At 36.2% G+C, this 72089-nt stretch overlaps 4 protein-coding genes, 1 non-coding gene and 2 pseudogenes across 5 annotated transcripts; all 7 read left to right on the top strand.

The window, feature by feature from the left end:
* Positions 1–12996: 12996 nt before the first annotated feature.
* LOC145539486 (olfactory receptor 5K4-like) lies at positions 12997–13932 on the top strand. The gene has a single exon (XM_081573569.1). The coding sequence runs from the start codon at positions 12997–12999 to the stop codon at positions 13930–13932; it is 936 nt and encodes a 311-aa protein (XP_081429695.1).
* Positions 13933–20836: 6904 nt separating this feature from the next.
* On the top strand, positions 20837–21764 carry LOC145539489 (olfactory receptor 5K3-like; annotated as a pseudogene).
* Positions 21765–32986: 11222 nt separating this feature from the next.
* LOC145539488 (olfactory receptor 5K3-like) lies at positions 32987–33913 on the top strand. The gene has a single exon (XM_081573571.1). The coding sequence runs from the start codon at positions 32987–32989 to the stop codon at positions 33911–33913; it is 927 nt and encodes a 308-aa protein (XP_081429697.1).
* A 6801-nt stretch (positions 33914–40714) lies between these two features.
* Positions 40715–40817, top strand: LOC145540014 (U6 spliceosomal RNA). Its single transcript, XR_014078145.1, has one exon. It is a non-coding gene; the product is annotated as a U6 spliceosomal RNA (small nuclear RNA).
* A 5455-nt stretch (positions 40818–46272) lies between these two features.
* Positions 46273–48253, top strand: LOC145539487 (olfactory receptor 5K3-like). Its single transcript, XM_081573570.1, has one exon. The coding sequence runs from the start codon at positions 47324–47326 to the stop codon at positions 48251–48253; it is 930 nt and encodes a 309-aa protein (XP_081429696.1). The 5' UTR covers positions 46273–47323.
* Positions 48254–55113: 6860 nt separating this feature from the next.
* Positions 55114–56679, top strand: LOC145539632 (olfactory receptor 5K3-like; annotated as a pseudogene).
* An 11220-nt stretch (positions 56680–67899) lies between these two features.
* LOC145539938 (olfactory receptor 5K3-like) lies at positions 67900–68826 on the top strand. The gene has a single exon (XM_081574389.1). The coding sequence runs from the start codon at positions 67900–67902 to the stop codon at positions 68824–68826; it is 927 nt and encodes a 308-aa protein (XP_081430515.1).
* Positions 68827–72089: the final 3263 nt, after the last annotated feature.

Raw genomic sequence — 72089 nt, 5'->3', positions numbered from 1 at the left:
GTTCTGCTGACACTATCTTTATTAAAGTTATTCTGATTCTCTGTCAGGTAAATCATATATAGAGTTTCCCCTACTATTCAAAAATAATTCTTGAATTATTCATGAATTGCTATGAAATCATTCATAAACCAAAATTATATAAAACAAAGAAGCAAATACTTTAGTACAAATGTTGCTAAAGAATGCACAAAACATATCAAGATAAAGCATAGATGCTCACAGATGAAGTTCAAAGCTGTGGCAGCATGATCTTGCAATGCTGGGTGTAGTTCCCAGGAAAGGAGCTTGGAGGAACTCGGGGAGCATGCTATCTCTATAACAGCTTAATGCAAAACACATGCTGAAAGCTGTTTTCACTTTTGCCTTTTTTTCATAAAAGCAAAAATCGTTTTCAGATTTCTTTCAGTTAGTTAAAACAGGTACTACTGTAGGTCTTTCATAAAAGCAAAGTGGCATAAAGAGAATTGTTGAAAGCATGGGATATCTGTATCTTCATTTCATTGGGGTTGGTTTCTAGAGATTTGTCTTACACATCCTTTAGGAACATATTTCACTGTTTCTTCATTTTTCCTAATTCTTTCTGTTGATATCTTGGCACTAAAAAAACAGCCACCTCTTCCAGCCTTCTTGGATTGACCTTGTACTGAAGAAACTCCTCACTGATCATCATGGCCAGAGATTCTGGGGGCCTCTTAAATTTTCATGCTAGTCAAACCTACCAACTTTGTTCTTAGTGATCCCCAGCCGTCTAGAATATGATGGATCATGACGGGCAAGGCAGAAGCCAATCCCTTGGATAGCATCTACAAAAACTGGAACGTTGGACACATTTAATTTTTTCTCTCTCCAGGGAGAAGTTGGGATCTGGTATTTTTTGCCCTCTTACTCTGTGCTGTGCTGACTGGATGAGCTGTGACAAGTGCTAGCATGCTAGGTTCAAATTTCCTTCTTTATTCTCAGTGACCCCACAGACATCTGGCATTTTCTGGGCCCCATCAGTATTTCAAGAGAGGGAAGACAAAAGCAAGTGCCTTGGGCAGTCCCCAGAAAAATTAGACCATTGGAAATATGATGCAGTTGTTTCCTTGTTCCCCAGTTAGAAGTTAGAATCTGAAAGTTTCCTCCTAATCACCTGCTACTGGGACATAATTCATAATTTCTGAGGGTAAGAATTATGGGATAAATAGGTCCCAAACTTTCCTATTGGCTTCAAGGTAACTGGTTTTATGCTCACCCAGGATGCAGTAGACATTCAACTTTCTGGGTTTTACACAAGGGCAGTTGGTCTGTGTGTTTTGTTGAATTGGTTTGTTCATGGGAGCAAGGAGAGTCTAGAAATTCCTATTCTGCCACCTTGCTCGTTTCTTATCAGACAGACGATGACTGAAGTTGAGAGTTAAAGGGCCTATACTAATTATTTTCTGAAAGCACTTTAGTGCACTCAGAATCCACCCCATGTCATAATCCTTATGGTCATTATTAGTGCCATATTGATCAAGTGAATTAGCCATTTTAGTTCCCAAAGATTATGCTTCAATTGACACTGTAGTTTATAGCTTAACTGTGACTGCTATTTATGTTGCCCTGAATTACTAGTTGGCAGGTCCCATTGTCAAGGATCTTAGCACAATGGTTAATCCAAGAATTAAACTTATTTCATAATTCCTTTTTTGTGAAATCTATCTCCTGAAACCACTCCTAGCACCAAACCTGGATCAGCAAGAGTTCAGTTAAGAGACAAAGGAGAAGTTGGGAACCAGAGTAGATAACTAGAGAACTCGGAAAAATAGCCTATGGCTGAAGGAAAGTTCCAAAGTAAAGGTACACTTGGAAGTAAATTTTTTCCCAAAGCTGGAATCCAGACCTTGTTGTAGACTGGGACTTGCAGCCCAGTGGATGGGAGAGTAAATTTGCTAGATTTCTTTGGGCCAGAGTTTATCCAAAGCTAGCTGGCTAATGAAGTAAAGAAGAAAACAAATGGGCCTGGAGCATCAATCAGGAAGCCTACAACTGAGGTGACTCTAGCAATAAAATTTGCTGGTAAGTGAGTGCTGTGGGTATTGCTCATGAATTCATGAATTAATTGCTCATGAATGCTCTTGGTATTTATGTTGCTGAATCAAGAGGAGAAGACACTAACTGGAATTAGATAAGAACCAGCCTCTTATAATATCCTTCTAGTTCCCTCTACTGACAAAACCTATCACTGCACCATCTGACAAAGAAGTATCCATGAGGTTCAGTTCCAGCATCACAGATAGATTAATAGAAGTAGTCCTATTTAGCAATAAAAAGCAACGAGCTGCTGGCACATTCAACAATGTAAATGAATCTCAAAAGTATTATATTGAATGTGCTGTGTGCTTAAGTTGCTTACTCGTGTCTGACTCTTTGCAACCCCATTGGACTTGTAGCCCATCAGGCTACTCTGTCCATGGAGATTCTCCAGGCAAGAATATTGGAGTGGGCTGTCATGCCCTCCTTACTACACTGAATAAATATATCTAGACACAAGATCCTACAAACTGTGTTTTCATTTCAGAAAAGACATTTTAGCAGAGGCAAAACTATAGTGACAGGACACCAGGTTAGGAGCTGCCTAGGGCCAGGTTGGGGGAGGAGACTGACTGCAAAGAGATATTCAACAACTTTTTAAGGTGATGAAAATGTCCTGAAATTTGACTGAGGTAGTGGTATAACTCTATATAGTTTCTTTAAGTGAACAGATTTCACTACATATAAATTATACCTCAGTTCAGTTCAGTTCAGTCGCTCAGTCGTGTCCGACTCTTTGCGACCCCATGAACTGCAGCACGCCAGGCCTCTCTGTCCATCACCAACTCCCGGAGTCTACCCAAACCCATGTCCATCGAGTCGGTTATGCCATCCAACCATCTCATCCTCTGTCATCCCCTTCTCCTCCCGCCCCCAATCCTACCCAGCATTAGGGTCTTTTCCAATGAGTCAACCCTTCGCATGAGGTGGCCAAAGTATTGGAGTTTCAGCTTCAACATCAGACCTTCCAATGAACACCCAGGATTGATCTCTTTTATGATGGATTGATTGGATCTCCTAGCAGTCCAAGGGACTCTCAAGAGTCTTCTCCAACACCACAGTCCAAAAGCATCAATTCTTTGGCGCTCAGCTTTCTTCACCGTCCAACTCTCACATCCATACATGACCACTGGAAAAATCATAGCCTTGACTAGACGGACTTTTGTTGGCAAAGTAATGTCTCTGCTTTTAAATATGCTATCTAGGTTGCCCATAACCTTCCTTCCAAGGAGTAAGTGTCTTTTAATTTCATGGCTGCAATCACCATCAGCAGTGATTCTGGAGCCCCCAAAAATAAAGTCTGACACTGTTTCCACTGTTTCCCCATCTATTTCCCATGAAGTGATGGGACCAGATGCCATGATCTTAGTTTTCTGAATGTTGAGCTTTAAGCCAACTTTTTCACTCTCCACTTTCACCTTCATCAAGAGGCTCTTTAGTTCTTCTTCACTTTCTGCCATAAGGGTGGTGTCATCTGCATATCTGAGGTTATTGATATTTCTCCCGGCAATCTTGATTCCAGCTTGTGTTTCTTCCAGCCCAGCATTTCTCATGATGTACTCTGCTTATAAATTATACCTCAAAAAGCTGTAAAATAATCTCCAGTGATTTTTGCTCTTCTCTCTGCTGCCTTATTTATATAAACTATCCAAATTTAGTAATTTCATGCTCAAAAATTAGTCATCAGACATCAACAAGATAGCCTGATACGATATCCCTCACTCGTAGTCCCTCCTCAACAACAATCTGGCATCCATCCACAGACAAGAGTAACTTTGTGAGAGCTTTTAGATCTAGGTAGAAGATTGTGAAAACCCAGCGCAGTCCACAATCTGCGAGAGCTGTTTTGAGAAAGAAGACTTGTACTCAGTCAGCTGGCTTAACTGACCATAGTCCCAGGTACAGACCTGGAAACAGTTCCATAACTCCTAAGAACTCAACTACATCCCCATTTAGCTTTGGTTCCATTACCAGTACCATGTACCAAGGATTCCAGGAGGAGTCATGCACACCTGTATGTCACACTTGTGTGTCAGGCACACAAACCTCTGTCTGAGCTGTGTACCTGAAGCGGTCCATGAAATGGCTGCAGTCCCTCTCAGCTGTGGTCCAGGTGCCCCTGGAGGGGCCTACTAAACTCAGTCTGATTGTAGACACAAAAAGAGCCCTGTAACTGGGGGCCTTTCCTGTCACAATCCATGAACATTCCTACTGGCTCAGGGACCCAAAAGGACGTGCTTCTGTCTGCACCCCCAGAGATTTTGAAAGGGCCCTAAATTCAACTCCTGCTTACTCCCAGCTGGAGTAAGGAAAGACTAAATATTAGAGCATAAACCAGTAAAAGAGATTAGAAGGACAATAAAAAGATCAATAAAACTAAGAGTTGGTTTTTGAAAGATAAACAAAATCAAAAAACCTTCAGCTTGACTAACCAAGAAAAACAGAGAGGACTCAAATACAGTTATAAATAAGAAGAGACATTACAATCAATACCACAGAAATACAAGGGATGATAGAGGCTATTATGAAAAACTACAATCCAATAAATTGGATAATTTAGACCAGTGGATAACTTTCTAGAAATATATAACCTACCAAGGCCGAATCATGAAGAAACAGAAAATCTGAACATATCAAGTAAAGAGATTTAATCAGTAATCAAATACCTACCAAGAAATAAAAGCCCAGGACCAGTTCATTTCACTGGTGAATTCTATCAGATCTTTAAGCAGAATTAAAGCTAACCCTCTCCAAATTCTTCTTAAAAATATAAGAGGAGGGAACACTTTTAACCTCATGATACAAAAATTAAATAATAACACTACAAATATACTACGGGCCAATTTACCTGATGAACATAGATATGAAAACACTCAGCAAAATTCTAGTAGATCAAATTTCGTAGCACATTAAAAGGATCATATACTATGAACAAGTGGGATCTATCCCTGTGATACGTGGTTAACATATACAAATCAACAAATGTAATAAGCCACACTGACAGAATGAAAAATGAAGTCATATGATCATTCAAAAGATGCAGAAAAATTACTTAATCAAAATTCAGCTTCCTTTAATAATAACAGATTTCAACAAACCAAATGTAGAATTAAAACACCTCAACATAATAAAGGCCATATATAACAGGCTCACAGCTTAAATCACACTCAACAATGAAGAGCTGAAATTTTTCCTTTAAAATCAAAACATCACAAGGGTGCCTACTCTCACCACTCCCACTTAACACAATGTTAACAATACTTCCCAGAGTAATTAGGCAAGAGAAAGAGACAAAGACATCCAAATAGGAAATAGAGAAGCAAAATCATCCTTGTTTTCAGATGACATGCTCTTATATATAGACAAATCTAAAGACTCTACCAAAATACTATTAGAACTAATCAACAAGTTTAGTAAAGTTTCAGGATACAAAATCAGCATACAAAAATCAGCCGCATTTCTATACACTAACAACAAAATATATGAAAGAGAAACCAAGAGAATAATTCCACTCACAAAAGAATCACAAACAATAATACACTAGAATACACAATGGAGAAAAGATAGTCTCTTCAAGTGGTGCTGGAAAAACTGAAAGACTACGTGTAAAAGAATGAAATTAGAACACTCCCTAATATCAATCATAAAGATAAACTCAAAATGGATTAAAGACCTAAATGTAAGGCTGGACACTATAAAGTTCTTAAAAGAAAACAGCCAGAACACTCTTTGACATAAATCGCAGCAAGATCTTTGTTGACCCACCATCTAGTATCATGAAAATAAAAATAGAAATAAACAAATGGGATCTAATGAAACTTAAAAGCTTTTGCATAGCAAAGGAAACCACAAACAAAAAGAAAAGACAACCTTCAGAGTGGGAGAAAATATTTGCAAATGAAGCAACTGACAAGGGATTAATATCAAAATATACAAACAGCTCGTGCAGCTCTATATTAAACACAAACAAACAAATCACCCAATCAAAAAGTGGGCTGAAAACCTAAACAGAAATTTCTCCAAAGAAGACATGCAGATGGCCAACAAACACATGAAAAAAATGCTCAATATCACAAATTAGAGAAATGCAAATCAAAACTACAATGAGAATCACCTCACACCCATTCAAAAGGCCATCACTGAAAAATCCTCAAATAAATGCTGGAAAGGGTATAGAGAAAAAGGATCCCTCTTACCCTAATGGTGGGAATGTAAATTGATACAGCCACTATGGAGAACAGCATGAAGGTTCCTTAAAAAACTAAAAATAGAACTACCATATGACTCAGCAATTCCATTCCTGGGCATATACCCAGAGAAAACCATAATTCAAAAAGATACATGCACCCCAGGGTTCACTGCAACACTATTTACAAGAGCCAGGAATGCGAGCAACCTAATCAACAGAGGAATGAAAAATGAAGATGTGGTACATAAATTCAATGGAATATTACTCAACCATAAAACAGAACAAAATTGTGCCATTGGCAGAGATGTCGATAGACCTAGAGACTGTCATACAAGAGTAAAGTCAGAAAGAGAAAAACAAATATTATATATTAACATGTATATTAACTTGTGGAATCTAGGAAAATGGTATGTGTGTTAGTCTATCAGTCATGTCCAACTCTTTGCGACCCCATAGACGTAGCCCACCAGGCTCCTCTGTCCATGGGATTTTCTAGGCAAGAACACTGGAGTGGGTTGCCATTTCCTTCCCCAAGGAGGAAAACGGTATAGAAGAACTTATTTACACAACAGAGACTAGAGACACAAATATAGAGAACAAGAGTATGGATACCAAGGTGGGAAGCAGGGTGTGGGGTGGATTGGGAGACTGTTCTATATACACTAGTACCTATAAAATAGATAATTAATGAAAATTGACTGTATATCACAGGGAACTCTACTCAATGCTCTGTGGTGGTCTAAATGGGAAGGAAATTCAAGGAAGAGAGGATATTATGTGTACATGTGGCTGATTCACTCTGCTGTACATTATAAACTAACACAACATTGTAAAGTAACTATACTCCAATAAAAAATAAAGTAAAATAATAAAATATTCATAATATTACTTTGCTAGCTATGGGAAAACTTCAGATGAGATCGTCTATTGTGTTCTGCCTTTTTGCCAGCTACTAGATATCAGTGATAATGATTGTCACCAAATTTTCATTTATTATTTAACTTTGCAGAAATTGCCAGAAGCTTTCATGTTCCCAACAAACTTTTGAGGCTTCATTACCTTACTGTGTATAGAAGTCTTTATATTATTTTTATTACTTTACTGTGTATAGAAGTGTATAGAAGTATATACACTGTATATACATTTTAATGCTATTAAAATAAATCAATTTTTCCTATTTCAGTTATACCACAAATAAAATCGTCTTTAATTTCAAAACACTCAGCCTTATAAGCATCCATAGTACATAAATTTAGTTAAATGGTTCCATCTGGTGATATAAATCCTACAACAAATATAAAAAGTCCAGAGCCAAGAATGACATACAACCCTCTTGGTAGCACTCAATCTAAAGTGTCAAAATTAACTTCAGAAATACTTGCTCATGCTTGACATGAAACACACAACGAATCACACTCAGTATATGGCAGTTTAACAAAGAGAATTATAAGGACTGACTGGACCAAATTTTATGCTTACCACTCCTGTTTCTCATGTGTACCCTCAAACTTAAACAAATCTTCAGAAGAAAGTTAAGTCTAATATGATGCTTTAGCCAACTCCTAGAGAACACTTTTAGAGTATAAAATCAAGAATGTCTTGAACCTCTGTTTAAGTCACATCTATTTCTTCACTCTCCTTCTGATCCCTGTGAATCTGTTTAACTGTCATCACCTCAAATGATACTTCGGTAAGAAAACCTTCTTCGATTCCACTGCTAAGGTTAAGCTTCTCACACATCTAGTCTACTTCATTGTAGCGTTTTCACAATTGCGAAGTGAAGTGAAGTGAAAGTTCCTCAGTCATGTCTGACTCTGCGACCCCATGGACTATACAGTCCATGGAACTCTCCAGGCCAGAGTACTGGAGTGGGTAGCCTTTCCCTTCTCCAGGGGATCTTCCTGACCCAGGAATCAAACCGGGGTCTCCTGCATTGCACAACTGTAAATACAAACGATTCACACAATTTTGTTTAATGCTTGTCTCTCCAGTTTTATATCTGGTACATGCATGCATGCTTAGTCACTAAGTCATTCCCGACTCTTTGTGACCACATGGACGCAGCCCACCAGGCTTCTCTATCCATGGAATTTTCCAGGCAAGAATACTGGAGTGGGTTGTATTTCCTACTCCAATATCTGGCACAGCATTCAATAAATAACTTTTGAATGAAGAACAACAAAAAAACCCAATGATATACTTAGGAGTAAGATGAACCAAATGGGTAAAAGATTTACACACTTAAAACAATAAGGCATTGATGAAAGAAATTAGAACAGATGCAAAAAAATGGAAAAATATCCCATGTTCATGGTCTGGAAGAATTAATATTGTTAATATGTCCATACTATCCAAAGCCAGCTATAGATTCAATGCAATCCCTATAAAAATCCCAATGGCAGTTTTCATCAAAATAGAAAAAAACAATCTTACAATTCACATGGAATCACAAAGAGACCCCAAGAGCAAAAGTAATTTTGAGAAAGAAGGACATAAAAATATTCCAAAGAATTTCAATGAGGTGTAGGTCCATTTAAATATATATATAATATGTGTGTGTGTGTGTGTGTGTATATATATATATATATATATTCAACACATTCTGATTAGTTAGCAAGAACAGCTGACTGACATCAAGGAATATGGTAATTTACAAGCTAAATATTGGGAAAATTCTTTTTACAGGACTTTCCTGGCAGTCCAGGGGTTAAGACTTTGCCTTCCAATGCAGGAGGTATGGGTTTGACCCCTGGTGGAGGAACTACAATTCCACATGCCTTGTGGCTAAAAAAACAAAACATAAAACAGAAACAGTATTGTAACATATTCAATAAAGACTTTAAAAATGGTCTATATAAAAAAATTTTACTAAGAAAAATCCTTTATAAATTAATAGTTTTTTAAAACAAAGTGCCACGATTTTTTAAACGTACTCAAGGATGGGCTCTTTTTTAAATTAAACAAATATGTAGTTGTGAGGAAAACACAGAGTACATCATGAGAAACACTGGGCTGGAGGAAGCACAAGCTGGAATCAAGATTGCCGGGAGAAATATCAATAACCTCCGATACGCAGATGACACCACCCTTACGGCAGAAAGTGACGAAGAACTAAAGAGCCTCTTGATGAAAGTGAAAGAGGAGAGTGAAAAAGTTGGCTTAAAGCTCAACATTCAGAAAACTAAGATCATGGCATCTGGTCCCATCACTTCATGGCAGATAGATGGGGAAACAGTGGAAACAGTGGCTGACTTTATTTTTCTGGGCTTGAAAATCACTGCAGATGGTGATTGCAGCCATGAAATTAAAAGACGCTTACTCCTTGGAAGGAAAGTTATGACCAACCGAGACAGCATACTAAAAAGCAGAGACATTACTTTGTCAACAAAGGTCCATCTAGTCAAGGCTATGGTTTTTCCAGTGGTCATGTATGGATGTGATAGTTGGACTATAAACAAAGCTGAGCACAGAAGAATTGATGCTTTTGGACTGTGGTGTTGGAGAAGACTCTTGAGAGTCCCTTGGACTGCAAGGAGATCCAACCAGTCCATCCTAAAGGAGATCAGTCCTGGGTGTTCTTTGGAAGGACTGATGTGGAAGCTGAAACTCCAATACTTTGGCCACCTGATGCAAAGAGCTGACTCATTGGAAAAGACCCTAATGCTGGGTAAGATTGAGGGCAAGAGGAGAAGGGGACGGCAGAGGATGAGATGGCTGGATGGCATCACTGACTCAATGGACATGGTTTTGGGTAGAGTCAGGGAGTTGGTGATGGACAGGGAGGCCTGGCGTGCTGAGGTTCATAGGGTTGCAAAGAGTCGGACACGATTGAGCGACTGAACTGAATTGAACTGAGGAAAAGAGGATCTAATATAACACTGGAAAAAAAGTCAGAGATGCAGGAATCAAGATTATTATCATAGAATCCCGAGGAGGCAATGAGCATCAGAGTGTGATCAACAGTGACTAATTATTAACGTATAGCTAATTAAGATAATAATTGACAAATGCATTTCAATTTGGCAATTAGGAAACGAGAAATTATCTTGGTGAGAGAGCAATGTCAGCAAACTGGAGGGTGTCAAAAGCAGAACCAGTTACAACCAGAACCTCTCAGTCCCTCCTCTTCCTAGCATACACACAGACTCTGGCTACCCAGGTTTACTCTCAATTCCTTAAATATGCTGTTTCTTCCTCCTATGATACCTTACCACACATTTTCTGCTTAGTGATATTTAGCTTTTTCTTGAAGAATCACTGGAATTCTTTGTGATGCCTTCTCTTAGCTCTAAGTTACGTCCTTCTTTGTGTCCCCATATACCTAGATCACAATTTTATTTTGATCAAATGTTTGAAAAATCAACACGATCCTTAAGCTAGCTTTAGAGATGGCCATTTGATTTAAACTCAGACTTTTAAAAGATATCCATCTTAAATTGATGCTCTTTGGTTTACCTTTGTTTTGGGAACTATGTCTCTCAGGTTAAGAGTCTCTGCAGAAACACTGATACAGATGCCAAGGAAATCCCTTTAGAATCAATGGAAAACTTTTACTTTGCTCCAAGGCTAACATAATTATTGTCACTGACATATTGGTGGATGGAGTGTTCTAAATTTTCGTAATTGATTCCCAAATGTTTTCAAGACCAAAGTTTTAATATTAACTTTGCTAAAAACAAATAACATCAGGTGGCCAATCAGATACTATAAAATATCTGTTGGTGAACTCAAAATATGAGGACTAATTTCTAATTTATTTAAAATGTTAAAATGCAGAAACACCCATTTTCTAAAATGTCAGCATTTTTAATTGGTTACTAATTTTATCTAACTAATAATTTTCTTGGTTTCTCTCTAAATTGAAGACACTATAAAAGGCCATAGCAAGACACAGTACCTATTCTGACTGCAAAAGTATCATTGTCTTATCAGAAGATATACAGGTAAGACTATAAAGAATTCTGTAAAATAATTCTGGGAGATAAAGTAAACTGATTTCTAATTCATTTTAATTTATATAATAATGTATGTTTCAAGTTGGAGAAGAGAAAATGAGTTTTCACTCAGGACTACTCTGATCCAATATCCTCTCTATAAAATACGATTATTGAAAACTAATCCGTAGTCCACATGACAAGTAACTTTAGTTGACTCACCATCAGGTATTGCTAAAATAATAATAAAACGCTGTCTTTGAATATTTTTACTAAGTTTTCACAAAATACTTTAATTCTGAAAGATTTTTCAAAAATTGTTATAGACCTACATTATAAAGGGAAACATATTTTACTCATTTTACAGCCCTCTAGTGATAAAGCTCCAGAAAACCTCATGATGCTATGTGAACAAAAAGAAAAACAGTGTATTAAGTTCAGAATAGACAAGGATAGGAAGGGAAAAAGTTAAATGAAATATGTTTTTTAAGGAATATATTTTGAAGAACTTTCAGGTTCTTCTCCAACATTATTTATCTGAAAAATTCAGAAACCAAAGATTTTATCATTTTATGGAAGAGAAGAAATATGATTTTTCCATTCCTTAAAACTTATGTTTCTTGTAATATTAACTAAACATAACTATAGTAAATTTGTAATAAATCTGGGTGATCAGCGAATTCTAATAAATATATAGTGAATTAGAAGGAAATGATGAGTTTGTAAAGATAATCATATAATAAATGCAGAACCTCCATGGAATTCACCAAAAATGACATTAGCTTCTTAGAAAAGGTATAACAGAGTGTGTGTTCTGTACTCAGTCACTTCAATTGTGTCCGACTCTTCGCAACTCTATGGACTGTAGACTCCTCAAACCATGGGATTCTCCAGGCAGGAATGCTGGAGTGGGTTGCCATGCCCTCCTCCAGGGAATCTTCCAGATCCAGGGATCGAATCCATGTCTTCTGCATAGCAGGTGAATTCTTACCCACTGAGCCACCTGGGAAGCCCATAATAGAGTACAAGATAGGTATTCATATAAACACTTTGAATGGAGACTTGGTAACCTTATTATCTCATAATGTTAAAATGTATTTAGGAGTTAAAACTAAAGACAGGAAGTATTAGGATAAATGAATAATTAAGAATTATAACTTCTTGAGGGAGTATGCCATACCACCATAGTAGTATGATCCAGAATGTGACAAAATAAATATAAAAATGATAACAAAATTAACCTATTAAGAAAACCTCTAAAATTTCTATATTCTTACTGTCTTAAAGACTGAAAATATCTTCATTTAAATTATCCCTTGGTAAAGGGACACTAAGCAAGAGAAACTATTTCTAAAGCCAACTATGATTCTGGGAAGTTTTAAAAATTAGACATTTTAAATGTCTAATTTATTTTCATACACCACATCAATCCCATAGGACTGTATTTAAAACTTTTTTTTTTCCTGGAGGAAAAAGCACCATAAAATTTTCTTACGTCTTCTAATTTTGGAAACGTCAAATTATATATATTAACCAGGAATTAGTACATCAGCATTAGATAATTCATGCATAAAAATGTTTTCTGCCCTGAGAATTTACACAGGTTTTTTAGACTACCCCTCAGTAAACAGTCTGTGATACTTTTATTCTCACAGACTTAATCTACTATGTATGTACTAGTATTCAGGACACAGCATAGGATGATTAAAGATGAGCTTCTTTCTTGTTGTATGTGGGGAAATTAGAGGAAAGAACTAGATACATTCTAATTTAGAATCTCATTTCTCTGCCATTTCTATCTCAGCTGAAAAGCCAGGAATGGTTAAGGAAAACCAATCTTTGACAAATGAGTTCATTCTCAAAGGATTTACAGATCATCCAGTGCTGAAGACTCTTCTGTTTCTGGTGTTTCTTATCATCTATCTGATCACTATGGTGGGCAATCTTGGTCTGGTGGCATTGATTTTTATGGAACGTCATCTTCACACTTCAATGTATATCTTCCTGGGTAACCTCGCTCTGATGGATTTCTGTTGCTCCAGTGCCATAACCCCCAAGATGCTACAGAATTTATTTTCTAAAGACCGAATGATTTCCCTCTATGAATGCATGGTACAATTTTATTTTCTCTGCCTTGCTGAAACTGCAGATTGCTTTCTCCTGGCAGCAATGGCCTATGACCGCTATGTGGCCATCTGCAAACCACTGCAGTACCACACTATGATGTCAAAGAAACTCTGCATTCAGATGACCACAGGGGCCTACATAGCTAGTAACCTGCATTCTATGATTCATGTAGGACTTCTATTGAGGTTAACTTTCTGTAGATCTAGTCAAATTGACCACTTTTTTTGTGACATTCTTCCACTATATAGACTTTCCTGTACTGACCCTTATATTAATGAACTAATGATATATATTTTTTCAATGCCAATTCAAATCATTACCATTGCCACTGTCTTGATTTCTTATGTTTATATTCTTTTCACTGTTTTCAAAATGAAATCCAGAGAAGGAAGAGGTAAAGCCTTATCTACTTGTGCATCCCACTTTCTATCTGTCTCAATATTCTACATTTGTCTTCTCATGTATATTCGACCATTTGCAGAAGGGGATAAAGATATACCAGTGGCAATATTTTACACAATAGTAATTCCTTTATTAAACCCTTTTATTTATAGCCTGAGAAATAAGGAAGTGATAAATGTTCTGAAAAAAATTATGAGGACTTATAATATTCTTAAACAAACGTAATCCTCTATGGAAAACTGATTTTATTAAAATGATTTATAGATTAAGGGACACAGAAAATGAAAAATATATTCTTATGTAAAGTATTCATCTATAAATCATTAGACTATGTTGGTTTTTAAAGATATATGAATGAAATTCAAAATTGTCTGGCAGATCTTAATCCAAATTCCACAAATACCAGACTAAATCAGGAGAAACTCAATAATAACTTTTATTACCAACTCAGATTATTCTTAAAGAATTGTTTCAGATCAGTGTTTCCAACTTAATAACTCAACAAAGAATCAAAGTTAAATGTTTAGAAGAATTTGCCTTGATTTACCTTGTTTAGCTAATGGAAAACATTATATCTGATTCTATGTAGACTGTCTGAAACACTTAAAATTTTCTGGCAGGAGACTGAAATGATTATTTTTATTCAGAAAACTGACCTGGTAGACACAAGCAGATGAGTTTGAGGGAGAGAGAGACTAGAAGCAAGCTAACTAATTGCATGTGTGAGCGTGTGCTCAGTTGCTCATGATAGCTTATGGTAAACGGTGCCACTGGATTCATGGTCTCCAAATGAGAAGATTTAATTCTGGGACCAAAGACAGTCTCAGTCACTCAGAGCCTTGTGTAGAATTTATTAAAGTAAAAGGGATACAGAAAGCATCCAGCAAGAGGCACTAGAAGGGGGCAGGATAGTACCCGCCTCACTAGTTTAAGCGGGGCCTTATATACTTCTCAACCAGCTGCTGAGAATAGATAAAAAATACGTCAAGGCTGTGAGAATTTTGCCCAGACCCTTTCCTGTAACATACATCCTGGGATGACATCAGCACAAGATTAGCCAGAAAGAACAGGTTAACTCAGAACTCAAGACTGTAGAAGTTTTTACCCAGACCTTCTCCCATAACATACATCTGAAGCTCAAAAAAAGGCATGTCCTTGAACAAGTGATACTGCTGCATACAAGGCCTACTTGTTTCAGACAGAAGAAAGTGAAAAAGAAAGAATGTTTACCTCCTCCTTAAAGGGGCCTTAGGCTTGGACTCATCAATCTGCCTAAGTTAACTATTTCACTCAAGTAGTATCCAACTCTTTGCAACCCCTTGGACTGTAGACCGTCAGGATCCTCTGTCCCTGGAATTTTCCAGGTGAGAATATTGAAGTGGATTGCCATATCCTACTCCAGGGAATCTTCTTGATCCAAGGATCAAATCTGAGTCTCTTGCACCTCCTGCACTGGCAGGTGGATTCTTTACCACTGCACAACCTGGAAAGCCCCTAACTTTGCAATAATCTATATTTAAAGTAATGAAGTTTGATCTGGATACAATTCCAAGAATGGGGAAAAAAGGAGTGAGAAGGAATAAACACACACACACACACACACAGTCATATATACATTTTGTAGAATAATTAACAACAAAATTATAACAAGTTGGCTACAGTAGATTCAGATCTACTTTAACCTGATTAAGGTCCTTCACCTTTCTGAAGGCATCAATCATATTACATATTATGGAACAAAGAATAGCAACTAACATAATATATACTCAAGCATTCTAAAAAATATTAATGAAGGCAGTTTTTTATTTTTCTAACTTTTGAATAATATGAAGGCAGTTTTTTATTTTTCTAACTTTTGAATAATACTGAAATATATTAATATTTTATTTGTTTTCTGGCCATTTTTACAATTTTCTATTCACTTTCTCTTTGTCTTACTATTTTTTCCTCATTTATTTGTACCAATGTTTATAGAGAAAAAATATTAAAATGTTGTGACTATTAGTGGTAAATAATTTCTCTGTGTGCTGATAGTATTTTCATACTTGTGTTATTTATAATTAACAGTTATAAAATTGATACATTCATTAATTTTTCACATACAATCTCTTTCATGCACTTTTGTTTAGAATTTCTTTTCTTAATCCAAATTCTACTATTAGCCAATATTTCTGTTTCTCCTTCTTTTCTATTTTTTTCCTCCCCTTCCTCCCCCCTTGTTTTCCTTCTTTTTTGTGTGTGTGATAGTTTGTATTTGACCTTTGATTCTTCCTGGAAACTATTTATTATATGGTATGAATTGAACATGTAACTTTACTTAGCTTTTTTATCCAAAAATAATCCACAACTTAATTCAACTCAAACATTAAAGGAGGACTTCTTTGGGAAAGTGGCAAAATTAATTCTAAAAGTTTTGTAGAAAAATAATAATCAATAAGCAAACAGACTTGATATATTATATATTAAAATATATAATGAAGTACAAATAACTGAAATAATTTGGTTGCAAATTAAGAATCAGTATATAGATAAATGAAAAAATGAGATTATCCAAAAGTAAATTCCCAAATAAAACAGGAAGAGCAAAACAAACCAATTAGGAAAGAAAGGGTTGTTTAATGAGTAGTCTTCCATCAATTGATTAACTGTTTCTTCCATTTGTGTTAAACTTTACAAATCTCCTCTCATTCAGAAATATCCTATAAATCTACTTCATATTATTTCCCACCTTAAGTTTTTATACATAGCACTTTTACTCAACTGGAATTCATTCCATAATGTTGTGAAGTAAAAATTAAAATTTGATTTTATGGCTAAATGGCATTTATTAACTAACTCTTCTCTTACTAAATTTTTATGCCTTTTTGTTTATATACTCCCATATACATGCATACACAAAGAGGTCTATTTCTAGCTTATCTAGTCTGCACAATAAAAACAAGACAGGTCTAGGGGATCAATGTGGCCAACTAGGAGGGTGTGGACCTCATCTCCCACCATGAACACATCAAAATATATCTATATGTAGGGTAATTCTCACTGAAAACAAACTGGAGACTGACAGACTCTTGTACAACCAAGGCTGTAAGAGAAACCACATGGAATTGGATAGGAAGGTAAGAGAAGTGAACAGATCAGGACTTGTACCTCTAAGAGGGGACACAGAAGAAAAGAGGGATTACACAAGTGGTGATACTTTCTGGGGAGTGAGTGGCTGGAGCAACATATTGGGTACTCTAGTCCAGGGCTGTAACACTGAGAAATGGAGTCCCCTTACCTGGTTTGAAAAACAGTAGAACTACCAGGAATGCTGTAAGAAATCTAGACTGCTTGTGAAGAGCATGCATATACTTGCTTGCTCCCAAAGCAAGATAGAGGAAGCAGATTTCCCATGACTGCCCTGAGTTGAGCACTTGTTTCAACCCTGCTTGTTCTACTGCATAGCTCCATGCTAGAGCAAGGGCTGCTGTGGCTGAGAGGAAAACTCAGTTGTGAGAAATGGAGTAAGCCTGGATCTTGAACACATCTGAAAGAGGTGAGTGAAGTGAAAGTCGCTCAGTCGTGTCAGACTCTTTGTGAAACTTTATAGTCCATGGAATTTCCAGGCCAGAATACTGGAGTGGGTAGCCTATCCCTTCTCCAGGGGATCTTCCCAACCCAGGAATAGAAACAGAGTCTGCTGCATTGCAGGCAAATTTTTTACCAACTGAGCTATCGGGTAAGCCCCTGAAAGAGGTGGGACATCCATTAATGGTGTTTAAGAAGGCAGTGCATCAGGAGCATTGTGCAACTCTGAATAAGTCCAGAACCACCATAGCTCTTACCAGACCCATGCAGAGTATCCACTCCAGCTCCTATAGCTCCAGCACTGCTTCCCTCTGGGATGAGGGCACTGGTGCTGGGAGGGGGAGAACCCACAATTACAAGGAACAGAAATACTTCAGACTTGACACCTTTGGCTTCAACTTTCTCACCTCCAGCCCTGACTGCTGGCAAGGTGGTAACTGTCAGGACATCCACAGAAAATGCTAAGTCAGATGCAGATTTCCCACCAATGCTACTAGGCATAGGCAGACTGTATAAGCACGCTCCCACAAAAGGACACCACTTTAAGACCAAAGAAAGTAAATGTTGCACTTAATTTCACAGAAAGAAAGTTAAGAAAAAATGGGGAGACAGGCAAATTTGTCCCAATTAAAATAACAGAAAAAAATCCATGAAATAATAACTAATGAAACAAATGAATGATTTACCAGATAAGGAGTTCAAAGCATTAGTAATAATAATGCTAACTGAATTAGGGAAAAGAATATATGATACAGTGAGAATTTTAACAAAGAATTAGAAAATATAAAAAAGAATCAGTCAGAACTGCTAAGCGTAGACTAAGTGCATTCATCATACACACAAATGATAACTATGTGAGGGGATGATATGTAAATTAGCTTGATGGAATAATAACTGTTCTATGTATATATTAAATCGTGTTTTACATCTTAAATATATACATTTTTATTAAAAGTGTATAGAAATATTATAAAAGAAATAACATTACCTAGTTTCAGAAATGAACTCGGTTCTTACTTACTTCAGGATTGACTGGTTTGATCTCCTTGCAGTCCAAGGGGCTCTCAAGAGTCTTCTCCAACACCACAATATTTGATTGTATAGAAATACTATACTTTCTTTACCCATTCATCCTTTAATGGACACTAAAGTGTTTCCATATCTTGACTACTGTAAATAATGCTGCAATAAACATAGGAGTGCAAATATCCCTTTGATAGCCTGTTTTCATTTCCTGAGTATATAGCCAAAAGTGGAATTCTGTGATCATATGGTAGTTCTGTTTTTAAGTTCTTGAGAAACCTCTATATTGTTATCCTTAGTGGCTGAACCAATTAACATTACCACCAACAGTGCACAAGATTTCCCATTTCTCCACATCCTTGCCAATGCTTATCTCTTGTTTTCTTGATGATAGGCATTCTGACAGGTGTGAGGTGATATCTCATTTTGCTTTTTATTTGCATTTCCTTAATGATTAGTAATGTTTATCAACTTTTCATGTTCTTGTTGAACATTTAAATGTTTCTGGAAAAATTTCTTTTGAGTTTCTATGCCCATTTTTTAAAAAAAGTCCAATTGTTTATAATTTTGTTATTGAGTTGTATGAATTTCTTAATACACTTTAAATGTAAACCCTTACTTTTTTCTGATAAGTTTGAATAATTTTCTCTGTATATTCTTAAAATTAAAATACTCAATTTGCAGAAAAGGTCACTAAGGATAATTGGTAGGATCATTGAAGAAGTCATTAAGGGCTATTTACAGGACACTGAAAACAATTTTACTCATCTCAGGTCACTGGAGTGGAAGTAGGACTGGAATTAATAGTGCTTTTCCACATAACAACATATAGCTGTCTTAAGAAGTATGCTGCTGCTGCTGCTAAGTCACTTCAATCGTGTCCGAATCTGTGCAACCCCATAGACGACAGCCCACGAGGTTCCTCCGTCCCTGGGATTCTCCAGGCAAGAATACTGGAGTGGGTTGCGATTTCCTTCTCCAATGCATGCATGCATGCATGCTAAGTCACTTCAGTCATGCCTGACTCTGTGGACCCCATGGACAGCAGCCCACCAGGCTTCCTTGTCCACAGGATTCTCCAGGCAAGAATACTGGAGTGGGTTGCCATCTCCTTCTCCTTTTAAGAAGTATAAGTCACAGTTAAACTCAAAATGCCTATAATTTAATAAGGGAATTCTCCATGCACATATTTTCAAAAAGCAATGTAAATTACACATAAGGCATTCTAAAACATGTTGTGTACATAAGACATGCATAAGAGTAGAGAAAACAGAGATTAGTTTGACCTGGGACATTTAGTTAAATCTTTATGAGGTAACATTTTATATAAATTTGCTTTACAGAGAGGAAACAAAGATTCAAATATATGGGTAAAAATCAACAGGAATATGGCACAGACAGAGTCAGTGTTTATGGAAATGTGTATGACACTGGGGAAAGGAATGAAAAAAGTGAATAATAATCAATGGATAATTAATCCTTTAGCTTTCCAAAATTACTTTCTTTAAAACTGAATAGTCCCCTCTTTAATCCTTAGTGATCTTCATGTAATTTCTAACATATAAATTTAACATATTTATTGTATGCTATTTTTAAATATTCACTTCTCTGAGAAAACATATGAAAACCTTTGCTCAAGAAAAAATGTCTTTCTGACCTACTTCACTCACCAGGGCTTCCCTGGTGGCTCAGAGGTTAAAGTGTATGCCTGCAATGCGGGAGACCTGGGTTCGATCCCTGGGTCGGGAAGATCCCCTGGAGAAGGAAATGGCAACACTCCAGTATTCTTGCCTGGAGAATCCCATGGCTGGAGTAGCCTGGTGGGCTACAGTCTACGGGGTCGCAAAGAGTCAGACATGACTGAGCAACTTCACTTACTTCACTCTAGTAAAGTAAGGCTCTAGTACCATGTGTAAAATAGATAGCTGGTAAAAAGTTGCTATATGATACAGGGAGCCCAGCCTGGTACTCTGTGATGACCTAAAAGGGTGTACTGCAGGGAGAGGAGGGAGGCCCAAGTGGGAGGTGATACAGTTATAATTACGGCTGATTTGCATTGTAGGGCAGAAACAAATACAACATTGCAAAGCAATTGTCCTCTAATTAAAAAATTTTTTAAAGCTAAAACAAAAGAAAAAGATCTATATATAGGAAAATGAGTTTTGATTTATTTTTAATCTTTAATTTAAAAATTGACAATAAACTTATTTGGGTACACTGTGCCAAATATGGGTACCCTAGATTTGTATAATAGCAAAAATTCATAAAGACAAATCTTTTCCACAGTAACCATCTTCCCTAAAATTATCAAAATAGTCTCATGAATCTTGAATTTAAGAGCTGAGGTCATAAAAGATGATATGTTAGTGAAACAAATGTCCCCCAGAAGTCTGTGTGCCTGTATCACAGAGACAGTGTGAGAAGCTTTAAGAAAAAGCCCCTCTCATCATTGTAAAACAAAATATGTTGGGAAAACTATACACATACTAACTTAGAATCTTATATCTCCATAATTTCTACCTCAACAGACAACATAGAGATGACTGAGGGTAACCTCTCCTTGACAACTGAATTTATCCTCATAGGATTTACATATCACCCACAGCTGAAGACCCCTCTTTTTCTGGTGTTCTTTACCATCTATCTGATCACCATGGTGGGAAATCTTGGCCTGGTGGCAATGATAGTTACAGAGCATCATCTTCACACACCAATGTACATCTTCCTGGGGAATCTCACTCTGATGGATTACTGTTGTTCCTGTGCCATTACCCCCAAGATGCTACAGAACTTCTTTTCAAAAGACAGAACGATTTCCCTCTATGAATGTATGGCACAATTTTACTTTCTCTGCCTTGCTGAAACTGCAGATTGCTTTCTCCTGGCAGCAATTGGCCTATGATCGCTATGTGGCCATCTGCAAACCATTACAGTACCACACCATGATATCAAAGAAACTCTGCATTCAGATGACCACAGGGGCCTACATAGCTGGAAACATTCATCCCACAATTCACGTAGGGTTTCTGCTTAGACTAACTTTCTGTAGGTCTCATCAAATCAATCACTTTTTTTGTGATGTTCTTCCATTATACAGACTCTCTTGTGTGGACCCTTATATCAATGAATTGATGATACTTATCTTTTCAGGGTCAATTCAAACCTTTACTATTACCACAGTAATAATCTCTTATCTTTTCATCCTTTTCACAATTTTCAAAATGAAATCTAACAAGGGCAGAGGCAAAGCCTTATCTACGTGTGCATCCCACTTTCTCTCTGTCTCAATATTCTATGGTTCTCTTCTCTTCATGTACATTAGACCAAGTTCAGTTAATGAAGAAGAAAAAGACATACCTGTTGCTATTTTTTATACTCAAGTTATCCCTTCATTAAATCCTTTTATTTATAGTGTAAGAAATAAGGAAGTAATAAAAGTAATGAAAAAAATTATGAATATTTCATAACATTCTGAAACAAATATCATGCCCTATAGTCAATTGATTTTGAGTAAAATTTTTTCCAAAATCAAGGATTGTTGAATGGAAAAGTGAAAATATCCACTATTTAATATATAAAATATAAAATTACTAAAACACAATTGGTTTATAAATCAAATAGCTTCAGAAAGGAGAGACAGAGATGTAGAGAACAAATAAATAGATGCCAAGGGGGAAGGGGGAGGGATGAATTGGGCGGTTGGGATTGACATATATACTCTACTGGCACTATGTATAAAACAGATAACCAATGAGAACCTACTGTATAGCAGCACAGGGAACTCTACTCAATGCTCTGTGGTGACCTAAATGGGAAAGAAATTCAAAAACGAGGAGATACATGCTAAAATATAGCTGATTCACTTTGCTATACAGCAGAAACTCACACAACATTGTGAAGCAACTATACTCCAATAAAAATTAATTTAAAAAAGAATGAAGTAATGCAATTTTCAGCAACATGTATGGACCTGGAGATTATCATACTAAGTGAAGTAAGTCTGATAGAGAAAGACAAATATCATATGATATAGATTATATGTGGAATCTAAAATGAACATATTTACAAAACAGAAATAGACCCACAGACTTAGAAAGCAAACTTCTGGTTACCAAAGGGTGAGGGAGTGGGATAAACTGGGAGTTTGGGATTGACTTATACAAACTACTATATTTATAATAGTTAACCAACACCGATCTACTGTACTGCACAGGGAACTCTGCTCAATATTCTATAATAGCCTAAATGGGAAAAGAATTTGAAAAAGAATATATACATACACATATATATATTTGTATAACTGAATCACTTTGCTATATACCTGAAACTTAAACATTTTAAATCAACTATATTCCAATATAAAATAAACATTTTTAAATAAACAAGTACATAAAATAAAGTTTATATAAACTTCCAAAGTTGGTTATCTTCACCTTAAGAACATTTTTGGAATGGGATTTAGATGACAGTTGTCACCTCCTAGCACTCTTACAGCTTGAGAAATCAGGTGGGATCTGGGATGGAACCACAGATCCATTATAGGCCATGTCTTACACTGTTCAGAGTTAATTGTTACTTTTACTAAACTCTGGGACAGGCCCCGCCAGGAGGTAGCTCTTTCTCTCTTCCTGGAGAATTTTACAAGGTGAAGGTTAATTGACACCTGCCAGTTTCCACTGTTACAGCTAGTCTCAAACACACACTAATATGCACCTTATTCCTCTGCTTGATTCATTACACTTCTGCTGCTCCAGATGACTATCATAATGGGATGATCAAGAAGCAGATCCCTGGGGTGGGGGGTGGGGGTCCTAAACCTGGGCTGTCTGAACCAATTGAGTACAAGATTATTTGTCTATTTACTGTCAAATCTGAGCAAGAGAATACCAACAGATGCATATGAATCATCTCCATATCTAGATTATGCTGATTCTACTCAAAATGAATTCCTTCCCAAAATGAATTTCTTCCCACTTTAGAGTAAGAAAGGTTCAGAGTAGCACTCTTACCACCAAGTGGCTGATTGATCTCCTTGAGTGATGACACACTGGGGGCCAGAGTGGTCTCTTTTGGGGCAAGTTGAACTTCTAGAAGTAATAACAGTTGCTAAATCAGCCTAGAAAAACTAGAACCTCTGCTATTAGGCAACATGCATGCCTCCATCCCAGCCATATAGCCATTTTTCATGTGTCCATAATCTAGCACTGGGGTGGTGGATGAACAAAGCTTTATGACCTCAACTGGCTGAGTCATTCTAATTTGGTTCTTTAGTAGCTCTTCCATAGTAGATATTGTGTGGAGGACATTTACATACAATATGAGGTGCTCCATACTTCTTATCCATTCCAAGAGATCCATTCATATGCCTCTTCTTCTTAGTCTCTGACCTTCTCATCTCTCTCCCCCCAGGACACTGACCAATATCCAAATCATTCACCTCTACCCTGAATCTATATAGTTTTAACTTGGACCACTTCTCTTTCTATACAGTAGAAATGGATAATCATTCCAACATTCTAAAGGAGGAGTTCCCCTTATCAATGCCTTTCAAGATCACTCTGGCTGGGGCTATAGCTCAGTGGCAATTGGCTTGTATCAACAGACCAAGCTTGCTGTCCAAAAACTAACTTGGCTGTTTGAGGCAAGATGTGTGAGTTGAGGGAAAGAGGTCATTGCAATGGTAGTAGATAACAAGGCAGTCTGGGTCACCTACTTGTGTGTCTTATGGTATTCTCTGGCCCTGCTCAGAATAAATCCTTAAATGGTCCATCTTTGTCTTCTAATGAATTATTCCTGGGCTCACTCAACCTTATACTTATTAGTCTGATAAATTCTAGTTCATGAGTCAGCTCTGGCTTCTTGGTTGCCTGATGTTCCAAAGTCAGGAATTCTTTCTCTAGTAGGGTTCACAGCACATCAGGGAGTTATTTTTTTTAAATAGTTTATTATTCTCTGCTGCAGAAAATAAGGCCTTGCCCCAACACCATAAGCAACTCTCCTACTAGAGTCTTCCATTAACTTTCCACTCACTCTATATCCTCTTCCCACCTCAGGTATCTCTAATACCATTGGTCTGATGAGTCATTGGACTCAAATATCAGGGCTCTTCACCCCACCTTGAGCCTGCTGAAGAGCCCATTCCTGTGTTGGGACCCAACAAAACTTGCCTTCTTCTCCATTTGGGCAGATGTGTCTTTGTATAGGATTTTTTTCTCTATGTCAGACATTTTTAAATGTTTGAAAATAGATTCAAACAAGTACATGAACTGTTATATCACAGCCCAAAGATTTTAATTATATACCATACATCATTACACGTTTTTCTGAATATAAGATTATTAATTTTTAAATTGAAAATAGTGTTGGTGGGAGTAACATTGTTTTTAAATCATCAGTACACAAAATAAAACTTTTAATACCATTTCTTTAATTCTTATTCTATTTTCATATTTTATACTACACATAATATTTTAGCATAGTGATAATTGTACCAAGTCATAGATAAAATGTACATATTCAGAATATACTCCCCAAGATTTTAGTAATATGAATATACACCAAAAATGGCTTGGAACTCTTCGCTAATGAAGCCACCATAAGATGGAACAAAGTGGAGTTACATGATTAGATACAACAATCTAGAGGAAAATCTAGTATTAAAGAGGAAGGTCAAGTATAAAACTAAGGGAAACACAAGCTTCATTAAACACAAACAGAGAAAAAAAACCCAGCTTAAAAGACAGAAATGGAACAGTCAGCAAGATAGAAGGAGTGAGTACTATCACAGAACCAGAGGTGAAGATTTTAAAAAATACCAAGCATCATAGCTTGGTTAGAAAGATAATTACATGTTCTTTGGAGTTGACATTTAGAGTTGGTTGTGACCTTATTGAAAGAGAGGGTTTGGTGAATTGGCAGGGACAGAAAAGAATGGGAAGGAACCAATCAGAACAATTTCTAATCTATTTTCCCATTCCGTTTATACTACCTGTGAACTGATCTCCTATATCCCTTAGACTGTAAGGAAGTCCAACCAGTCCATCCTAAAGGAAATCAGTTTTGAATACTCATTGGAAGGACTGATGTTGAGGCTGAAACTCCAATATTTTGGCCACCTGATGTGAAAAACCAACTCATTGGAAAAGACCCTGTTGCTGGGAAAGATTGAAGGCAGGAAGAGAAGGGGATGAGAGGAGGACAGAAGATGAGATGCTTGGATGGCACCATCTACGCTATGGACATGAGTTTAAGTAGGCTCCGGGAGTTGGTGATGGATAGGGAAGCCTGGCATGCTGCAGTGCATGGGGTCGCAAAGAATCGGACATGACTGAGCGACTGAACTGAACTGAATCTCCAATATCATGTATGAGTAAGCCTCAGCCACCCTAGTTTACTATTTATATATATATTATTTATGTTATATTATTATTATATATATACTATGTATATATTTTTTAATTAGGTCTTGCTCTTTCAAGCTTCCAGGATTTTTTCATATGCTCCCATTAGTCTTCTTATTTTCCTAATGTGCATCATTTATTATAACTCTACTTATCCTGCAAAGTTAATCTGAAATGGCACTTCCAATAAGGAATCTTTCTTTTTTCCTCTGGGTCTTCATCCACTTCATTCACCATGTTTATATGTGACCTACTTACACTTTTTAATATCACAGCCGGAATTACCTTCTAGTTAGCAATGCAAGTGTCTTTCTCTCGCTAGATTATGAGCTTCTTGTGGAGCCATTTCTAAAACCTAAATATTTCTCATCCTATGCTCATTCTACCCTCCATCTCTTCCAGCACCCTGTATATTAGAAATACTTTATTGAAGTTAAAAAGAACTGAAATTTTAAATATCAGTGAAGCGTATATTGAGGATCTAACTTAGTGTGTTGTCAGAAGCACAAAATACGTAAGACATGATTGGTACTTTACGGATATTTAGCCAATACTTTTACAATCAACACATAAGAAGTCACATTTAACCAAGTGGCAAATGCAGTATGATAGCAGGTAGTTACTAAGCAGAACAGGAAAAGGAACATCAATATAATTGAAAGGAATGTCCTCATGGAGATCTGACTTAAGATCAAGAATGAGTATATTGGGCTGAAAAGAGAGACTGGACAAGGTGTTTTAGCTGAAGTAAACATTAAGTGTAAATTAATCAAGCAGGCGTGCACAAGACCAGTGAAGGAAGGGATAAACATGGCCAAGTGTCATGTCCTGAGGTCAGAAGAAGAAAGTAAGATATTGAAAGACTGTGGACCATCTAGAATACTAAGTTGTTTTTAAAAATGGATTGTTTGAAACTAATGAAAGATCATTTCAAATTCTTGAGCAGGAAAATATAATTTCTTTCATCTAACAGGTATTTGTTGACCATTACAATCTGCCACATACTATCAAGGCATTATAAACACAGGAATGAACATAACAGAGAAAAAAAACCTTTTCCATTTAGCTCCATATGCTAATGGTGAGGGAGATAATGACTGACTATAGTTGTACCAACAAATAAATATGTAGTATACTGAAGAGTGATTAGTGGAATGTAGTGAAAAAAAAAAAAAACAGGGTAAGAAGGATAAAGGCAGCTGGGGAAAATTGAAAAGTAAGGAGAACCATCTAGGTAATTCATGTTGTTGCTGTTGTTGGTGTTTAGTCACTGCTTTAGTTGATAAGTTGTGTCCGACTCTTCGGCGACCCCATGGACTATAATCCCTCTGTCCATGCGATTTCCCAGGCAAGAATACTGGAGTGAGTTGCCATTTCCTTTTCCAGGGGATCTTTCTGATCTAGGGATCAAACTTGCATCTCTTTCTTTCAAATTGCAGGTAGATTCTTTACTGTTGAGCCACCAGGGAAGCCCTAGGTAATTCATATGTGGGACTAAATAATAATATCAGAGTTTCCAATGATATTTTGCAAAATATCAGGACAAATCAACTCACAGATGACCCTGTGATAAAAATACCACATCTTCTAGTCTCCTCTCAAAATTCTGATCATCTTCCATAAACCATATTAATTCCTCCAGTAAAAAAAGTTCAAGCCAACACGAGACTCTTTCCTGCTCATATTGCATTTAAGCAGAATAATAAACAGAATTTTTAAATGAGGTCAGTTACATATTAATCAATGGGTAATGATCAAATAACCTTAGTGACCTTAATGAAAGTAATCTGTTTTAACCTCATTATTTCACAGGTTATCCTGATGTGTGTTGGTGACTGGATCCCCATATGGAAATACACTGGTGTCACTGAGGGGAAATCCCTTAGGATTTGATGGAAAATTTTACTTTGCAATGTAAGGAACATAATTATTGACTCTGACTTATTTGTATTCACCCATATTTTCATTCTTTTAATCCCAAATGTTTTAAGAGACTAAGATTTAAATTCTGAAATTCTATGAGACCCAAGATCACAAGGAAAACATGAAATGCTGCAAAACTTCCTGCTGTGAAATCTAGGTAAGAGAAGTACTCTAATTTATTTTTAATAGTAGTATCCCTTTATATTTATTTATCTAAAGTATTTTGTTGTTATTAGATTTCAATTACTCAGTTATCTTTCTACCTCTTCCCCAAACTGAAGGCTATGAAAAAACTAGAATGATATTCAAACTGTAAAGTACCCTGACCTTTCTTGTCAGTTAGAATCTTAAAAAATACACAGGTAAAGACAGAAAGTAATCATTAAATAATTTAGGAACTTACACTGAATGCTTTCCTAGCTTAGCCCAATAATCCAACAGCTAATATTTAATATCTCACAACAAACATTTTTCAGCTGAGTTCTTTAATACTTGATTACGGAAAAAAATAAACCCATTTTCAACATAGAATTCATATGACTAAATATCAGTCAATATTTCTAGTGGATCACTAAATAATGGTAGAAGATAGCCATCTAAAGGAAATAAAAATTTGTTCTCAAAAAGTATATTAATGTTTAAAGAAATTTCTCTTTTACTAAATGTTAGAAAACTAAAGCATAAAGTTTAATTTATTAACTTTGAATCTATTGTGATATACTTCAGAAAATCTTATATAAATTTTTAGAAGCAAAAAAATAGTAGATGAGTCAACTCAGATAAAAGATACCTGAAATTTCTTATTATACATATATATATAATTGAAATATATTTGACATACATTGTGTAAGTTTAATGCTTATAACATGTTGATTTGAAAAACTAATACTTGATTTCAATTGCAGAACGTTAGCTCTCTATAATGTCACATAATTTTCATTTTTGTGGCAGAAATAATTGAGATCTAGTCTCAGCAGTTTAGATGATTATAGTAAAATATTGTCTATATTCACTGCAGTGTGTACTAGATCTTATCTGTTAGTTTCAGATAAGATCTTATTTATCTATTAATTTCAAGTTTGTACCAATAAAGACCATCTTTCCTGTTTCCTCATCCCCCAGAGTCCCTGGTAACCACTATTTTACTCTGTTTTTATGTTTGGTTTTTTTAGATGCACATTTAAGTTATATCTTACAGTTTTTGTCTTTCTCTGACTTATATAACTCAGCATAATGTCCCCAAGGTGAATCCATGATGCTGTAAAATGGAAGGATATCCTTCTTTCTCATGTCTGAATGTCCTTTCCCTTCTACTCATTCATCCTTAGAAAGATACACAGATGTTTCTATATTTTAGCTACTGTAACTAATGCTGCTCTAAATACAAGACTGCATATATCCCTTTCATAATTTGTTTTCATTTTCTTTGAGTACATATACAGAAGCGCAATTGTGGGATTACATGGTAGTTCTATTTTCTTTTTTTTTTAATAAATTTATTTATTTTAGTTGGGGGCTAATTACTTTACAATATTGTAGTGGTCTTTGCCATATATTGACATGAATCAGCCATGGGTTTACATGTGTTCCCCATCCTGAACCCCCCTCCCACCTCCCTCCCCATCCCATCCCTCTGGGACATCCCATTGCCCCAGCCCTGAGCATTTGTCTCATGCATCGAACCTGGAATGGTGTTCTGTTTCACATATGATAATATACATGTTTCAATACTATTCTCCCAGAACATCCCACCCTCACCTTCTCCCTCAGAGTCCATAAGACTGTTCTATGCATCTGTGTCTCTTATTCTGTCTCGCATATAGGGTTATCGTTACCATCTTTCAAATTCCATATATATGCATTAGTATACTGTATTGGTGTTTTTCTTTCTGGCTGACTTCACTCTGTATAATGGGCTCCAGTTTCATCCATCTCAATAGAACCGATTCAAATGTATTTTTTTAATGGCTGAGTAATATTCCGTTGTGTATATGTACCACAGCTTCCTTATCCATTCGTTTGCTGATGGACATCTAGGTTGCTTCCATGTCCTGGCTATTGTAAACAGTGCTGCGATGAACACTGGGGTACACGCGTCTCTTTCAATTCTGGTTTCCTCGGTGTGTATGCCCAGCAGTGGGATTGCTGGGTCATATGGCAGCTCTATTCCCAGTTTTTTAAGGAATCTCCACACTGTTCTCCATAGTGGCTGTACTAGTTTGCATTCTCACCAACAGTGTAAGAGGGTTCCCTTTTCTCCACACCCTCTCCAGCATTTATTGCTTGTAGACTTTTGGATAGCAGCCATTCTGACTGGTGTGAAACGGTTCCTCATTGTGGTTTTGATTTGCATTTCTCTGATAATGAGTGATGTTGAGCATCTTTTCATGTGTTTGTTAGCCATCTGTATGTCTTCTTTGGAGAAATGTCTGTTTAGTTCTTTGGCCCATTTTTGGTTGGGTCGTTTATTTTTCTGGAATTCAGCTGCAGAAGTTGCTTGTATATTTTTGAGATTAATTGTTTGTCTGTTGCTTCATTTGCTATTATTTTCTCCCATTCTGAAGGCTGTCTTTTCACCTTGCTTATAGTTTCCTTTGTTGTGCAAAAGCTTTTAATTTTAATTAGGTCCCATTTGCTTATTTTTGCTTTTATTTCCAATATTCTGGGAGGTGGGTCATGGAGGATCTTGCTGTGATTTATGTCAGAGAGTGTTTTGCCTATATTTTCCTCTAGGAGTTTTATAGTTTCTAGTCTTACGTTTAGATCTTTAATCCATTTTGAGTTTATTTTTGTGTATGGTGTTAGAAAGTGTTCTAGTTTCATTCTTTTACAAGTGGTTGACCAGTTTTCCCAGCACCACTTGTTGAAGAGATTGTCTTTTCTCCATTGTATATTCTTGCCTCCTTTGTCGAAGATAAGGTGTCCATAGGTGTGTGGATTTATCTCTGGGCTTTCTATTTTGTTCCATTGATCTATATTTCTATCTTTGTGCCAGTACCATACTGTCTTGATGACTGTGGCTTTGTAGTAGAGCCTGAAGTCAGGCAGGTTGATTCCTCCAGTTCCATTCTTCTTTCTCAAGATTGCTTTGGCTATTCGAGGTTTCTTATATTTCCATACAAATTGTGAAATGATTTGTTCTAGTTCTGTGAAAAATACCATTGGTAGCTTGATAGGGATTGCATTGAATCTATAGATTGCTTTGGGTAGTATACTCATTTTCACTATATTAATTCTTCCAATCCATGAACACGGTATATTTCTCCATCTGTTTGTGTCCTCTTTGATTTCTTTCCTCAGTGTTTTATAGTTTTCTATATATAAGTCTTTTGTTTCTTTTGGTAGATATATTCCTAAGTATTTTATTCTTTTTGTTGCAATGGTGAATGGTATTGTTTCCTTAATTTCTCTTTCTGTTTTCTCATTATTGATGTATAGGAATGCAAGGGATTTCTGTGTGTTAATTTTATATCCTGCAACTTTACTATATTCATTGATTAGCTCTAGTAATTTTCTGGTAGAATCTTTAGGGTTTTCTATGTAGAGGATCATGTCATCTGCAAACAGTGATAGTTTTACTTCTTCTTTTCCTATCTGTATTCCTTTTATTTCTTTTTCAGCTCTGATTGCTGTGGCCAAAACTTCCAAAACTATGTTGAATAGTAGTGGTGAAAGTGGGCACCCTTGCCTTGTTCCTGACTTTAGGGGAAATGCTTTCAATTTTTCACCATTGAGGATAATGTTTGCTGTGGGTTTGTCATAGGTAGTTCTATTTTAAATTATTTGAAGAAACTCCATGCTGGCATCCATAGTGGCTGAACCAATTTACATTTCCACCAACAAAGTTCTTGCCACATTCTCTGTTCTCCACAGTCTAGGCAACAGTTGTTATCTCTCATCTTCTTGATGATAGGCATTCTGAAATGTGTGAGGTAATATCTCATGGCTTTTGATTTGCATTTCCCTAATGATTAGTGATGTCGACCATCTTTTCATGTGTCTGTTGACCATTTGGATGTCTTTTGTAAAATTATCTTGATAGTTGCTCTGCCCATTTTTCAATCTGAATGAATATACTTTTATTATTGACATGTTTGAGTTTTCACGTATTTTAGATATTAATCTTAATTTTTAAATGATGAGTTTTGAATAATTCTCCTTGCAGAATCTTCTCAACCTGCAGAAGAGTTTACTAAGGATCACTGTAAGGACCACCAATGGAGAAGGCAATGGCGACCCACTCCAGTACTCTTGCCTAGAAAATCCCATGGATGGAGGAGCCTGGTGGGCTGCCATCTATGGGGTCGCACAGAGTTGGACACAACTGAAGCAACTTAGCAGCAGCAGCAGCAAGGACCACCAAAGAAGTTATTAAGGATCAGTGGTAGGACCCTGGAAACAAGTTCACCCATCCCAGGTCACTGGGAGGGAAGTAGGACTAGAATCAATACTGTGCTTTCCCCTTTTGCACTGTACAGCTGCTATAAGAAGTATAATTACAGCTAACCTCAAAATGTCTACTATACAATGTTAATTGTACACACTTATGAAAAACGCAATGTCAATTAGATATGTTATCAAATATTGTGTTGGGTATACAAGACATGATGGAGAGTTCAGAAAGTGAAAATTAGTGTGATCAGGCGGATCTGGTTAACTTTATTAAGTAGTAGTATATACAAACCATGCTTTAGATGAAGGAGAAAAGGATGCAGATATCTTAGAAATAGGAATAATGGCATGGACAGTCAGTGCTTATGAAAATGGGTATGAAACTGGGAAAAGGGATAAAGAGGTGATAATCAATTCTTATTTTACTCCTTAGCTTTCTGAGCTTACTTTCTTTAAAACTGAACAGTACTCTCAATAATCCTTAGTAATCTTCAAACAATTCTTAAGACATAAATTAACACCTATTCTATGCTATTTTAAAATATTTATTCTGCTGGGAGAATATATGAAAATTTAATTTTAAAAAGTTTCTATATATAGAAAAAGTAATTTTCAATTCCTTTTTAAAAGCTTTAATGTAAAAATTGAAATGAATTTTACAGGCAAAATGAAGCAAATATGAGTACCTAGATTTGTACACCATACTCTCATAAATTCATAAAGACAAACCTTTTCCACTGTTAGCATCCCCCTGTGATTACCAAATAGCCATGAGAATTTTGAGTTTCAGAGTTGAGGCCATAGACACTGACATGTTTTGGAGATGAATATTCCCTAGAAGTTTGTGTCCTTGTATCACAAGACAGCAGGAGAAGCTTTCTCCTTATAAAAAAAATATTAAAAGGAAAGTTATACATATTCTAAATTTGAATCTTATCTCTCCATAATTCCTATCTCAACAGACAACAATAGAGATGACTGATGATAACTTCTCCTTGACAACTGAATTTATCCTCATAGGATTTACAGTTCACCCACAGCTGAAGACCCCTCTTTTTCTGATGTTCTTTACCATCTATCTGATCACCATGGTGGGAAATCTTGGCCTGGTGGCAATGATAGTCACAGAGCATCGTCTTCACACACCAATGTACATCTTCCTGGGGAATCTCGCTCTGATGGATTCCTGTTGTTCCTGTGCCATTACCCCCAAGATGCTACAGAACTTCTTTTCAAAAGACAGAACGATTTCCCTCTATGAATGTATGGCACAATTTTACTATTTCTGTCTTGCTGAAACTGCAGATTGCTTTCTCCTGGCAGCAATGGCCTATGATCGCTATGTGGCCATCTGCAAACCATTGCAGTACCACACTATGATGTCAAAGAAACTCTGCATTCAGATGACCACAGGGGCCTACATAGCTGGAAACCTACATTCCATGATTCACATTGGATTTTTGTTTAGGTTAACTTTCTGTAGATCTCATCAAATCAATCACTTTTTTTGTGATGTTTTTCCATTATATAGACTCTCCTGTGCTGACCCTTATATCAATGAATTGATGATATTTATCTTTTCAGGGTCAGTTCAAGTATTCTCTATTATCATAGTAATAATCTCTTATCTTTTCATCCTTTTCATGATTTTTAAAATGAAATCCAAAGAAGGAAAAGGCAAAGCCTTTTCTACGTGTGCATCCCACTTTCTCTCTGTCTCAATATTCTATGGTTCTCTTCTCTTCATGTATATTAGACCAAATTCAGTTAATGACAAAGATAAAGATATACCTCTTGCTATTTTTTATACACTAGTTATTCCTTTGTTAAATCCTTTCATTTATAGTCTAAGAAATAAGGAAGTAATAAATGTTATGAAAAAAATTATGAAGAAAACATAATATTCTAAAATATCATTCTATACGGACAATTGATTTTAATTTGATAAAACTTTATTTTCAAAATCAAGCAATACTGAGAAAGTGGAAAATAGCCCCTTTATATAAAACATTGAATTACTAAAACATTATGGTATATGAATCAAATAAACAAGTTCAGTGAGGAGAGATTCTGCTAAAATGTATTTCAAAATCTAAGCTATCAGGTTCTATCAAGGGTAAAGTAAATAATTATTCTTGAGGCCACAAATTGTGTCAGGATGAATTTAGTCACAATAGTAACTATTTGCTTCAGAGTATAATGAGTTACAATTTTCAACAAATCCAACAAAGGTTAGGAATAGAAGTAACTATATAGGAAGGTCTCCTGCATTTAATACTGTTGGCATGCTGCTGGAATCCTAAGGCATAATCTTACAAAAGCCCCTATATTCCAAGTTTTTAAATATCAATCCCTTGTTAAGCAACACTGTATGACAGAAGTAAATGGTATGTTTGAATTTGAAACTCAGTTTTGAATTTGTTCAAGAGATTATGCCTCACCATGAATTCAAGCAGAGCATGTATTCTCTAATCAGGAACATTTTCTCTTTAGTGTTAGTAAATTTTCTCTCAACTTCTCCAAAATAGAGTATCTGAATACATTAGTGGTTTATCAATCTGTAGTTGAAAATTATGCTATTTATACTGTTATCTGTGTGAATTTTACATTTTCATGTAGTTTGATTGTTTATCACATATATGACTGTGTAATTCATGACCACAATTATTTTTAAAAAGAGGTTTTATTTTCTCTTTCTCACTTCCCTTGCTTGTTATTAGGAATAACACTAACCTGGACTTATTCCAGTGTAAAGTACTGATATATACACAGCATTAACAAAAAGGTGAAGATGCTATTGAAGCATAAATGAGAGAGAAAATAGCAAAAATTTAAATAAACAAAAATATTTATTGATCCTTACAGTGCAAATGTGATAGAAAAAAATAATTCACTGAGAACCCATTGTCTGCTGGGTGCTTAGCTAGACATTTCATATACACAGACATGATTTTTCATGTTTTCCTCAGTAAAAATCTCATACTTTGAAATATTGTGGAGTTTACCCAAGTTCATCCAAATCATTGGACTAAACTAGAATTTGAATCAACAAAACCTTTTGCTACACACTTGGGAGTTCAGAAAGTGGAGATCCTTGTAGTTGGGACATTTAGTTCTTAAGTAGCATCAAAAATAATTGCACTTTAAAATAAGGCAGGGGAATTTTAATAGTTGGAAAAAAACAGGAATGGGTATGACTAGTCAATGTTTATGGAAATGAGAGTGGCACAGGGAATGGGATCAGGGATTTGAATGATGTAACAGAGTCAGAAAGCCTACAAAACTATTGGTTAGAGCTGTTGATAAATATAAGAAGAAAGGTGGAAATGGATAAGGTTACTGAAAAGCTTAAATGTCACCCTGAGGAATCTGAATCTATCTCAGAGGCATCAGACACTAAAGGCTTCCTGGAGCAGAGTGATACATGAATAATTTTACATTTTATAAACCTGATCATGTAACTGACTGGGACGGGACCTGAAGAAAGAAGACTAACTTCAATAATTCATGTATTAGATGAGGAGAACTGAATCTGGGAAATGCTCCAAAGCAAGAGAATACTCTACATAGTAAATTGTACCTGTTAGAAAACAAAAAGCCTATCTTTTTCCTGTATTAAACATGTCATAAATTATTTCATACCACCAATTCTTAATAAGAAGTCTGAAACATTTGGCCATTCAATAAACATTTTTCTTTCAATATGTTTTTAATATAATTATGTAAGTAAAAGCATAATATTCTCATTATTTTTACTTTTGAATGAATTAATGAATACCTTTTAAACTGTTTTCACTTTCTTACACTGTAAACACTGACAGATATAATTCACATAAACAAAGTTCTTTAGGATCCTAACATATTTTACAAGCTAAAAGGAATACAGATATTAAAATTTTTGAGAAGCTCTGAATTAGATGGATGTTGTACACCCAATATTACCTTCTATTTCAGTGGGTATTTTTAGTTGCTAGACTTGCATACATTGATTTATGTTTGCCATTTCTAAGGGTACCATGATATTGTTGCATATTTCTGTAATACCCTTGCCCATCCTTAGCAACACTGAATCCCAGAGGTCTGTAAGGGAAGAACATGTAACTTACTTAGGATCAGTGAGACAAAAGAAATTATTTTCTGGAAGTTTCAGGCAAATGTGCATCCTATATTTGAAAAGAAATCCACAAAGCACGCGATGTTTCTCCCTCTGAATGTCATACAACGTGCATATAATATATGGCACAGTAAATGTCCATTTGCCATCAAGAGGTAAACCAGCCCAGAGAGGAAGTCAAAACAGAAAAGGCGTCATAGCCAAAAAAATCACACAGAAATAGACTCAGTCACTGGAATAAACTTCCCTCTGGTTGCATGATCAAACAGATATCCTTACTGATTAAGCTTGATTAGAAAAGATGCTTTATTTACAACAGAATAAATACTACCTGATATATTCGTGCCTCTTGCCTTATCTCCCATTTTTTTATCCTATTTTAAATCAATCCTCATACATCTTTTAGCTTACAAATAACTTTTCAGTAGTATATACTTAACTATTAAGCACATCTATTAAGTCTCTTACTCCATTACACTATTTTAATTTCCTATAATTCCACCTTAAAAAAAGTGAGAAATCGAGAGGCTTCATAATTTGTCCAAAGAAATATTAAGATGAAGCAGAGGAATCAAACTCAGTCTATGTTGCTTCTTCTGAATTCATGTTCTTAACAACTAAGTCATACTAAGTGAAAGTGAAAGTGAAAGTGAAGTCGCTCAGTCATGTCCGACTCTTTGCGACCCCATGGACTGTAGCCTACCACGCTCTCCGTCCATGGGATTTTCCAGGCAAGAGTACTGGAGTGGGTTGCCATTTCCTTCTCCAGAGGATCTCCAGAGGATCTTCCCGACCCAGGGATCGAACCTGGTTTCCCGCACTGTAGGCAGACGCTTTACCGTCTGAGCTACCAGGGAAGAGTCATACCACACATAGCGTAAAAAAGTCAAAGTAGCATGAGAAGATAACTTTCAAGTAGCCAACTTGTTAAGGGGCAGAGAAATAGGGAAGAGATTCAAGAAATATGTGGAGCAATGACATTTTCCTCTAACTCTGTTTTGAAAATTTTCACATCTATGGAAAACTTGAGAGAATCACACAATTAATGTGCATGGATTTTTTAACCACCATTAAACAAGTGTTATCATTTTACCACATTTGCCTGTGTCCAAATGTGTATTTGTGTTTATTTCATGTATATATACAAGCACAAGTATGTATGATGACATTATGACACATTATCCACAAGTTCACAATCATAACATCACTATTATCATTGAGAAATTTAACATCACCTAATATGAAGTTCACATTAAAAATTTTCCTAATTATCCAACCTAAACATTCTCCCATGTTTTCTCCTAGAAGGTTTATATTTTTGAGTTTTACATTTAGATCTGCAATCTATCTCAGTTAATTTCTGCAAAATATGTAGGGACTCTAAGTTTCTTGCATATGGAAATAAATTTGTTCCCAGCACATTCATCAACATGGAGTGTGGAATTGATTAACAGGATGTGGCACATATACAGAATAGAATATTACTCAGCCATAAAATGAATGAAATTGTGCCATCTGCTGAGACGTGGATGGACTGTAACACAAAGTAAAGTAAGTCAGAAACAGAAAAAAACAAATATCATATATTAATACATATATGTGGAATCTATAAAAATGGTAGAGATGTACCCATCTGCAAAGCAGAAACAGAGATACAGAGATAGACAAAAAATGTATGGACACCAAGGGGTAGGGGGAAACAGGGAGGTGGGATGAATTAGAAGATTGAGATTTACATACTTATACTACTATGTATACAATAGATACAGACAACAAAATGTATGCACACCAAGCAGTGGGGAGGGGGTGAGAAACAAGGGTGGGATGAATTGGAAGATTGAGATTGATATACATATACTACTATGCATACAATAGATAAGTAATAAGAACCTACAGTATAGCACAGTGAACTCTATAGGGTGCTCTGTGGTGACAAAGAGGGAATATATGTATACATATAACTGACTCACTTTGCTATATGGCAGAAACTAAAACTACATTGTAAAGCAACTATACTCCAATTAAAAATTAAAAAAAAAACACATACACACAATGAAAATAGATGATCAGTCCCATGATCTAACAGAGGATTTCCCCCTGTTGATGACTTTCAAGGTCACCCAAGGTGGAGCTATATTTCAGTAGCAATACATTATGACATCAATATACAAAGCCGACTATCTAAGAACTAACTCGGCCTTCTAAGGCAATCTGTGTGTTGAGTAAAAGATGTCAGTGCAATAATGGTAGACAACAAGAAGGACTGGATCACCTACTTCTGTGTCTTACTGTGTTCTCTAGCCCTGTTCAGTCTAGATACTTTGTTATCTGATGAATAGCTCCTGGGCACACTCAACCTTATACTTATTTATCTGCTAAATTCTAGCTCATGTATTCAGTTCTGGTCTCTTGGTCACATTATGTCCCAAAGTAAAAAGCTGTTAGGGTGGGGTTTTTTTAAATAGTTTATAATTCTCTGCTGCAGACAAAAAGGCCTTGCTCAAAAACCATAAGCAGTTCTTCTATTAAAGTTTCCCATAAGTATTCCACTCACTCTACATCTCTTCTCACCTCAGCTGTCTCTAATAATCATTGGTCTGCTGAGTCATTGGGCCCAAATAACAAGGCTGTTTAACCCTACAGCTTGACCTGGCAAAGGGCCCTTTCCTGTTTTGGGGCCCAATCAAAACTAGCATTCTCCATTTGGGTAGACGTGTCTCGGTGTAGGATCTTTCATACCATGTCAGACATTAAGAAATGTTTGGAAATAAATTCAAACAAGTGCTTGTTATATCACAACCCTAAGACTTAAACAATATGCTGTATATTACTACATTTCTGTAACTATTATTTAATTAACAATAGTGTTAGTGGGAGTAACAATTTTTATAGCATTATACATGAAAATTTTAATACCAATTATTTAAGTAATATTCTCTTCTATTTATATTTTCATGTTTTATGATATACACAACATTTTAGCATAGTGGTATATTTACCTATAGGGACTTCCCTGGTGGTTCAGTAGTAAAGAACCATCCTGCCAATGTAGGGGACATGGGTTTGATCCCTGGGTCAGGAAAATCCCCTGGAGAAGGAAATGACAACCCAGTCCAGTATTCTTGCCTGCGAAATCCCATGGACAGAGGAGCCTGGCAGATTACAGTCCATGGGGTTGCAAAGAGTCAGACACAACTTAGCAACTGAGCACACACACACATTTACCTATTAGTAGGTATAAATGAATATAATAGGAATGTACTCCCAATTATTTTCCTGATATGAGTGTACACCAAAAGTGTCTTGGAACTGTCCTCTAGTAAAGTCACCATAAGATAGGACATAGTTGAAATACATAATTTGATGAGTTAATCTAGTGGAAATTCTAGAATGACAGAAGAAAAAGATCAAGTATAGAACCAAGCGGAATACAAGCACTATTAAAGGCAAAAAAGAGAAATACAACCCAGCATAAAAGACTGAGATGGAACAGTAAGGAAGACAGAAGAAGTGAACGTTAACACAAAACCAGAGACAAAGACTTTCAATAGTACCGAATACCACAGCTTGTTTAGGAAGATAATTAGATGTCCTTTGGAGTTGGCATTTATCATTGGTTGTGATCTTACTGAGAGAGAGAGTTCTGTGAATTGGCAGGGAAGGAATCAAATAAATCAGTTTTCAGTCTATTTTCCTAATCCTCTTACATTATCTGTAAGTGTCTCCAATATCATGTATAAGTAAGCTTCAATCACCCTAGCTTAACATTCTTTTTAAAAGTAGGTCTTGTGCTTTTGAGTTTCAAGGATTTTATCATATGCTTCCATTAGACTGCTTCTTTTCCTCATTCAGATGGCTTACTATAAACCTACTTATCCTGCAAGGTTCATCTGATATGATACTTACAATGAGAAATCTTTTTCCCCTAGGTCACATTCACTTCCTTTGCAACATTTTTATATAGCACATTCATTCACAGCCTGAACTGCCTGCTAGTTAGCAATGTAACTCCCCACTAGATTATGAGTCTCTTGTCAGGAGCCATTTCTAAAACCTAAGAACTTCTTATCCCTACCATGCTCACATCATGTGTTCACTCTACCTATCATTGTGTGTTCACTCTACCTATCATCCAATATCCTGTACATTTTAAGTAATTGATTAAGGATAAAACAGAACTAAAAGTTTAAATATCAATGAAGCGTGTACTGAGGATCTATCTCAGTGAACTGTCAGGAGTTCAAAATACATACAGCATGATCAGTGATTTGAAGATATTTAGCCAAGATTTTTGCAGGAGACACAAGGGATGAGAGTCTGATCTCTGGGTCAGGAAGATCCCTTGAAGGAGGAAATGGTAACTGACTCCAGTATTCTTGCCTGGGAAATTCCACAGGCAGGTGGGCTACAGTCCATGGGGTCACAAAGAATTGGACACAACTGAGCGACTATGAAGCCACAGCAGCCAAGGCTTTTATAATCAAGACACATAAAGTAACATTTGATAAAGTCGCAAATGAATTATAAAAGCAGTACCATGTGGATCAAGAAAAGACAAAATCCACTTAATTTAAATGACTTGGGTATGGTGCTCGATTCAGCAGCACATATGCAAAAACTGGAATGATATAAAGATTAGTATGACCCTGTGCAAGGATGACACATAAATGACTTAGGAATGTCCTAATGGATATCTGATTTACAATTAAGGATGAGTAGGATTGAGGTAAGCAGAGAGAGAAGGTGGTTTTGGTGAGGAAAACACTGTGAGTAAATTAATGAAGCAGGTGCACAAATGAACAGTGAAGGGGTGCACATGGCCAAGTGTCCTGAGGTGACAGGAAAAAATCAAGGGTGTAGTCAAGATACAGAGACACCGTAGAACATCTAGAATACCAAAATCAGGAGAAACTATTTGGTTTGAAAATGAATTAAAGAACATTTCAAACTCTTAAGTTGGCGAATAATTTTTTTCTTTCATCTGACAGGTATTTGGTGAGCACTACAAAGAGCCATTTATTATTCAAGCTGTTGGAAATACAGGAATGAATGTAACACAGATTCTCTTCCCACTTTAGCCTACCTGCTAATGGTGGGTGAGGGGTAAGGTAGGTGGAGTAATCTATTACAAATGAACTAATAAATAAATATGTAGTATATCAAAGAGTGATTAATGGAATGAAGGGGGGAAACAGAATAAGAAACAAAAAGGCAGCTGGGTAAACATAAAAAGAAAGGAGAACCATCTCAGTAATTCATATTAGGACTAAATAATGAGTTTCCAGTGAGGTAGTTATAAGACATTCAGTTCAGTTCAATCACTCAGTCGTGTCCGTTTCTTTGTGACTCCAGGGATGGAGCACACCAGGCTTCCCTGTTCATCACCAACTCCAGGACTTTGCTCAAACTCATGTTCATCCAGTCAGTGATGCCATCCAACCACTTCATTCTCTGTCATCTCGTTTCCTCCTGCCTTCAATTTTTCCCAGCATCAGGGTCTTTTCCAATGAATCAGTTCTTAGCATCAGATGGCCAAATTATTGGAGCTTCAGCATCAGTCCTTCCAATGAATATTCAGGACTGACTGCCTTTAGGATTGACTGGTTTGATCTCCTTGCAGTACAAGGGACTCTCAAGAGTCTTCTCTAACACCACAGCTTGAAAGCATCAATTCTTTGGCACTCAGCCTTCTTTATGGTCCAACTCTCACATTCGTACATGACTACTGGAAAAATCATAGTTTTGACTATACAGACTTTTGCTGGCAAAGTGATGTCTCTAGTTTTTAACGCACTATCTAGGTTTATCATAGCTTTCATTCCAAGGAGCAAGCATCTTGTAATTTCATGGCTGCAGTCATCATCTGCAGTGATTTTGGAGCCCAAGAAATAAAGTCTCCCACTATTTCCATTGTTTCCCCATCTATTTGCCATGAAGTCATGGGACCGGATGCCATGATTGTTTTTTGAATTTTGAGTTTTAAGCCAGCTTTTTCACTCTCATCTTTCACCTTCATTAAGAGGTTCTTTAGTTCCTCTTTGCTTTCTCCCATAAGCATGGTGTCATCTGCATATCTGAGTTATTGATATTTCTCCTGGCAATCTTGATTCCAGCTTGTGTTTCATCCAGCCCAGCATTTTGCATGATATGGTGGTAGATGTTTTTCTCTAAGTCATGTCCGAATCTTGTGACCTGTTGGACTGTAGACTGCCAGGCTCCTATGTCCATGGGGATTCTCCAGGCAAGAATACTGGAGTAGGTTGCCATTTCCTTCTCCAGGGGATCTTCCAAACCCAGGAATCAAACCTGTTCTCCTGCATTGCAGGCAGATTCTTTACCGACTGAGCTACAAGGGAAGCCCCTTTGCATGATATACTCTGCATATAGTTTAAATAAGCAGGGTGACGATCTACAGCCTTGACATACTCCTTTCCCAATTAGGAACCCATTTTTGTTTCATGTCCGCTCTAACTGTTGCTTCTTGACCTGAATACAGGTTTCTCAGGAGGCAGGTCAGGTGGTCTGGTATTCCCATCTCTAAGAATTTTCCCCAGCTTGTTGTGACCCACACAGTCAAAGGCTTTAGTGTAGTCAATGAAGCAGAAGTAGATGTTTTTCTGAAATTCTCTTGTTTTTTCTATGATCCAACGGATATTGGCAATTTGATTTCTGGTTCATCTGTCTTTTCTAAATCCAGTTAGTACATCTGGAAGTTCTTGGTTCACACACTGTTAAAGCCTGGCTTGAAGAATTTTGAGCATGACCTTGTTAGCATGTGAAAGGAATGCAATTTGCGGTAGTTTGAAATTGGCTACACAGTCCATGGTGTCACAAACAGTCGGACACAACTTAATGACTGAACAACAACAAATAAATATATAGCCTCCAGGAGAGTAATTATTAGAATAAATGAGGAATCAGCATAATAAAGACAAAACAGCTGGTAAAGACTTAAAAGAAAGAACAATTTCAGTAATTCATATCTGGGACTAAATAATAGTATCAAAGTTTCCAGTATGGGTTGAGGAGGACATGGGACCAAACTCAATTCACAGAGGGAAGAAGCTGATACTCTGGCTGCATCTTCAACACCATTTAGTATCATCTCCAAATTAAATCATCTTTCATAAACAATATTAAGTCCATAAAAATATTAATTACTTCAACAGAAGGTGAAACCAACCTGACTCTTCTGCTCATTTTACATTTTACAAAATGAAGGCAGAGAATTGTAAAAATGAGATCAGCTACATAAGATTCAGCAAGATGACCTCAAATTACCTGGGTGACTTTAATGAAAGTCTTATACTTTAACCTAATTTTTTCACAGGTCATCTTTAATTAACTTTTGGTAGCTAGATCATAGTGACCTAATCTCCCCACAGAAACACAGTGAAGTCATTACAAGGAAATCCCTTTAGCATTTGATGGAAAATTTAAATTTGCATTATATCAAAATAATTACTGATGCTAACATATTAGTAGTCTCCCAGATATTTATTCCTTTAATCCCAAGTGTTTTAGAGACTAAGGTTTATATTCTGAAACTCTAGTAGACCTAACACCAGAAAGCAAATAACTAGGTGCTACATAAGACTTCTCAGTGAAATTTAGGTAAGAAGAAATTTCTGTTTACTTTTGCTTTTATTTATGTTTCTATTTTACTTTTAATATTAACATAAATTAACATTTATTTTTTGAATTATTAAGTGTTTTTGTTATTGCAAGATTTCAACTACTTAGTTACCATCCTAGCTATTTCCAAAATTGAAAACTATGGGAATGAGGGTGAGAAAATTTATTGCAACTTATGCTTACCTCTCTGATTATAAGGTAAAACTTCAAAATATACAGGTAAAGACAGAATATAATTCTGTTATATAATTCAGACCTGCACATAGAAAGTTATTTCTATCTTAGCTGAATAATAAACTGGCATATATTTAATATTTTAAAACAAAAAATAAATAAAACTTTCAACCAGTGCCCATAGCTTGAAATTGAAATAAACCATTTTGACCATAGCATTTATATGATTAGACACTAAGTCAATATGTCATGTAGGTTACTAAATAATAGTAGAAGGTAGCTCTTTAAAGAAAAAAAAACTTGTTCTCACAAATCATATTAAGATCTAAAGGGTTTTCTCTATTTCTAAGTCTTAGGAAACTAAAGTAGAAAAGCGTGGTTTACTTTTATTTACTTTTAACGTACTATGACATATTTCAGAAAATCTTACATAACTTTCTTAGGAAACAGAAAATAGTAGGTATGTTAATTCAGATAAAAGATACACAGATACTTCTAAGCAAAGAATTTTGATAACATCCTTTGTAAACTGTTCTTCAAAATTAAATCTCAACTTGCAGATACCAAATAGTAGTTCATTAAGGATCATTGGTAGGATACTAAAAACAAGTTCATCCATCCCAGGTCACTGAACCGGAGGTAGGACTGGAATCAATCATGCTTTTTTCCAATAGCACTCTACAACTGTTTTCAAAGTATAAGTTACAGAATATCTCAAAATACCTATAATATAAAAGGAAAAATACACATACACATATGGAAAAAGCAAAGTTAGATTTTACACAAGCAATTCTAGATTGTATTGGATATAAAAAACACTCTGATGGTTCAAAAAAATGGAGACTTTTATAGTCTGGGACACTGAATAAACTTTATTACGTATTACTATAAAAAAACTATGCTTTATATAAAGAAGAAACTGTGCTTATATAAAGCATACATAAAAAAAACCTATACTTTATATAAAGATATAGATATCTAGGCACATTCAAAGAGAATAATGGATGCAGCATGACACTGTGAAAAGAGAGGTGATAATCTATACGTGCTATATTCTTAGGTAATTTTCTTTAAAGATGAACAGCTCTGTCCTTCATCCTTAGTGATTTCCACACATTCCTAAGATATAAATCAAACATATCTATGTATGTTATTCAAAAATTGCCTCTACTGGGAGAGTACATGAAAAATATCTGATTTTATACACACACACACACACACACACACACATTTGTTGTTGTTCAGTCACTAAGTAATGTCCGACTCTTTGCAATCCTATGGACTGCAGCACACCAGGCTTCCCTGTCATTCACTATCTCTCAGAGTTTGCTCAAATTCATATCCATTGAGTCGGTGATGCCATCCAACCATCTCATCCTCTGTCACCCTGTTCTTCTCCTGCCCTCAATCTTTCCCAGCATCGGGGTCTTTTCCAATGAGTTGGCTCTTCGCATCAGGTGGCCAAAGTATTGGAGCTTCAGCTTCAGCATCAGTTCATTCAATGAACATTCAAAGTTGATTTCCTTTAGGATTGACTGGTTTGATCTCCTTGCTGTCCAAGGGACTCTCAAGAGTTTTCTCCAGCACCACAATTCGAAAGCATCAATTCTTCAGTGCTCAGCTTTCTTTATGGACCAACTCTCTAATCTGTACATGACTGCTGGAAAAACCACAGCTTTGACTATCAGACCTTTATTGGCAAAGTGATGTCCCTGCTTTTTACTGTACTGTCTAGTGATGCCATAGCTTTTCTTCCAAGGAGCAAGCATCTTTTAATTGTTTGGCTACAGTCACCATCCACAGTGATTTAGGAGCCCAAGAAAATAAAATAAACTGTTTCCACCTTTTCTTCATCTATGTGCCATGAAGTGATAGGACCAAAAGCCATGATCTAATTTTTTTTGCGTTTTGAGTTTTAAGCCAGCTTTTTTACTCTCCTCTTTCACCTTCATCAAGAGGCTCTTTAGCTCCTCTTCACTTTCTGCTTAGAATGATATCATCTGCATATCTGAGGTTGTTGTTATTTCTCTCAGCAATCTTGATTTCAGCTTGTGATTCATTCAGCCCAGCATTTTGCATGATATACTCTGCATATAAGTTAAATAAGCAGGGTGATAATATACAGCCTTGACATACTTCTTTCCCAATTTTGAACCTGTCCATTGTTCCATGTCTGCTTCTATCTGTTGCTTCTTGACCTGCATACAGGTTTCTCAGCAGGCAGGTAAGGTGGTCTGGTATTCCCATCTCTAAGAATTTTTGACAGTTTGTTGTGATCCACACATTCAAAGGCTTTAGCATAGTCATTGATGCAGAAGTAGATGTTGTGGGTTTGTTTTTTTTTTAATTCCCTTGCTTTTTCTATGATCCAACAGATGTAGGCAGTTTGATCTCTGGTTCCTCTGCCTTTTCTAAATCCAGCTTGTACATATGGAAGTTCTTGGTTCATGTACTGTTGAAGCTTAGCTTGAAGGATTTTGAGTGTTACCTTGCTAGCAAGTGAAATGAGTGCAATTGTGCAGTAGTCTGAGCATTCTTTAGCATTGCCTTTCTTTGGGATTGGAATGAAAATTGACCTTTTCCAGTCCTGTGACCATTGCTGAGTTTCCCAAATTTGCTCAACATACTGAGTGCAGCACTTCAACAGCATCATCCTTTAGAATTTGAAATAGCTCAGCCGGAATTCCATCACCCCCACTACTTTTTTTTTTTTTGTGGTAATGCTGCTTAAGGCCTACTTGACTTCACACTCCTGGATGTCTGGCTCTAGGTGAATGAGATATATACATATATGACTTGGTATTTATTTTAAGGAACTCATATAAAAACTGGGGCTTCCCAGATGGCTTTAGTGGTAAAGAATCTGCCTGCCAATGCAGGAGATGCGAGTTTGATCGCTAAGTCAGGAAAAGCCTCTGAAGGAGGAAATGGCAACCCACTCTAGTATTCTTGCCTGTAAAATCCCATGGACAGAGGAGCCTGGGGAGCTACAGTCCACAAGGTTGCAAATGGTTGGACATGTGTCAGCGACTGCACATGAGCACATATAAAAAATGACATATTATTTGGGAATACTGAATATGGGTGCCATAGATATAGTATCCTTCATAAGTTCATAAAGACAACCCCCTTTCACTGTAAGCATTCTCCCTAAAACTACAAAAATATTTTGGGGAATCCTGAATTTCAGAATCAAAATCAAAAAATTTACATTTCACAGAAATAAATGTCTCCCACAGGTCCATGTCCCTATATCTCAGAGGAAATAGGGGAAGTTTTAAGAATGGCTACACTCCTTATAAAAAGAAAAATTTGAAAGGGAAAACTATAGACACTCTAATTTCAATGCTGTATCTCCACAATTCCTGTGTCAACAGAGAATGTAGATATGACTGAAGATAACCACTCCTTGACAACAGAGTTTACCCTCATAGGATTTACAGAACGTCCAGAGCTGAAGACTCTTCTGTTCATGGTGTTCCTTACCATCTATCTGATCACCATGGTGGGGAATCTTGGTCTGGTGGCATTGATAGTTACAGAGCATCGTCTTCATACACCAATGTACATCTTTCTGGGTAACCTCGCGCTGATGGATTCCTATTGTTCCAGTGCTATTACCCCAAAGATGCTACAGAACCTCTTTTCCAAAGACAGAATGATTTCTCTGTATGAATGCATGGCACAATTCTATTGTCTCTGCCTTGCAGAAACTACAGATGCCTTTCTCCTGGCAGCAATGGCCTATGATCGCTATGTGGCCATCTGCAAACCACTGCAGTACCATACCATGATGTCAAAGAAACTCTGCATTCAGATGACCACAGGGGCCTACATAGCTGGAAACATTCATCCCACAATTCACGTAGGGTTTTTGTTTAGGTTAACTTTCTGTAGGTCTCATCAAATCAATCACTTTTTTTGTGATGTCCTTCCATTATACAGACTCTCCTGTGTGAACCCTTATATCAATGAACTGATGATATTTATTGTTTCAGGGTCACTTTCAGTCTTCACTATTACCATAGTCATAATCTCTTACCTTTTTATCCTTTTCACAATTTTCAAAATGAAATCCAAAGAGGGAAAAAGCAAAGCCTTATCTACTTGTGCATCCCACTTTCTCTCTGTCTCAATTTTCTATGGTTCTCTTCTGTTCATGTACATTCGACCAAATTCAGTTAATGAAGAGAATAAAGATATTATACCCATTGCTATTTTTTATACTTCAGTGATTCCTTTATTAAACCCTTTTATTTATAGTCTAAGAAATAGGGAAGTAATTAATATTATGAAGAAAATTATGAAGATTTCATAACATTCTGCAACAAATATCATTCCATGTGAACAAATGATTTTAATTTGATTAAAGCTTTTTCAAAAACAAGAAATACTAAGAAACTGGAAACTGGCCACCTCACAAATAACATTACATTATTAAAACATGATGGCATATCAGTCAAATAAACAAGGTCAAAAGAAGAAAATATGGTAAAATATATTCACAAATCTAAGCTACTAGGTTTCATCAGAAGTGAACTAAATAATTACCATTGAGGTCATAATTGTGTCATGGTATATTAGGTAACTAGAAGCTTTATTTCAGAGTATAGTAAGTTACAATTTTCGACAAATTTAGCAAAGGCCAGGAATTGAGGTCAGTACATATAAAGGGCACCTTCATTTGGCAAAGTTCTAGAATCCCAAGGCATAATCTTACAAACTTCCCCATATCCCAAGTTCTGAAATATTAGTGCCCTCTTAAGCATGTGACAGAAGAAAAAACACATATCAACTTCATTTTCAATTTTTTAGTTTGTTCAAAAGATTGTTTCAGTATGAAATCTCACGGAACATATATTAATAAAACCTTTTTATCTTTAGACTGAGTCAATTTACATTTAAGTTCTCTGAAATGCAGTATATGTACTTTGTTGTACTATCAATCTGTACTTGAAGATGATGCTATTTATATTGACATCACTATGAATTTGACATTTTCATGTAGTTTGATCATCATATATGACAGTGAAATTCCTGAATATATTCTTAAAGTTTTTTCTCTCTGACATTATTATTTGTCTTTTTTGTTATTAGGAATACCACCAATCTGGTCTGATTCCAGGGTAAATTACTGGTATATGCATATCATTAACAAAAAGTTGGAAGTGCTGATAAAACATCAAGGAGGCAGAAAACAGTAAAAATTTAAATATCTAAACAATGATATTTATTGATCCTAACATGTAAATATGGAAGAAAACATAATTTACTGAGAACGTGCTCTCTGCTTGATGCTACATTAGACCTTTCATATATTTTACCTATCAATTCATAAAATGTGATTTTTCATGCTTTTCATCAAAAAAATCTCATACTTTGAAATATTAAAAAGCTGGCCCAAGTTCATCCAGCTCATCAAATTCTGCCAGAATTTGAATCAGTACTACCTTTTCCCTACATGATTAGGAGTTCAGAAAATGGAAACCCTTACAGCCTAGGGTATTTAGCTCTTAGGTTGCATCAGAAGTAAAAATATGCCTTAAAAATGGGAAAAACTTATTTTTGGAGGAAAATAGAAATGGTTATGGCTGATGTCAATGTTTATGGAAAACAGAGTGGCTCTGGGAATGAGGATGAGGGAGGTGAACCATGGGATGGAATCAAAAAATGAACAAAACAGTCAGAGAGAGCTATCAGTTAATGTGGGGAAAACAGGGGAAGTGCATCAGTTACTGAGAATCTTAAAGGCCACCCTAAGGAATCTGACTTAATCTTAGAGGCTGAAGCCTCCTTGGAGCAGAGCAATATGATTGTACATTTCAGAAACCTGATCTTGCAGCTAATCAGAAAGAGACTTAAAGCAAGAAGGCTAACTTCAATAATTCATGTATTAGATGAGAACTGAAACTGGACAATACTCTAAATGGAGTGGAATGCACAGATAGAAACATTTTAATGAAAATAAATAGTAAACTGTAACTGTTGATAATAAAATGAAAGCCTGTCTTTTCCCTGTAAATATCAAACATGATGTAACTGATTCCATATCACCAATACTTAATATGGTACCTGACACATCTGGACTTCAATAAACATTTCACTGCAGCCAGGTTTTCTGGAAGAGTTTTTAGGCCTCCCTCCGAGCCCTCCTTCAATATATTTTAATATAATTGTGTAAATTAATGTAATAGGCTTATTGTTTTTATTTTTGAATGAATTAGAAAATTTTAATTTCTAACATTATAATATGGATAAATATAATCCACATAAACAAAGTTCTTTACGGTCATAAGACATTTTATAAGCAAAAAGAAATCTAGATACCAAAAATTATGAGAAGCTATGAATTAGAGGTATGTTGCACATTCTATATTTACTGTCTATTTTAATGGATAGTTTTAGTTTTCAGGCTTGTACACATTGATTTAGTTTCCCTTTCCTAAGGATACCAAAATTTGAGCTATGTACCTCTGCACCACTCCCCAACCCTTAGCAACACTGGAACACCAGAGATCTGGTAAGAGACGAACATGTGACTGACTGGAGGCTAATGAGACCAAAAAAAAGTTATTTTCTAGAACTATCTGTGAAATAAGTATCATTTATTTGAAAAGATGTTCACAAAAAGGATAGTGTCTCTCCCTCGAGTCATGGTATGTGACTATGTTAGCTGGCACAATCTATGTGTATTTTTACTCACACTTCAAGTATGTGACTTTACAGGATGGATCTGGTGGGCTTTGGCTGAGGATGGCACAACTAGATGTGTTTTTCCAGTAGTCATGTATGGATGTATTCTGCTGCTGCTAAGTCACTTCAGTCGTGTCCGACTCTGTGTGACCCCATGGACTGTAGCCGACCAGGCTCCTCCTTCCATGGTATTTTCCAGGCAAGAGTACTGGAGTGGGGTGCCATTGCCTTCTCCGATGGATGTATAGCTGGACTATAAAGAAAGCTGAATGCCGAAGAATTGATGCTTTTGAACTGTGGTGTTGGAGAAGACTCTTGAGAGTCCCTTGGACTGCAAGGAGATCCAACCAGTCCACCCTAACGGAAATCAGTCCTGAATATTACATTGGAAGGACTGATGCTGAAGCTGAAACTCCAATACTTTGGCCACCCAACATGAAGAACTGACTCACGAGAAAAGACCCTGATGCTGGGAAAGACTGAAGGTGGGAGGAGAAGGGGATGACAGAGGATGAGATAGTTGGATGGCACCACCAACTCGATGGACATGAGTTTGAGTAAGCTCCGGGAGTTGGTGATGGACAGGGAAGCTTGGTGTGCTGCAGTTCATGGGGTCGCAGAGTCGGACACAACTGAGTGACTGAACCGATGTGTATTTTGCGGTCAAGAAGGAAACCAGATTGGAGATAAAGTCAATACACAATGGATAGCATAGCTGAGGAAGTAACAGAGAAACAGACCCAGAGTCACTGGCATAAATTCATCTGGTTTTACAATCTAACAGATCTTCTTAATATTTAACTTTGGAAGAGATGCATTATTTATAAGTAAGGAAATGTTAATTGATACATTCATGTCTCCTGCCTTACCTCCCCTTTTCATAGTCTATTTTTAAATAATCATCAGACAGTCTTTAGTTTATAAATTACTCTTCAGCAGTACCCATTCAACTATTATTCACATCTATCTTTTTTTAACTTCTTATTTTATATTGGAGTACAGTTGATTAACAATCTTGTGTTAGTTTCAGTTGTACAATAAAGTGATTCAGTTATATATATACATGTATCTATTTTTTTTTCAAATTCTTTTCCCAGTTAGGTTGTTACATAATACTGAGCAGCGTTCCTGCACTACACAATAGGTTCCTGTTGGTTATCCATTTAAAATATAGCAGTGACGTGTATAGCATACATGTCAATCCCAAACTCCCTACTATCCCTCTCCACCATCCTTCCCCACTGGTAACCTTAAGTTTGTTCTTTAAGTCCATGAGTCTGTTTCTGTTTTGTAAATAAGTTCATTTGTATCATTTTTTTTTAGATTCCACATATAAGCTATATCATATGATAGTCTCATTGCAGTACTATTTATAATGGCCAAGACATAGAAGCAACCTAAATGTCCATTAACATAAAAATGGATGAAGAAGATGTGGTACCTATATACAATAGAATATTACTCATCCACATCTATTGTCTTTTACCTTCATTACTCTATTTTAATTCTGTATAATTCTACTTTAAAAATTTATCCACAAAAATACTAAGGTAGAGCTCAGGAACCAAATCCAGGCTATCTAGCTTCAGAGTCTATATTCTAACCACTAAGTCATAGTGTGTTGTTAGTCATTCAGTCAAGTTACACTCTTTGTGATCCTATGGTCTGCAGTTTGCCTCTGTCCATGGGATTCTCCAGGCAAGAATACTGGAATGGGTAATCATTTTCTTCTCCAGGGGATCTTCCTGATCCAGCAATTGAACTTGGGTCTCCTGCATTGCAGGCAGGTTCTTTACCATCTGAGCCATGAAAGGCTCACATAGGATAAAGAAGTTAAAGTAGCAGGATAAGAAAACTTCCAAGAAGCTACACTATCTAGTGCATAGGACAGAAATTCAAGAATGCTATGAATCAATGATATTTTCCTCCAAATTTATTTTGAAAAATTTCAAACATACCAAAGTTAAGAGAATGCCCAGAGATTTTTAAACTCAAGATTAAACAACTATTAACATTTTACATTTGACTGGTAAGCTATCTCCAAATGTGTACATATACATATACTTTTAAGGTGTATGTATACATGTAAACAGTATGACAGTTTACCCATAAATACTTCAACATGCATCTCAAAGGAACACAGACATTTCCTACATTATCATAATGTCATTATAATCTCTATGTAATTTAACAGTACCAAATATGAAACTCACATCTGAACTTTTCTCAATTTTCCAAAATTGTCCTCTATAGTGATTTATTTTTCATCAAGAATTCAGTTAAATGTCATTTTTTATTTATTTGATAATTTTCATATTTTATATAATTTTCAAAGGTTACACTCCATTTCTACTTATTATAAATATTGGTTTTAGTCCCCATGCTATATAATGCATTTGTGTAGGCTTTCTTACACCAAATAGTTTGTACCTCCCACTCTCCCAATTCTATTTTCTCCTTCCCCGCTTCCCCACTGGTAACCACTAGTTTGTTTTCTGTATCTGTGAGTCTGCTTTCTTTTTCTAAAATTTACTAGTTCACTGCACATTTTAGATTTCACATGTAAGTGATATCATTCAGTATTTGTCTTTCTCAGTTTGACTTGTTTCACTTAGCACAATGCCCTTCAGGTCCATTCATAGGACAACAAATGGTAAAAAGGCATTATTTATATGGCTGAGTAGTATTCCATTGTGTGTTTGTGTGTACACTTCTTCATCCATTCATCTGTTAGTGGACACTTAAGTTGTTTCCATGTCTTTGCAATTGTATAATGCTGCTATGAACATTGGCGTACATGTATCTTTTCGAATTAATGGACTCTTTCCCAGATATATACCCAGAAGTGGAACTGCTGGGTCAAATGGCAGTTCAGTTATTAGTTTTTTTGAGAAACCTCCATACTGTTGGCTGCACCAATTTACATTTCTACTGACAGTGTATGAGGGTTCCCTTTTCTCCACATCCTTCTGAACATTTGTTATCTGTATTGTTTTTGATGATAGCCATTCTGAATGGTGTAAGATGATAACTTACTGTGGTTGTAATTTGCATTTCCTTAATGATTTATGATGTTGAGCATCTTTCCATGTGCTTGTTGGCTACCTGCAATTCCTCTTTGGAAAAAGTCTATTCAGTACTTATGTCCATTTTAAAAAATCAGGTTATTTGGGTTTTTCTGATGTTGAGTTGTATGAAACTTTTATATATGCTGGATATTAATAACATCTCTTATCAATCATATCATTTGCAAATATGTTCTCCTACTAGGTTGTCTTTTCATTTTGTCCACAGTTTCCTTTGTTGTGCAAAATCTTTTAAGTTTAATTAGACCCCACTTGTTTAATTTTGCTTTTGTTTCCTTTGATTTTAGGAAATTAATTTAAGGAAATATTGCTGCAATTTATGGCAAAGACTGTTCTACCTATGTTTTCCTGTAGGAGTTTTACAGTATGTGGTCTTACATTTAGGTCTTTAATCTGGTTTTACATTCATGTCTTTGAGTTTATTTCTGTCTACAATGTTGGAGAATGTTCAAATTTCCTTTTTTTACATGTAGCTGTCCAGTTTTCCCAACACCGCTTCTGCAAGTGACTGTCTGTTCCCCATTGTGTATTCTTGCCTCTTTTGCCATAAATTAAGTGACTATAAGTATGCGAGTTTATTTATGGGCTTTACCCTCTGTTTCATTGATCTACATGTCTGTTTTTAGCCAGTACTACACAATTTTGAATACAGTAGTTTTGTAGTATACTCTGAAGACAGGGAAAATGATTCCACCAGTTCAATTCTTCTTTTTCAAGATTGTTATGGCTGTTTGGCATCTTCTGTGCTTCCATACAAATTTAAACATTTTTTGCTTATGAAAAATGTCATTAGTATTTTGATGGGGGTTGAATAATACGTAAATTGCCTTGGTTAGTATGGTGATTTTGACCATATAAATTCTTTCAGTACAAGAACACAGTACACCTTTCAATCTCTTTGTGCTGTCTTCAGTTTCTTTCTTCAGTGTCTCACAGTTTTCTGAGTTCCAGACTTTTACTTCCTTAGGTAGGTTTATTTCTAGCTATTTTATTCTCTTTGATGTGATAATAAGTGGAATTGTTTCTTAATTTCTCTTTCTGATACTTCATCATTAGTATAGAGAAGTGTAACCTACTTCTGTATATTAAGTTTGCATCCTGTAACTTTACCAAATTCACTGTCAAGCTCTAAGAGTTTTCCAGTTTCATCATTAGGATTTTCTATGTACAGTATTACATCATCTGCCAAATGCAACAATTTTACTTCTTACTTTCCAATTTGAATTATTTTATCTTTTCTTCTTCTCTGATTTATATGGCTAGGACTTCCAAGACTATGTTGAATTGAAGTGGCGAGAGTTGGCAACCTTGTCTTCTTCCAGAAAAGGAAGAAGAGGAAATGCTTTCAGCTTTTCACCACTGAGTATGTTAGCTGTAGGTTTGTCCTATATGGCCTTGAATGTTGAGGATAGTTACAGAGCATTGTCTTCACACACCAATGTACATCTTCCTGGATAATCTCACTTTGACGGATTCCTGTTGTTCCAGTGTCATTACCCCAAAGATGCTACAGAATTTCTTTTCTAAAAATAGAATGATTTTACTCTATGAATGCATGGCACAATTTTATTTTTTCTGCTTTGCTGAAACTGCAGATTGCTTTATCCTAGCAGCAATGGCCTCTGATCACTATGTGGCCATCTGCAAACCACTGAAGTACCACACCATGATGTCAAAGAAACTCTGCATTCAGATGACCACAGAGGCCTACGTAGCTGGAAACATTCATACCATGATTCATGTAAGGTTTCTGTTTAAGTTAACTTTCTTTCAGTCAGTCAGTTCAGTCACTCAACCACGTCCAACTCTTTGCAACCCCATGGGCTGCAGCATGCCAGGCCTCCCTGTCCATCACCAACTCCCAGAGCGTACTCAAACTCATGTCCATTGAGTCAGTGATGCCATCCAACCATCTCATCCTCTGTCGTCCCCTTCTCCTCCGGCCTCCAGTCTTTCCCAGCATCAGGATCTTTTCTAGTGAGTCAGTTCTTCACATCAGGTGGCCAAAGTGTTGTAGTTTCAGCTTCAGCATCAATCCTTCCAGTGAATATTCAGGATTGATTTCATTTAGGATGGACTGGTTGGATCTCCTTGAAGTCCAAGGGACTCTCAAGAGTCTTCTCCAACACCACAGTTCAAAAGCATCAATTCTTTGGCACTCAGCTTTCTTTATAGTCCAACTCTCACATCCATACATGACTATTGGAAAAACCATAGCTTTGACTAGATGGACTTTTGTTAGCAAAGTAATGTCTAGGCTCTTTAATATGCTGTCTAGGTTGGTCATAGCTTTTCTTCCAAGGAGCAAGCATCTTTTAATTTCATGGCTGCAGTCACCATCTGCAGTCATTTTGGAGCCCAAAATATAAAGTCTCTCCCTGTTTCCACTGTTTCTCCAGCTATTTGCCATGAAGTGATTGGACAGGATGCCATGATCTTAGTTTTCTGTATGTTGAGTTTTAAGCCAACGTTTTCACTCTCCTTTTTCACTTTCATCAAGAAGCTTTCTGTAGGTCTCATCAAATGAATCACTTTTTTTGTGATGTCCTGCCATTATATAGACTCTCCTGTGTGGATCCGTATATCAGTGAATTGATGATACTCATCTTTGCAGGGTCAGTTTTGTCTTCACTATTACCATAGTAATAATCTCTTACCTTTTTATTCTTTTCAAAATTTTCATGGTGAAATCCAAAGGCGGAAAAGGCAAAACCTTACATGTGCATCCCACTTTCTCTCTGTCTCAATATTCTACAGTTCCTTCCTTTTCATGTATGTTCGACCAAATTCAGGTAATAAAGATGATAACGATATATCTGTTGCTATTTTTTATACTCTAGTGATTCCCTTGTTAAACCCAGTTATTTATAGTCTAAGAAATAAGGAAGTAATGAGTGTTCTGAAAAAATTATGGAGAAGAATTTATAACATTATGAAACAAATATCATCCAATATGGACAACTGATTGTAATGTCATTAAACTTTTTTCAAAATCAAGGAATATTAAGAAAATGAAAATGGCCATGTCATATATAACATTAAACTACTAAAACATGATGATGTATCAGGCAAATAAACAAGTTTAAAAGAAGAGAGTGTGGTAAATACATTTCAAAAGCTACTAGAGGTTTCATTAGGAATGAACTAACTACCCTTGAGGTCACAATTATGTGAAATTATGTTTCAGAGTTTTAGTTCAGTTCAGTTGTTCAGTCGTGTCTGACTCCTTGTGACCCCATGGACTGCAGCATGCCAGGCTTCCCTGTCCAAGTAAGTTACAATTTTCAACAAATTCTACAAATGCTAAGAATTGAAGTCAGTACCTATGAGGTCACCTCCATTCAATATTTTTGGCAAATTTCAGGAATCCCAAGGCACAAATTTGCAAACTCTCACATATTCCAAGTTTTCAATTATTAGACTTTTCTTAAGAAGAACTATGTGATAGAAGCAGTTTTTATGTCTCATTTGACTCTGAATTTTGAGTCCATTCAACAGGTTTCCTTTTAATATGAAACCACACAGAATATATACTTTCTAATCAAGAACATTTTCATCTTTATTATTAGTCAATATTCTCTCAAGTATTTTATTTACTGCTCTCTGAAATAAAGTATCTATAAATTTGTGATTTAAAAATCTATACTTGAACATGATGCTATTTATATTGACATCACTATGGGTTTGATATTTCTAAATAGTTTGATTGGTTGACCATCATATATGACAATCCAATACATAAATATAGTCTTAAATAAAGTTTTTCTCGCTGATACTGTTACTTGTCTTGCTTGTTATTAGGAATACCACCAAATTAAGACTGATTCCAAGATAAATTATTGATACATTCAAGGCATTAACAAAAATCACCATGTTCTGATCACGAAAAAATGAGGCAGAATATAGTAAAAATTTAAATATAGAATAATAATTTAATTATCAAATTTAAATTTAATTTTAAATATAACAATTTAAATTTATTAAATGCATTTATTATTAAATCATTAATCATAAAATTTAATAATTTAAATGTAAGACGAGATACTATAAAATGTTAAGAGGAAAACACCAACATAAATTGCAACAAGATCTTTTTCAATCCATCTCCTACAGTAAGAGACATAAAAGTAAAAATAAACAAATGGAACCCAATTTAACTCAAAAGATTTTTGTACAGCAAAGGAAATCATAAACAAAATCAAAGCACAACTCATAGAATAGAATGAAATATTTGCAAATGATGTGACTGACAATGGATTAACCTCCAAAATTTACAAAGAGGTCATGTAGCTCAATATTAAAATAAACAAACATCCAATCAAAAAATAGGCAGAACTAGACATGTCTCCAAAGAAGACATACAGATGGCCAAGAGACACATGAAAAGATGCTCAACATCACTAATTATTAGAGAAATGCAAATCAAAACTACAATGAGGTGTCACCACACACTACACAGTCAGCGTGGCCATCATCAAAAAGTCTACAAACAATAAATGCTGGAGAGTGTGTTTCAAAAAGGGAATCTTCCTACACTATTGGTGGAAATGTGAATTGGTACATTCATTATGGAAAACAGTATAGGGGTTCCTTAAAACACTAAAAATAGAGCTATCCCTTCACTGAACCTATGTCTGAAGAAAAACAAGGTTCAATAGGATACATGCACCCCAGTGTTGACTGCAGCACTATTTACAATGGCCAAGACATGGAAACAACCTAAATGTCCATCCACAGAAGAATGGATAAAGAAGATATGGAACACATACACCACGGGATATAATTCACCATAACAAAGAATGAAATAAGGCCATTTGCAGCAACATGGATGGACCTGGAGATTTTACTAAGTGAAGTAAGTCAGAGAGAGAAAGACAAATACATATAAAATCACTTCTATGTGGAATCTTTTTTTTTAATGATACAAATGAACTTATTTACAAAACAGACTTAGAAGACTGTCGGGAGCCATGTTAGGCATTACTGACAAAATGGAGGCATGGCCCCAACTCCCTCTCCTCATCCCACAGGCATGGTCCCGGGATGAAGGAGTTAGGTCTTGTGATTGATTCTGACTTGTCCTTTCCTCCCTTCGGTTGAGTTGGCTGGAAAGAATGTTAAGGTGCTTATTGTTCTTGCGAGGAGCATGAGAAAGCACAAAGCCTTCTGCAGTTATGCCCAGGAAATAATCCATAAAGTTAACTATTGACATTTGTTCAAGGATCTTTACAAAGAATGTTCCAGGATGAGCACATAGGCTGCAGCTTGAGGCCACGGGAAAGGTTGTTATCTGAGACCTGCTTGTGAGGGAAATGTTTATGGCAAAAGAAGTTTGCTGAGTTTAGGGTTTAGGAATAATTAAGAATAGTTAGAAGCTAAAAGTTTAAGGAATGTTGTAGTGTTGGCATATTTTACTATAGCTTATAGAGACTAGGAATTTTAGAGATATTAATAGCTAGAAGCCTTTTTAGGAAATAATGAGCTTAGGATACTAGGGGCTAGCAGGATTTAGAAAGATAAGAAATAAACTGAGGAATGTGGTATGCAGCCCAGAGACAAACATGAGTTACAATGTAATCAGAAGGACATTTAAGAGGGAACTCTGAAGGGCAACAATGATTTTTAGAGACAGTAAATCTGGGTGAGGGGGAACTGAAGATGTCAAACCTCTGACCTAATGCTTTTGTAAAAGTATAAAAGAAAACCTGATGCTTAAAACAAACATGCAGTCCCGCACTTTCAGTCAAAGGCTGCATCATCTCCGCCGACACCGCTCATCCCTTCAGGCCGATTCCCTGGCTGCTGGAACTGGACTCCAGCAGAAGACAAATTTATGGTTACCAAAGGGGAAATGTTGAGGAACGGATAAATTGAGTTTGGGATTGACATGTACACTCTACTATTTTAAAATAGTTAACTTACAAGGACCTACTATTCAGCACATGGAACTCTGATCAATCTTCTGCAGTAACCTAAACAGGCCCCTTAATGGATCACTGCCTTGTGGCAAATGGGTTTATGTAACTCAATGAAGCTATCAGCCATGCCAGGCAGGGCAACCCAAGATGGATGGGATATAGTAGAGAGTTCTGAGAAAACGTGGTCCACTGGAGGAGGGAATGACAAACCACTCCAGTATTTTTGCAGTGAGAACACCATGAACAGTATAAAAAGGTAAAAGGATATGACACCAAAAGATGAGCCCCCAGATTGGAAGGTGTCCAATATGCTACTGGGGAAGAGTGGAGGGCAATTATACTATAGTGCCAGAAAGAATGAAGTGGCCGGTCCAAAGCAGAAATGACACTCAATTGTGTATGTCTGATAGTGAAAGTAAAGTCTGATGCTGTAAAGAACAATACTGCATAAGGTCCTGGAATGTTATGTCCATGAATCAAGGTAAATTGGACATGGTCAAGCAGGAAATGGCAAGAGTGAACATCAACATCTTAGGAATCAGTGAACTAAAATGGACAGGAATAGGAGAATTTAATTAAGATGACCATTATATCTACTACTGTAGGCAAGAATCCCTTAGAAGAAATGGAGTAGCCTTCATAGTCAACAAGAGTCTGAAATGCGGTACTTGGACACAATATCAAAAGCAACAGAATGATCTCAGTTCATTTCCAAGGCAAACCATTCAACTTCACAGCAATCCAAGTCTATGCCCCAACCACTAACACCGAAGATGAAGTTGACCAGTTCTATGATGACCTACAAGACCTTCTAGAACTAACACCAAAAAAAGATGTCCTTTTCATCATAGGGGACTGGAATGCAAAAGAAGGAAGTCAGAGATACCTGGTGTAGTAGGCAAGTTTGGGTTTGGAGTACAAACTGAAGCAGGGCCAAAGGCTAATAGAGCTTTGCCAAGAGAATGCACTGGTCACAGCAAACACACTTTTCAACAAACAACTCAAGAAATCACTCTACACTGGGACATCACCAAATGTTCAATACTGAAATCAAATTGATTATATTCTTTGTAGCTGAAGATGGAGAAGCTCTATACAGTCAGTGAAAACAAGACCTGGAGCTGACTGTGGCTCAGCTCATCAGCTCCTTATAGCAAAATTGAGGCTTAAACTAAAGAAAGTGGGGAATGACACTAGGCCATTCAGGTGTGACTTAAATCACATCTCTTATGATTATACAATGGAAGTGACAAATAGATTCAAGGGATTAGACCTGGTAGACAGAATGCCTGAAGAACTATAGAGTGAAGTTCATAACATTGTACAGGAGGCAGTGAATAAAACCATCCCAAAGAAAAAGAAATGCAAGAAGGCAAAGTGGTTGTCAGAAGAGGCTTTACAAAGAGCTGAGAAAAGATGAGAAGCTAAAAGCAAGGGAGAAAGGGAAAGATATACCCAACTGAATGCAGAGTTACAAAGAATAGCAAGGAGAGATAAGAAGGACTTCTTCAATGAACAATGCAAAAAAAAAAAAAATAGAGGAAAACAACAGAATGGGAAAGACTAGCGATCTCTTCAAGAAAACAGAGATATCAAAGGAACAGTTCATGCAAGGATGGGCATGATAAAGGAGAGAATCAGTAAAGACTTAACAGAGGCAGAAAATATTAAGAAGAGGTGGTAAGAATATATAGAAGAACTGTAGAAAAAAGGTCTTGATGACCCAGATAACCATGATGGTGTGATTACTCACTCAGAGCCAGACATCCTGGAGTGTGAGGTCAAATGGGCCTTAGGAAGCATTACTACCAATAAAGCTAGTGGAGGTGATGGAATTCCAGCTGAGCTATATAAAATAAAAAATACTGAAAGATGATAGTGTTAAAGTGCTGCACTCAATAGGGAGTTGCACTCAAAAGTGCTATCAGAAAATTTGGAAAACCCAGCAGTGGCCACAGGACTGAAAATGGTCAGTTTTCATACCATTCCAAAGAAGGGCAGAGCTAAAGAATGTTCACACTACTGGACAATGGCAATCACTTCCCATGTTAGTAAGCTAGTACTCAAAATCCTTCAAGCTAGGCTTCAGCAGTACTTGAATTGAAAACTTCCAAATGTACAAGCTGGGTTTAGAAAAGGCAGAGGAACCAGAGATCAAATTGCTAACATACTGGATCATAGTGAAAGCCAGGAATTCCAGAAAAGCATCAACTTCATTTCAATGATTACGCAAAAGCCTTTGATTGTGTGGATCATAACAAACTGAGGAAATTTTTTTAAAAGATGGGAATACCAGAGACCATCTTACCTGTCTCCTGAGAAACCTGTATAAGGGTCAAAAAGCAACAGTTAGAACTTGAAGTGAAGTGAAAGTCGCTCAGTTGTGCCCGACTCTTTGTGACCCTGTAAACTATACAGTCCACGGAATTCTCCAGGCCAAAATACTGAAGTGGGTAGCCTTTCCCTTCTCCAGGGGATCTTCCCAACCCTAGGATTGAACCCAGGTCTCCTGCATTGTAGGCGGATTCTTTACCAGCTGAGCCACAAAGGAAGCCCAGTTAGAACCTTACATGGAACAAATGACTGGGTCAAAATTGGGAAAGGAGTACGAAAAGGCTGTATATTCTCACCTGTTTATTTAACTTATATCCAGAGTGCATCATGCAAAATGCTGGGCAGGATCAATCACAAGCTGAAATCAAGATTGCCAGGAGAAATATCAACAATCTTAGATATGCGAATGATACCACTTTAATGGCAGAAAGTGAAGAAGAATTAAAGATCCTCTTGATGAAGATGAAAAAGGAGAGTGAAAAAACTGGCTTAAAACTCGACATTAAAAAAAAAAAAACTAATCATGGATCTGGTCCCATCACTTAATGGCAAAGAGAAGGGGAAAAAGTGGACACAGTAACAGATTTTCACTTATTGAGCTCCAAAATCATTGCAGATGGTAACTGCAGCTGTGAAATTAGAATATGCTTGCTTCTTGGAAGGAAGGCTATGACAAACCTAGACAGCATATTAAAAAGCAAAGACATAACTTTGCTGACATAGGTCCATATAGTCAAAGCTATGATCTTTCCAATAGTCATATATGGATGTAAGAGTTGGACCATAAAGAAGATTGAATGCTGAAGAATTGATACTTTTGAATTGCAGTGCTGGAAAAGACTCTTGAGAGTCCCTTGGACAGCAAGAGTCAAACCAGTCAATCCCAAGGGAAATCAATCCTGAACACTCATCTTAAGGACTGATGCTGAAGTTGAAGCTCCAGAACTTTGGCCACCTGATGCAAATAGCCAATTCATTGGAAAAGACCCTGATGCTGGGAAAGATCAAAGGCAAAGGAGAAGAGGGTGACAAAGGATGAGATGGTTGGATGGCATTAGTGATTCAATAGACATGAACCTGGGTAAACTCTGGGAGATGGTGAGGTACAGGGAGGCCTGGCGTGCTGCAGTCCATGGGGTCACAAAGAGTCAGACACAACTTAGTGACTGAACAACAACAACAACCACCTAAAAAGGAAAAGAATTTGAAAAAGATACAATAAAAATATGTATAACTGAATCACTTTGCTACAACCTGAAACTAACACAACATTATTAATCAACTATACTCCAATATAAAATAAAACTAAAAAATAAAACAGCAATACATAAAAGATAATAAAAATAAAAGGGGGAGTAAATTAAAACCAAAAATGAGTCTTGTTACTCTCCTATAGTGAAATCATCATAATATGGAATATAACTGAAATATATAAGTAGATGTGCTAATCTGGAGGAAACTCAGAGAATGAAAGAGAAGTTGGTCAAGTACAGAACCAAGAGGAACACAAACACTGTAAAAGCAAACAGAGAAACACAACCCAGCATTAAGACTGAGATGGAACACTCAGGAAGACAGAAGCAGTGAGTTTTACCACAGAACCAAAGTTGAAGATTTTCTATAGTACCAAACACCACAGCTTGGTTAGAAAGATAATTAGATGCTCTTTGGAGTTGCCTTTTAGCATTGACTTTGATCTTACTGAGAGAGAGGGTTCAGGGAATTATCAGGGAAGGACCCAAACACAACAATTTTCCATTTTCCCATGCCTTAAAAGGATGTATAAGATACCGTAAATATCTCCTATATCATGTATGCATATACTTCAGCCAAACTACCCACTTTCTAATTAGGTCTTGCTATTTCAACCTTCCAAAATTTAATATATGCTTTCAATCTGCTGTTTCTTTTCCATATGTGCTTCATGTATTACAATCCTACTTATCCACCAAGGTTCATGTGAAATGATACTTTCAATGAAAAAATCTTTTTTTTCTTTCATGTCTCTATTCATTTTATTCTCCTTATTTTAATATTATATATTTATACTTTTTTATACCACAGCTTGAGTTGTTTCCTCGTTACCAATGTAACTGTTTTCTCCCCACTAGATTATGAACTTCTTTTCAGGAGCCATTTCTAAAATCTAAGAACTCCTTATCCTGTGCTTACTCTACCCACAGTTGTTTCCAACACCCTGTATATTATAAATACTTGATTTAAGGTTAAACAGAACTGAAATTTGAAAAATCAATGCAGCTTGTATTAAAGATCTAGCTCATTTTGTTGTCAGGAGCCCAAAAGATGTAAGACATGACCAGTGACTTAGGAATATTTAGCCAATGTCTTTACAATCAAGACACATAACACATACAATTCATATTTGATAAAGTCACAAATGCATTATAAAGGCAGGTAGTTATCACAAAGACCAGGAAAAAGAAAACCTTTAGTTTAGAGGGAGGACTAGAAAAATCCTCAAGAAAGAGATCCCATTTGAGATCAAGAATGAGTAGGACTGGGGTGACAGACAGTGAGAAAAAGATATTTTAGATGAGGAAACATAAGCAAATTAATGAAGCAGGTGCACAGAGGAAGAGTGAAGGAATATACATGGCCAAGTGCCCTGAGGTGAGAGGAAGAAAGCAAAGTGAGAAGCAAGATACAGAGAAACTGTGCAGCAACAGGGCTGGCAAAATAAGGGAAAATTGTTTATTTAAAAACGAACCAAAAACCATTTCAAATACATGAGCAAGGGAGTATTATCTTTTTTTCATCATCAGACAAATATTTGTTCAGCACGTGAAAGTGTCACGTATTATTCAAGTGTTAAAAATAAAGAAATGAACATAAGAGAGATATCTCTTCCCTCTTAAGCTCATGGAGGCTGGGGGAAGAGTGACTGATTACAGATGTACTAACAAATATACAGCATGCTGAAGAATGACTATTAGAATTAAGGGGGAATCAGCATAATAAAGACAAACACAGCTGCTGTAAATTTAAAAGAAAAGAGAATAGTCTCAGTAATTCATATGTGGGAATATGTAATATTAATAACATCAAAGTTTCCAAAATGGGTTTTGGAGGACATCGAGCCAAAGTCAACTCGCAGAGGGAAGAAGTTGATACCCTGGCTGAATCTTCTACACCTCCAAAGTCAATTATCTTTCATAAACCATATTAATCCCATAAACATATTAATTCCTCCAGTAGGAGGTGAAACCAACCTGACTCTTCTGACCACTTTGCATTTTACACAAAGAATGCAAAGAATCATAAAAATTAGATCAGTTAAATAAGATTCAGCAAGATGATCTCAAATTACCTGACTTTAATGAAGGTCTTTTACTTTAATTTTTCATTCATGCTCAGTGACTAAATTGTGTCTTATTCTTTGCGACCCCATGGATTGCAGGCCACCAGGCTCCTCTGTCCATGGAATTTTCCAGACAAGAATGCTGAAGTGGGTTGCCATTTCAAGAACACTGGAGTGGGTTGCCATTTCCTCCTCCAGGGGATCTTCCCAAACCACAGGTCATCTTTAATTAAAGTTAGGTAGTGTATGTCATAGTGACCTAATCTCCCCATAGAAATACAGTGAGGTCATTGCAAGGAAATCCCTTTAGCATTTGATGGAAAATTTAAATTTGTATGGAAAATAACTATTGACACTGGCCTATTAGTAGCCTTCCAGTTGTTTATTCTTTTAATCCCAAATGCATTAGAGGTTTATATTCTGAAATTCTAGTAGACCTAAAGCATAAAGCAAACAATGAAGTGTTACAAAACACTTCTCAGTGAAATCAAGGTAAGAGGAATAGTCTAGTTCACTTTTACTTTTAATATTAATGTCAATTAATATTTATTTTTCTGAAACATTGAGCATTTTTTGTTATTGTTAGATTTCAACTATTTAGTTATCATTCTAGCTATTCTCAAAACTGAAGACTATGGGAACTAGGATGAGAAAATTTATTGCAATTTATGCTGACCTCTCTGATTATAAGGTAGAACTTCAAAATATAGGTAAGAACAGAATATAATTCTGTTATATCATTCCAGACTACATATAGAAAGTTTTTTCTATCTTAGCTGTTAAATATTTTAAAACAAAAAATAAAGAAAACTTTCAGCCAGCACCTGGAGTTTGGAATTGAAATAAACCATTTTGACCAAAGAATTTATATAACTGAAACTCAGTCAAAATGTTCTTGTAGATCACTAAATAATAATAGAATATAGCCTTTAAAAGTAAAACAAGATTTGTTCTCATCATATTAAGATTGAAAGGATTTTCTCTCTTCCCAAGTGTTAGAAAACTAAAGTATAAAGACATGGCTTGTTTTTATTTATTAGCTTTTACATACTGTGACATACTTCAGAAAATCTTACATAATTTTCCCAGGAAGGAGTAAAATAGTAGATACACTAATTCAGGTAAAAGAAAGAGACACAGATTTTTTTAAACAATGAATTCCAATACTATCCTTTGTAAACTATTCTTCATAATTACATTTCAATTTGCAGACACCAAATAGTTCATTAAGGATGTTTGGTAGGATACTGAAAACAAGTTCACCCATCCCAGGTCACTGAACTGGACATAGGACTGGAATCAATCATGCTTTTTTCCCATAGCTCTCCACAGCTGTTAGAGAAGTATAAGTCACAGGAAACCTCAAAATATCTAGCATATGATGCAGGGAGCTCAATCCAGTACTCTGTGTAACAATCTAGAGGGGTGGGATAGGGTGGGAGATGGGAGGGAGGTTCAAGAGGAAGGGGACATATGTGCACCTATGGCTGATGCATGTTGATGTATGGCAGAAACCAATACAATACTGTAAAGCAGTTATCCTGCAATTAAACATAAATAAATTTAAACATAAGAAATTGTGCGTGCACACATGAAACAAAAGCAATGTTGGATTTTACATAAGCGATTCTAGTTTGTATTGGGTATATAAGACACTGTTGATCGTTTAACAAATGGAGACTGATATACAGTTTGGGGCACTGAGTAAACTTCATTAAGTATCATATATAAAAATTATACTTAATATAAAAGAGGAAAGGATTTAGATATTTGGGTACCTTTAAAGAGTATAATGGATTTAGCATGACACTGGGAAAACAGATAAAAGAGGTGATAATCTATGGATATTTCTTTTCGTAGCTTTCCAAGGTAGTTTTCTTTAAGAGGAACAGCCCTCTCCTTAACCCTTAGTGATTTTCATGCAATTCCTAAGATATAAATTTAACATATCTGTGTACACATTTTAAACATACCCTCTACTGAGAGGATACATGAAAAATATTGCTCAATTTAATATATATATATGCATTAATATATATATACACACACACATACATACATACACACATACATATATATATATAAAGTGACTTGATATTTATTTTAAGGACCTCTAATATAAAAACTGACATATGTGATTTGGGAATGCTGAATCAAATATGAGTGTCCTGGATATGTACTGGAGAAGGAAATGGCAACCCACTCCAGTATTCTTGCCTGGAAAATTCCATGGACAGAGGAGCCTGGTGGGCTACAGTCTACAGTCAATGGGGTGGCAAAGAGCCAGACACAATTAAGCACACATACACACACACTGATACGTATAGTATTTTTCATAAATTCTTAAAGACAAGCCTTTTCCATTGTAAGCATCCTCCCTAGAATTACCAAAATATTCTTGGGAAATCTGAGTTTCAGAGTCAAGATCATAAAAGCTGACATTACAGAGAAATGAACGTCTCATACAGGTATGTGTCCCTGTTTCCCAGAGGAAATAGGGAAGAGCTCTATTCTATATAAAAAAAAAAAAAAAAAGAATTTTGAAGGGAAAATTATTGACATTATAATTTCAAATCTGATCTTCACAATTTCTATGTCAACAGAAACGGTGGATATGACTGAGGATAACCAATCCTTGACAACAGAGTTTATCCTGATAGGATTTACAAATCATCCAGAGCTGAAGACCCTTCTGTTTCAGGTGTTCTTTACCATCTATCTGATCACCATGGTGGGAAATCTTGGCCTGGTGGCATTGATAGTCACAGAGCATCGTCTTCACACACCAATGTACATCTTTCTGGGTAACCTCGCTCTGATGGACTCCTTTTGTTCCACTGCCATTACCCCAAACATACTAGAGAACCTCTTTTCTAAAAACAGAATGATTTCCCTCTATGAATGCATGGCACAATTTTATTGTCTCTGCCTTGCTGAAACTACAGGTTGCTTTCTTCTGGCAGCAATGGCCTATGATCGCTATGTGGCCATCTGCAAACCACTGCAGTACCACACCATGATGTCAAAGAAACTCTGCATTCAGATGACCACAGGGGCCTACATAGCTGGAAACATTCATCCCATGATTCAAGTAGGACTTCTGCTTAGGCTAACTTTCTGTAAGTCTCATCAAATCAATCACTTTTTTTGTGATGTCCTTCCATTATACAGACACTCTTGTGTGGATCCTTATATCAATGAATTGATGATATTCATCTTTGCAGGATCAGTTTTAGTCTTCACAGTTACCACAGTAATCATCTCTTATCTTTTGATTCTTTTCACAATTTTCAAGATGAAGTCCAAAGAGGGAAAAGGCAAAGCCTTATCTACGTGTGCATCCCACCTTCTCTCTGTCTCAATATTCTATGGTTCTCTTCTTTTCATGTATGTTCGACCAAATTCAGTTAATGATGAAGATAAAGACATACCTGTTGCTATTTTTTATACTCTGGTGATTCCCTTGTTAAACCCATTTGTTTATAGTCTAAGAAATAAGGAAGTCATAAATGCTACGAAAAAAAATATGAAGAATTTATAACATTATGAAACAAATAACATCCCTATGGACAACTGATTATAATGTCACTAAACTTCCAAAATCAAAGAATAGCAAGAAAGTGGGAAAAGGCCATGACATATATAACACTGAATTACTAAAACATGATGATGTCAAATAAAGAAGTTCAAAAGAAGAGGGTATGGTAAATATACTTCAAAATCTAAGCTACTAGTTTCATTAGGAATAAACTAAATAATTACAGTTGAGGTCACAATTGTGTCACGGTGTAATCAGTTACACTAGTAACTATATTTCAAAGTATAATAACTTACAATTTTCAACAAATTCAGCAAATGCTAAGAATCGAAAGTGAAAGTATTAGTCTCTCAGTCATGTCCAGCTCTTTGTAACCCCATGAACTGAAGCCCACCAGGTTCCTCTGCCCATGGAATTCTCCAGGCAAGAATACTGGAGTGGGTAGCCGTTCCCTTCTCCAGGGATCTTCCCAACCCAGGGATCAAACCCGGGTCTCCCACATTGCGGGTGGATTCTTTACTGTCTGAACCAACAGTTGGAAGCAAGTACATATAAGAATCACCTCCATTCAATATCTTTGGCAAATTTCAGGAATCCCAAGGCATAATATTACAAGCTCCCTTACATCTCAAGTTGTCAAATATTAGTCTCCTCTTAAGCATCACCATGTGACAGAAGTAAACTATATATTTCATTTGATTCTCAATTTGTTCAACAGATTTTGTTTGAATATGAAATCACACAGAATACATATTCACCAGTCAAGAATATTTTCTCTTTAGTAAACTATAGTCAATTTTCTGTCAAGTTCTCTGAAATACAGTATCTATAAATTTGTAATGAATAATTCTGTACCTGAAGATGATACTAATTATATTGACATCACCATGAATTTGATAATTTCATATAGTTTGAGTGGATGACCATCATATATGACAATTCAACACCTGAATATATTCTTAAATAAAGTTTTTTCTCTCTGATATTATTATCTATCTTGTTTGTTATTAGGAATACCACCAACTTGGACTGATTTCAAGGTAAAGTATTGGTATATGCATAGCATTAACAAAAAATTGCAGGTCCTGATAAAGCAAAAATGAGGCATAAAATAGTAAAAATTTAAATACCTAAAGAATAATATTTATTAATCCTTACATGTGCAAATATAGAAGAAAAAAGTAATTTATACTTAGAACCTGTTCTCTGCTTGGTGCTAAGCTAGATCTTTCATATATACTACCTATCAAGTTATCAGATGTGATATTTTCATGCTTTTCATTAATAAAAACCTCATACTTTGCAATATTGAGGAGCTTGCCCAAGTTCATCAGATTTAGCTATATTTGAATCAATTATTACTTTTTCCCCACATGCTTGGGAGTTCCAAAAAAGGAGATTCTTATAACCTAAAGTATTTAATCCTTAGTAGCATCAGAGGTAACCTGTGCCTTAAAAATGGAGAAAAAATGATATCTGGAGGAAAACAGGAATGATGATGACCAGATTCAATGTTTATGGAAAAGAGTGTGGTACTGGAGTGGAGGAGGGGGACAGAGTCAGAAAGTGGACAAAATTGTTGGAGAGACCTATTGGTGAACATGGGGGAAAGGGGAGAAGCAGATCAAGTTATTTGAGAATCTTAAATGTCACCCTAAGAAATCTGAATTTATCTTAGAGCCATCAGACACTTAAGTGTCCTTGGAGCAAAGTAATACAATTGTGCACTTCAAAAACCTGATCGTGCAACTGACTAGAAAGAGACCTAAAGCAAGAAGACTAACTCTACATCAGATGAGGAAAACAGAAACTGGAGAATACTCTGAAAGTAGAGGAATGCACAGATGGGAGCAATAGTTTAAAGAAAAGAATAGTAAATTGTAGCTGTTGGATAATAAAATGAAGGCCTATTTTCTTCCCATGAATATCAAACATGATATAACTCATTTCGTATCACCAATACTTAACAAGGTACCTAACACATTTGGTGATTCAATAAACATTTCCTTCAATATATTTTAATTATGTAAGCAAATATATACTAGGCTTATTTTACTTTTGACTGGATTAATAAATTTTAATTTCATGGGTTTTATTTCTAATACTGTAAATATAGATAGACATATTACATATAAACACAGTTTTTTATGGCCATAAGATACTGTATGAGCAAAAAAGGAATCTAGGTAACAAAATCTTTGACAGCTTGGAATTAGAGGGATGTTGTATGTTGGGCTGGATGAAGCACAAGCTGGAATCAAGATTGCCAGGAGAAATATCAATAACCTCTGATATGCAGACGATACCACCCTTATGGCAAAAAGTGAAGAAGAACTAAAGAGCCTCTTGATGAAAGTGAAAGAGGAGAGTGAAAAAGTTGGCTTAAAACTCAACATTCAGAAAACTAAGATGATGGCATCCAGTCCCATCAGTTCAGTTCAGTTCAGTCGCTCAGTCATGTCTGACTCTTTGTGACCCCGTGAACCACAGCACGCTAGGCCTCCCTGTCCATCACCAACTCCCTGAGTCCACCCAAACCCATGTCCATCGAGTCGGTGATGCCATCCAGCCATCTCATCCTCTGTCATCCCTTTCTCCTCGTGCCCTCAATTTTTCCCAACATCAGGGCCTTTTCAAATCAGCCAGTTATTCCAATCAGGTGGCCAAAGTATTGGAGTTTCAGCTTCAACCTCAGTCCTTCCAATGAACACCCAGGACTGATCTCCTTTAGGATGGACTGGTTGGATCTCCTTGCAGTCCAAGGGACTCTCAAGAGTCTTCTCCAGCACCACAGTTCAAAAGCATCAATTCTTCATGCTCAGCTTTGTTTATAGTCCAACTCTCACATCCATACATGACCACTGGAAAAACCATAGCCTTGACTAGACGGACCTTTGTTGGCAAAGTAATGTCTCTGCTTTTCAATATGCTGTCTAGGTTGGTCATAACTTTCCTTCCAAGGAGTAAGCGTCTTTTAATTTCATGGCTGCAGTCACCATCTACAGTGATTTTCAAGCCCAGAAAAATAAAGTCAGCCACTGTTGCCACTGTTTCCCCATCTATGTGCCATGAAGTGATGGGACTGGATGCCATGATCTTAGTTTTCTGAATGTTGAGCTTTAAGCCAACTTTTTCACTCTCCTTTCACTTTCATCAAGAGGCTCTGTAGTTCTTCTTCACTTTCTGCCACATCACTTCATGGCAAATCCAACCTGGACAGCATATTAAAAAGCAGAGACATTACTTTGCCAACAAAGGTCCGTCTA

This window comes from Giraffa tippelskirchi, chromosome 2 (assembly GCF_054371585.1).
Source record: "Giraffa tippelskirchi isolate mGirTip1 chromosome 2, T2T-mGirTip1v1.2.pri, whole genome shotgun sequence".
In the NCBI taxonomy this organism is placed as follows: Eukaryota; Metazoa; Chordata; class Mammalia; order Artiodactyla; family Giraffidae; genus Giraffa; species Giraffa tippelskirchi.
The sequence above is the reverse complement of the archived record's forward strand: the minus strand, read 5'-3'. Positions and strand labels throughout refer to the sequence as shown.

Bases quoted from the DNA above. Each gene is read 5' to 3' on its own strand.
- LOC145539938 (XM_081574389.1), top strand. From the start codon at position 67,900: ATGACTGAGGATAACCAATCCTTGACAACAGAGTTTATCCTGATAGGA.
- LOC145539487 (XM_081573570.1), top strand. From the start codon at position 47,324: ATGACTGAAGATAACCACTCCTTGACAACAGAGTTTACCCTCATAGGA.
- LOC145539486 (XM_081573569.1), top strand. From the start codon at position 12,997: ATGGTTAAGGAAAACCAATCTTTGACAAATGAGTTCATTCTCAAAGGA.
- LOC145539488 (XM_081573571.1), top strand. From the start codon at position 32,987: ATGACTGATGATAACTTCTCCTTGACAACTGAATTTATCCTCATAGGA.